Source organism: Diabrotica virgifera, chromosome 1, assembly GCF_917563875.1.
Source record: "Diabrotica virgifera virgifera chromosome 1, PGI_DIABVI_V3a".
Taxonomy (NCBI): Eukaryota; Metazoa; Arthropoda; class Insecta; order Coleoptera; family Chrysomelidae; genus Diabrotica; species Diabrotica virgifera.
In genome coordinates, this window is record NC_065443.1 from 123,114,360 (window position 1) to 123,172,439 (window position 58,080).

General features: G+C 33.7%; 1 protein-coding gene and 2 long non-coding RNA genes across 3 annotated transcripts in view; 2 read left to right on the top strand and 1 right to left on the bottom strand.

Moving 5' to 3' along the window:
- Window positions 1–4,909: 4,909 nt before the first annotated feature.
- Window positions 4,910–34,042, bottom strand: LOC114333767 (xaa-Pro aminopeptidase ApepP). The gene is made up of 4 exons (XM_028283760.2): window positions 33,480–34,042; window positions 13,296–13,824; window positions 7,756–8,291; window positions 4,910–5,448 (listed from the first exon to the last, which is right to left on the bottom strand). Exons 1-4 carry the CDS (start codon window positions 33,790–33,792, stop codon window positions 4,973–4,975), a joined length of 1,854 nt encoding a protein of 617 aa, XP_028139561.2. The 5' UTR covers window positions 33,793–34,042; the 3' UTR covers window positions 4,910–4,972.
- A 10,202-nt stretch (window positions 34,043–44,244) lies between these two features.
- On the top strand, window positions 44,245–46,565 carry LOC126880314 (uncharacterized). The gene is made up of 2 exons (XR_007696555.1): window positions 44,245–44,746; window positions 46,305–46,565. It is a non-coding gene; the product is annotated as an uncharacterized LOC126880314 (long non-coding RNA).
- Window positions 46,566–51,177: 4,612 nt separating this feature from the next.
- Window positions 51,178–58,080, top strand: part of LOC126880310 (uncharacterized) — a 7,290-nt gene continuing 387 nt past the window's right edge. The window contains exon 1 of the long non-coding RNA XR_007696554.1: window positions 51,178–51,543. This is a non-coding gene — a long non-coding RNA (uncharacterized LOC126880310). The remainder of the gene's footprint in view (window positions 51,544–58,080) is intronic.

Consider the following 58,080-nt stretch of genomic DNA (forward strand, 5'->3'; position numbering starts at 1 on the left):
CAGGATGCTGCAGTTAATACTCAATGGAAAGATCGACGGAAAAATAGGAATTGGTCGGAAGAAATATTAATGGCTCCGAAACCTTCGTCAATGGACTGGCGCTGGCGTATCAGCAGATCAACTATTACATACCGCGCAAGATCGAGAACGTTATCGGCAACTTATTGTCATGGAAGCCATATGGAAGCTACCCACGCCTAAAATTTGGGCACGGTACTTAAAGAAGAAAATTTTTATAAGATTGTTTGGATGCGTGGAATGCTGAGTAAAACAACAGATAATGTTACCAGTAGGGGAACCCGGGGTGGAACGGGGTACCGGAGCAGAATGGGAAACCGACGTGATAATTACCTACAAACGACATAGACGTGCGAATATTACACAAAATGCTTAGTTCGTCACGTCGAGTCGTATGAAGTAGTCGTTGTCAGTCTGGGCACGCATGGTTGGTGTTTTATCGGAGATCAAAGAAGAAACCTGTAAATTGTAATTTTTTCATTGTGTCTCTAAGGTAATTATACTGTTTATTATTCTTTTTTTCGAAATTAACTTTACATGTTTGTTTCAATATATAGTCCATTCTTTCACGGTTTTTGCTCTAAATTTTAAAGAACCTCTTGGATTGACATTAAATTTGGCATACGTATATACCTCGTCCAATTTACTTACCGTTGCACGTCATCCGCGCCATAGCCTGTGACACGATACCACCGCGAAATATCTAGGCGGTAGGTGTGTTCCCCTTTAGAATCACTTTGATTCTAAAAAAGAACACACCCACCGCCTAAATATTTCGTGTTGGTATCGTGTCACAGGCTATGGCACGGATGACGTGCAACGGTAAGTAAATTGGACGAGGTATAGACATGTCAAAGAAAAAAAGTGATATTGTGCCGATGTGTGCTTTTGCCCTGGGGGTGACTTTCACCCCCTCCCGGGGGTGAAAAAATATATGTCCAAAATAAGTCCGGAAATGGGTAAACTGACTAATTTTAAGTAACTTTTGTTCTTAGAGCTTTTTCGCCAAGTCAACACTTTTCGAGTTATTTGCGAGTGAATATGTTCATTTTTCAACAAAATAACCACATTTTTAGACGGTTTTTCGCAAATAACTAAAAAAGTAAGTATTTTGTCGAAAAAAACGTTCTTAGCAAAAATATAGCTTATAAAAAAGTAAAAAAAATGGTGTATACATTAGGTCTCTGGATCTCGTAGAACCAGAGTTATAGCCAATGAAAAATAGATTCATATTCACCAAATTTCAAATAGAATATTTCGACGTGATATATCCAAAAAATTAAGCACTTTTTGGGGAAAACCCATTATAACTTTTTTAAAGTGTTTAAAAAAAGCTTTATTTCTGTTTTTACAAAAAGTTTCTAGCATTAAATTTAAGCAAGTTACGCTCAAAACAAAGTTGGTCCCTTTTGGTTTTGCAAAAAACAAATCGGGAAGACCACCCCCTAATTAGCAACTTAAATGAAATTAATCGTTGCCGCTCCACAAATTATTTTACTTATGTTGTCTTTATATGATCTGTAAGTTTTATCGATTCAAAGTGCTTATTTTTGAAAAAATTTGGTTTCAAATAAAATTTTTTTAAATTTTAATTTTGAAAAATATGCTTTTTTCAAAATAACTTAAAAATTTGCATACATTAGTGATCAGTGACTCGTTCAACCCCTTTTAACTACAGCCCTTTCAATAATAAGGACTTTGAACCGATGAAACTTACAGATCATATAAACAATATATACACGAGTCAATAAACTTCTGAAGTCGTAACGATTAAGTTCATTTAAGATACTAATTAGGGGGTGATTTTCTCGATTTTTTTACCAAAACCAAAAGGGACTTACTTTATTTTGAGCGTAACTTGTTTAATTTTGATGCTAGAAATTTTTTTATAAAGCAAAAATGAAGCTTTTTTTAAACACTTTAAATAAGTTGTAATGATTTTTCCCCGAAATGTGCTTCATTTTTGGTTATTTCTGGTTAAAGTATTCCATTTGGAATTTGACGAATATGAACCTATTTTTCATTAGCTATAACTCCTGCTTCTACTAGGTGTAGAGACGTGATATATACACCATTTTTTTAAATTTTTTACAGGCTATATTTTTGTTCAGAATGTTTTTTCGACAAAATACTTAATATTTGAGTGATTTGCGAAAAACCGTCTAAAAGCGTGGTTATTTTGTTGAAAAAATGAACATATTCACTGCCAAATAACTCGAAAAGTATTGACTTAGTGAAAAAACTCTATAGAACAAAAGTTACTTAAAATTAGCCAGTTTAACCATTTCCTGACTTTCTTTGGACGAATATTTTTTCACTCCCAAAAGGGGGTGAAAACCACCCCCAGGGCAAAAGCACATATCGGCACAATATCACTTTTTTTCTTTGACTTGTTAGCTATGTGTATGCCAAATTTCATGTCAATCCAAGCGGTTCTTTAAAATTTAGAGATTTTGCAATATTTTACCGTTAAAGAACGGACTAATACTTTTAGCTCTCTAAACTGTAGTAATGACTCGCGTCCAATAAACATAACCAATTATCACGGTTCTTAGACATTACTAATCACGGTTATTAGTCTAATAACCGTGACCAATTATAACATTAATGTTTCTGGGAACGGTTGTCTGGGTCACAATGGGGTATACCCCATTCCGCCCCCGATTATATTTAGTATTGATAAATATTTTTCTTCTCGTTTTTCTCGTTTGAAATTCTCGTATTGATTATATTTTTTATTGATCGCAGATGGTACGGAACTACAAAAAGAAAACCACCCGGCAGTCGTGGTCTACCGATATTATGAAGCAAGCTGTAGATGCGGTTATCCGTGGACAAATGGGATATGTGGCTGCGTCTAATCGGTTTGGTGTCCCATCATCAACGCTGGAGCGATATGTTCAGAAAAGACGGGAGAATCCAGACGATGTCATTGATAAAACGTCAGGAAAGTATAAAACTGATTCACTATTCAGCAAGAGCTTGAGCTTGTCGTTTATCTGAGATATGCAAAAACAACTGTTCGGCATGACTATGAAAGAGTTTCGCCGACTAGCATACCAGCTAGCAGAAAAGAATAACTGCAAGTTTAATTTCAACAGAACATCGGAAATGGCAGGAGGCAAGACTGGTGTAAAGGTTTTTTCAAACGTCACCCTGATTTAAGCTTAAGAAAACCCGAAGCAACTTCTGGAGCACGGGCTATGGGATTCAAGAGTAGCAGTATTTAATTTTTTTAATCTGCTTAATGAAATTCTGGACAAGCACGAATTAGATGCCACTAGAATTTTCAACTGTGATGAAACCGGTATTAGCGTGGTTCCCAAGCAGTTTTCGGAAATAATAGCTGTTAGAGGACGTCAAGTAGGTGTCTTAAGTTCTGCTGAAAGAGGCACCACTGTCACAGCCGAAATATATTGCTCAGCTGCCGGATGTTACATGCCCCCAATGTTAACATTTCCGCGAAAAAATAAACAACGTGAATTTGAAACAAGTCTCCCACCAGGAGGCTGGGCTGAAGTTAGCGACTCTGGTTGGATAACTGCAGAGATTTTCGTAAAATGGCTACAACAGTTCATTCTGTTTTCTAAAGCGACGAAAGAACACCCAGTTCTGTTACTTCGTGACAGGCATACGTCACACACAAAGAACTTGGCCGCAATAGATCTAGCACGTGACGATGGTGTGTTAATATTGTGCTTCAGCTTTTCGACATATCAACACTTTTTGGCCAGGCTTTCTTAAATGCAGCAAATATGAGAACTGCCATTAATGGCTTTGAAAAATCTGGTATCTGGCCATCCAATATGAATAAATTCACCGATGATGACTTTCTACCATCAGCAACAACAGATGTTCCCTTGGAAAATCCTGTTGGCAGTACAATCCAGGAAACATCGCCGGCTATGCCAGAGACAACTGACTCAACGCCAACTACACCAGTACAGAAGCATTTCTCCTCACCCTATGTTCATCCCACACCCGTAGTTGATAATCCTGTCAAAAATAATCCATCCGTACCGACAATTGACGAAAATGTTCCCGCACCAGTGAATGTCCCTAAACCCGGATGTTCTTGGATGCCCGATTCCGCTCTTCGTACTAATGCCGACACACATTTTTCAGTCACGTCACCAAGAGACTAATTCCGTTGCCAAAAGTTAAAGCCGGAACAAAAAGAGCTGTAAAAAAGCGTGGAAAGACTACTCTGTCCTTACCGCCTCACCTTACAAGGTTGAACTGGAAGAATCTTCAAAAAAGATGCAAGCTATAAAGGTAGCTAAACAGAAAAAAATTAAACAGAGATTAATGTTTCAAAATGATGCAAACAAACCCAGAGAAATTGAAACTCAACGAAAAAGGAAAGAAAATAAGAACAAACAGGTTAAAACTAAGGCAAAGAAACAAAAAATATCTGAAACTGAATCCGAAGATAGCGCAGAAGAAGAAGATACGGCCTGCTTGTATTGCCATGATTACTACTCTAAGTCCAATGAAGGCTGGTGTTCTTGTACCATTTGTAAGAAATGGGCACATCTGGCATGTGCTGGTTTAGATAGTGACGATGATGAAAGCGGGGTGGGGTACAATGGGGTGCCTCATACTATAGCTAATATCATTGGCAAAGTTCACAGACGAGAACGCTTTCATCATCGTCACTATCTAAACCAGCACATGCTGCACTTTATTTTTGTAATGCACATTTTTCTCAGAAACGTTTGTTTTTTATAACTTTAGCTATATTTTCCTTGTAAAGAAATAAATAAATAAACATAAGATTTGTCAAATGATGGTGTAGTTTTATTAAATATCTAACAAAGTACTATCAAACTTAGGTACCCCGTTCCACCGCGGGTTCCCCTACCAGGAAATTGAAAGAAGAGAGACTTCAAAAATTAAATGCATTTATTAAATTCTCATAACAAAATTTAGTTTGAATAAAAATATACATATTCTATCTAGTTAAAGGTTTTGTTTCTCTAACCAACCATTCCTTAGCTTGAATCTGGCCTTGTTTGTCCAAAACTGCTCCCACAACTTCCAGACATTGCTTGTGATAATCGTTAAGTTGTTTAAGTTCCTCATCAGTTAACATTTCTACTAAAATAAGGTTATTGCTCTTCGGCATTAAAGTAATAGTTTCAAAAGTCAAATATCCTCTATTATTGAAGTTATGGGGAGGCCTCGCTTCAACTACCTGGACTATATCTTCGATTCTAAGGCCAAATTCACCGTCTTTATAGAATCCCGGTTCATTGGATATGAACATACCTGGTTCTAGACCGGGGTCTTCAGGAATGGGTCGCCATGAGATACCCATTGGTCCTTCGTGCACATTCAGATAAGAACCGATCCCGTGACCTGTTCCATGACCGTAGTCCAGACCTACTTGCCAAAGGTATTCACGTGCGAACGTATCCAAGCAGTTACCTTTAAAATAAAAGTACAATATCAAAAAAACTCTATTTAAGTTATTGGCGAATATGTAAAATATTGCATTGTAGTGGTGAATTGAAGAACATCCCAAGTAGCACGATAAAAACATTTTAGTTTTATTTAAAGTTTATAAAGGTTTTATTGTGGTAAATAAGAAGATAATGGTTTTAAAGTTACCTTGTAGATGTACTGCCAAAACTTTAAAACTGTTAAGCATTTGTCACTGGTTTTAAAGTATCTAATAAGAGTATCAAATAATTAATCTTAATAGATAATTTGTCTTATTGTAGTTTTAAAATGGTTTATTCTCAGTTCACTTTAAAACTAATCAGTTTTATGAAGAACTTCCGGACTGTTTGGTTTTATTAGATTCTAGTTAGTGACCTTTTAGTTTTATTTCAGTTTTAAATATTCTCCTAATATGACTAATAAAACCTATTATTAAAACTACTTGATCTCAAGACTATTATGTCAGTAAAACATATGCCTTAAAACTATCTTTTTAGTTTTCTTTGAAGTTGTTTTCTGTAAAGCATTTAGTAGACTATGTATATTAAAACCAAACGCTCTTAACTGATTCAATTTGGTTATCGTAAAGACTAAACTATGCTTCTTGTTAGAAACAATAAAACTAAACTAATCCCCTCTTCTTTCATGTCCAGAATGGTCGCCCATTTGTTTTAGAGCGAAACAATGGTGTAGTGTGTTGTAAAAAGTGGAAGTACAGTTAGTATGGAAGAAATAAGTCGCAAGTACTTAAAATATAAACAAACTGGTCGTTTTAGAACAAAAATACAACACACACAGCACTACGACGCCTCGATTTTAGGTTAGATTCACATTAAAACACAGTGGCATTATTGACAGCAGCATTAAAACTAAACGGTTTTAATTCCAAGGCAACCTTGCTTTTATGTATAATATATGCTCTTGGAAAGGTATAAAATAAAACCATTTGATCTTAACAATTCTCTGTCGATAGACTAAATAGTTTTATCTGGATTTCGGCCATATTGCTTTCTGGGGATGCTGAAAGCCATGATAGATTATAGTATAAGGCTAACACAAAAATTATAAATAAGCGACTTAAAGACATAAATTCGATTTATTTTAACATTAAAATTGTAGATAAAATTATTTTTCTTTCAAATTAATATCTTTCGGATTTAATTTTTTTTATTTATTTTTATTTTTTAATCGCCAAAAGTCAGAAATTTTTGGGCGTGTGAGTTATTTAGACTTATTTTTGTTAACATTATCAATAAAGTTGGGTGCGCAGGCGTTTTTCTATATTGACAGTAGTCCGAAATAACCAAGTACTTTTTATTATTTTATGGTTACAAATACGTATCTACCTATCATACCACATGTAAAAATTTGTTAGCCTATATGGAGTATATGGGTTTAAAGAAACATTTAATATGGTAAATTGTCTTTAAAAGTCTACATTTAAGAAACCTTTTTAAGTTTGCTATAAAACTACCTGCACTAAGGTGTCTTTTAACATGGTTTTAAAAGCACCTTCACAGCAGCTTTAAAACCAGTTGCTTAAGAAAACAAAGTTTTAAGAAGGTTTTTATTTTTGGTTTTATTGACCTCTTTCAAAGTGGGCCCTTTTATGCGGAAAGTATGCGGAAAGCGGTTTTATTGCAACCTTAAGGTTTACTTAAAAACCAATTTTTTTTTAATTTTAGTTTTATTCTACAGTTTTAAAGCATCCTTAAAAGACTTAATAAACCCGTTCGGTGCTACTTGGGGTTCTAATCTCGATATTATTTTTAGATCAGGATTTAGGCTACTATCGATCCAACATCCCAGGTACTTAAATCTATTGATCTCTTCTAAAATGTGCCCGTTTATAGTACAAGGTTGAGGTACATTTTGGTTTTTTCGGATTGACATCACTTTGGTTTTCTTTCATGGATTTCTGTCATCAGACTGAGTTGGTCCTGTCGGTGAGTGGTTGTAGACCTAAGTGGGAATCCGCAATCGACACCGTACCATTGGCGTATCTGATCCTGTTGATATTTACGTCATTCACCTTGACTCCATCCTTGGAATCCCCCAGTGCCTCTTTAAATAGAAACTTGGAGTAAAGATTAAATAGCACGGGTGACAGAACACATCCTTGTCTAACTCTAAGAAATATCTAATAAAGGTTAACGTTCCTAAACTATAATTCCCATTACTTTTAAACTGGAAAACAACCGAGAAGTCATGGAGATCTAAAAACTTCCCGAGTGTGTCAACAAACTAGATGAAAAATATACATATATCTGTAAAAAACTGTAAATAAATTACCTTTAATTTTGGACGGAAATATGCGAGAACCCAACTTAAGTTGCCCTTTAAGAACCCTCGTATAGCACTCTTTCTCAAAAGGGGTCGGCGTTCCAAAATGCAGTGTTCTCGTTACATCAGTGGTACCATCGAGATACTGGCCACCTGAGTCGCAGAGGTATACCTGATCTGCAGTAATCTGTGCGTCTGTATCATGACTAGGTTTGTAATGAATAATAGCTCCATGTGGACCTACAGAACTTATGGTCGCAAAACTCGGCCCGACGAAGTCCTTCTGCATCTTTCTGAACTCTAAAAGTTTGTCTGAGCCAGATATTTCGGTGATCTTTTCTGATTTTACGTTGGCTTCTAACCAGGCGAAGTAGCAGCACAGAGCAGCAGCATCTCTAATGTGGCAGTTGCGCATGCCTTGGATCTCATTTTCGTTTTTGACGCCTTTCATCAAGCAAACAGGTGTTATATCGGTCAGCAATCGGTGTTTCTTGGGGACAAGATCTGTCAGAGCAAAGCTGGAGTGCTCCGAAAACCATATATATCTAAAAATAGAGTAAATTTAACGATTAGGATTAAATTTGAAAATAAAATGTTATTTATTTTTGACTACTGATTACATGACACGTTATGCACAAAATATGACGTGCGTATCCGACTGAACTACCTGTACTCCAGGAAAAGAAGAATTTAAAAATCCAAAAATTACTGTGCACTATTTTTCAGCTCGAATATCTGGGGGACGTCAAAAAAAGGCCTACCATCTCGTGAGTATCGAATTTTTTATTGCGTCATGGTTTTTTATTAACATTTAAGTAAAAAAGCGTCTTTTTTATTCATTTCAATATTATGAACAAACTATGAATTGTATGCGTTTTATCATCATTTTCTTTTTTTTGGATTTTTTTACCTTAGTTCATTTTTTTACTATTTTTAATAATCAATTAAATTTTCTGTATATATTTTGAACACTGCCAAAAAAACAAATGCAAAAGAATGCCAATACTAGTGCGACAGATTCGTGCAAATATTATAAGAATTGTGCATTTAATGATAGAAGCATATAATTTGGACTACATATACTACACATATAAAAGTTCAAAATTAGATATGAGGCCATCTCAGATTTTACCTATTAGAAAAATGGCGGGCATGCAAAATGGCGACAATACATATGTGACGAATAGCACGATAACTTTTGAGCGAAAAGTCCGACTTTAACCAAATTTGGTATATGGGTTCTTTTTTCATGTATAAGATCGATGTCTTGAACCGGAAGAATCTGTTTACCCAAAAGCTGTGTTTTTTCTGGTTTTTATGTAAAAATATGTTGTCTTTCTTTCAATTCCTTCACCCTGTATATATTAATTTTTAAAAAAGTTAATACCGCCATTGAAAAGAACGTAAAAATATTTTTTAGGAAATATTTTGAACTCTTTAGTTATGTTAATTACCAATAATAAATGCATAACGTATCTTCACAGGTACCTATGAACTTATGGGCGGCAGATTCGTGCAATAATATAAGAATTATTGTGCATTTAATGGTAGAAACATATTAGGACCACACACACTACACATACAACGATTCAAATTTAGGTATGAGGCCATCTTAGATTTTGTCTTTTACAAAATGGCGGGCATTCAAAATAAATCTGCCGCACATAGGTACATGTGAAGATACGTTCTGCATTTATTAAAAGGTAATAAACATAAATTAAAAGTTCAAAATATTTCCTAAAAACTATTTTTACACTCTTTTCAATGGCGGTATTACCTTTTTGAAAAATTAATACATACAGGGTGAAAGAATTGAAAAAAAAACATATTTTTATATAAAAAAAAAAACAGGAAAAACACAACTTCTGGTAAACCGATTCTTCCAGTTCAAGAACTCATCTTATTCATCAAAAAAAGAACCTCGATGCCAAATTTAGCTGAAATCGGACTTTTCGTTCAAAAGTTATCGTGCTATTAGTCACACAAGTATAGTCGCCATTTTGAAAGACTGGCATTTTTGTAAAAGGCAAAATCTGAGATGGCCTTATATTTAATTTTGAACCTTGATATGTGTAGTATATGTGGTCCAAATTATATGCTTTTACCGTTAAATTCACAATAATTCTTATAATATTTGCACGAATCTGCCACAGATAGGTACATGTGAAGATACGTTATGCATTTAATAAATGGTAATTAACAAAACTAAAAAGTTTAAAATATTTCCTAAGAAATATTTTTACGCTCTTTTCAATGGCGGTATTAACTTTTTGAAAAATTAATATATACAAGGTGAAAGAATTGAAAAAAACAACAACATATTTTTACATAAAAACCAGAAAAAACACAGCTTTTGGGTAAACAGATTCTTCCGGTTCAAGACATCGATCTTATACATGAAAAAAGAACCTATATACCAAATTTGGTTGAAATCGGATGTCTCGTTCAAAAGTTATCGTGCTCTTAGTCACATATGACATATGTACATTGTATAGTCGTCATTTTGAATGCCCGCCATTTTTGTAAAAAGAAAAATCTGACATGACCTCATATCTAAATTTGAACCTTTTTATGTCTAGTATATGTGGTCCAAATTATATGATCCTATCATTAAATGCACAATTGTTTCACATTGGGACCGTGCAAGTTCGGCAAAGCGACCCCTATTTCTACGCTCTGTACTTTTGTTCGCACTTTTAATTATATTGGTCAATTATATTAGTCCTGGTTACTGGATAATTGTCAAGGCTATAATCCAAAAAAATAATAAGAAGAAAAAATAAAAGATTCAGGTTATGTACAGAAAACGTAAACAATTGTAAGTAAATAAAATTAGTTATTAAAATGCAGTACTGCAAGCAAAATACAATTAATTAAATTTACCTTTGATGACAGAAGGTATGAAATTTACGTCAATTTGACAATTTCAATTGACAATATGAATTATTTAAGATAGTTGTAATATTTCTCCGCGAGTCGCGCACGGTCGTTTCTCGTTTCCCTTACAAGTACTTGCACACCGCGAATACCACCGGATAATAAGTTTAAGGAATAATACGCTTAAAATATTTTTAAAAATTATACACTGGAGAATACACAACAAACTTGAGCAAGCTTGTGACACAATTTGGATTTAGAAATGCATTCAGAGGCGTCATTTGACAGGGTCGGGGGGGGGGGGGAGCATTTGCCCCCTCCCCCCACCCGACCATGAAAATGACTGAAATTTACAAAAACTACATTAATTTTATTACTATAGTATTGTATAATGTATTGTATATATAATGCTTGCCCCTCCCCCCAATCAAAATTATGACGCCCCTGAATGCACTGGGAACGAGGGAAACCCTGTTCGCTGTAAATGTACTTGTGCAAAGATGAATGTATGTTAATTAGTCAGTATATACTTCTGTGTTTCTTGTATAACCGCCTTATCGAATTACTTAAAAAGGAAAATTTAAGACATTTGCTAACGACACTATTTTCTTAGCGGAATGTCTTGAGGATTTACAACAAATGGTTGACAGGGTGGTAGAAGTCGGCGAAGAAATCGGACTGTCCCTTAACACAAAAAATACACAATTTATGATAATTACAAAACTCCAACAGAGTCAAGAAAGAATAACAATACATGGAGAACTAATTAAAAAAGATGAAAAATATAAATATCTAGTGCGGCAGATTCGTGCAAATATAAGAATTGTGCAGTTACTGATAGAAGCATATAATTGGGACCACGTATACTACACATATAAAGGTTTAAAATTAGCACGATAACTTTTGAAGGAATAGTCCGATTTCAACCAAATTTGTTATATAGGTTCTTTTTTTGATGTATAAGATCGAGCTCTTGAACCGGAAGAATCGGTTTACCACAAGTTGTGTTTTTCCTGATTTTTTTGTAAAAATATGTTGTTTATTTTTTCAATTCTTTCACCCTGTATATATTAATTTTTCAAAAAGGTAATACCGGCTTTGAAAAGAGCGTAAAAATATTTTTTATGAAATATTTTGAACTCTTCAGTTACCTATATTAATGTAATAAATGCATAACGTATCTTCACATGTAGGTACCTATGTGCGGCAGATTCGTGCAAATAATAATATAAGAATTATTGTGCATTTAATGGTAGAAGCATATAATTTGGACCACACATACTACACATACAAAGATTCAAATTTAGATATGAGGCCATCTCAGAATATTATTAGTTTTATAAAAATGGCGGGCATTCAAAATGAATCTGCCGCCCATAGGTACATGTGAACATACGTTATGCATTTATTAGATGGTAATTAACACAGCTGAAAAGTTCAAAATATTTCCTAAAAATATTTTTACACTCTTTTCAATGGCGGTATTACCTTTTTGAAAAATTTATATATACAGGGTGAAATAATTAAAAAAGAAACAACAAATTTTTACATAAAAAACAGTAAAAACACAAATTCTGGTAAACCGATTCTTCCGGTTCAAGACCTCGAAAAAAGAACCTATATAACAAATCTGGTTGAAATCTGACGTCTCGTTCAAAAGTTATCGTGCTATTAGTCACACTTGTATAGTCGTCATTCTGAATGCCCGCTATTTTTGTAAAAGGAACAAAAACTGAGATGGCCTCGTATCTAAATTTGAACCTTTATATGTGTAGTATATGTGGTCCAAATTATATGCTTCTACCATTAAATGCACAATAATTTTTATAATATTTGCACGAATCTGCCGCATATAGGTACATGTGAAGATACGTTTTGCATTTATTAAATGATAATTATCATAACTAAAAAGATAAAAATAATTCCTAAAAAATATTTTTACGCTCTTTTCAATGGCAGTATTAACTTTTTGAAAAATTAATACAGACAGGGTGAAAGAATTGAAAAAAAAAAAACAACATATTTTTACATAAAAACCAGGAAAAACACAACTTCTGGTAAACCGATTCTTCCGGTTCAAGACCTCGATCTTATACATCAAAAAAAGAACCTATATACCAAATTTGGTTGAAATCGTTACCTTTCTCTTTGTGAAGACAGAGAAATCAACTCAACCACCCACATGCTTGTGGTATAGTCATATGGTGCCTTGAGGTATACCTTTTAAATTTCACCCATCGCCAGGGTTTAATAAATAAAATGCCAATGTAAGACCTTTGGTCGGCATTTTAAGGGTTTTAACCCATGTATTTTTGATGGCTTAGCATATAGAGCTTGCTTAGAATACTGATGATGCTCTCTTTAGAGCGAAAACGTTCTGTATTTTAATGTAGCCCTTTATTGGGGTTTTCAAACTAATATACATTTTACACAGAAGATCTTTTTCTTCAATTTTTGTAATTAATGGTATACAGCCAGCTACAGGAAAATTTTTCCTTATGGATTTTTTCTATTGACTTTTCCCCAGATATTCCAGTTGAAAATAGAGTCCAGTAATTTTCGATTTGCCACGTGCTTTATCGGCCTCCTGGAGAACTATACAATCTGAACAACTAATTTGAAAATCTGAGTGACATAGAAAATGAAATTTTTAGTTATCTATATATACATACCCTTCGACTTTATTGGTCAATTCTTCTATTTTCTTCTCGATATTATCGTAGTTTTCAATCTTGTAGCTACTATTTTCAACCTCGGATTCCAAATGTTCCTTAACAGCACTACTATTTTGTTTATCGTTCAAAAATACTGTAAAATTATTGTTACCAATGATGACATAGGCAAAGAATACCGGGTTGAATTCGATATCAGAGCCTCTAAGGTTCAGAAAATAAGCTATTTCATCCAAGGCCGATAGTACTAGATACTCAGCATGCTTCTCTTTCATGGCAGTATTGACTTCTTTCAGTTTTTGTGCTACCGATTTTCCCGTATAATTCCTCGCAAGAGGCTTTACAGGATTTGTAGGTCTTGCCGGTCTATCGGTCCATATCAGTTCTATAAGATTCGTAGCAATGGGGACCAGTTGGTGGCCAGAGGACTCTAGTTTGGATTGGAGAGGGTTGAATTTGCTGTACGAATATACTTTAGGATCGACACCTACTTTGGATCCTTGTATTAGGTTCTTAGAAAGCCAATCGCCTAAAAAAAAGAATGAGTGACAATGAGAATAAGGAACTGATTATTCAAATGGAAAAATTAGCTATTTACTAATGGTTTGTTTGTAAGTTTATAGTAGAAAACAATAAATATTTTTAAAACTGAATAAACTGATTTTATTATTTATTTGTTATTATTTTTATTAATTTATTAATGGAAGTGGAAGTCGGAACGTCAAATAAACTTAATTTCAAACTTAAATTGTGGCTTATTCCCAAATAAAATAGTAAATTACATAAGATGCCACAAGTAAATAGCTTCCCAACAATATTATTTTTGATGAATTGAAAAGTCTCAGATACACCATTCTAATAAAAATTAAAATGGTAAATAATAATTTAAATCTGAAACTTTTCTTGTTGGAAATTCTTTCTGGTACATCCTTCATCTGCGACTTTTACAATTTTTACAATTTATAAGACCGCAGACGACGAATATATTTATTATTTTTATTTTTGCGATTTTTTTACAATCATCGATTTACATGTTTTTTAATTAAAAATTAACAATGTTTACAAAATTATTCTGATTTATTTAAGTTGTTGTTTGTTTGGGTTTATACGTCTGCGTAACTTGGAACCATATGGGAAACCTTTTTAATATCAATTTTACGAAAAAAAGTCATTCTTTATAAAGTGCTCTGCATAGTCTAAAACCTAAGATACAATCATCAGATATCAAATTTTGTCAACAGTATACGAGGTATGTCAAAAAATAAGAATTTAGAAATTCTTTCTAAATTCATATTATTTGACACACCTCGTATAAAATTAAAAAACTTGGATAACTGATGGTTGCATCTTGAGGTTTAGACTATGCACAGATTTTTATCAAGAATAACTTTTTTCCTAAAATTATTAATAAAAGAGTTATTACATGTCTAATAAATAAAAATGATGTTCGGAATCAGTAATTTAGGAAAATTTCAGAAATTTTTTTTTCAAGTAGAAGGCTGTTATTGCATATTTGAATATGGTTTTTAATTACAAATAACTTTTCATAATAAATTTTTTTGATTTTCCCATGTGGTTCCAAGTTACGCAGACACCCTGTATGACTGAGGTCACTACATCAACGTCAACAAAGGATAACGAAGAGAGACTACGTGTTTGGGAAAGAAAAATCCTAAGGAAGATCTTTTGGCCTGTGCTTGATGAAGCAGCAGGACAATATAAGAACTATATAAAGGGTGACTCATTTAGAGGTACTTTTTTAAAAAAGAAAAAACAATGAAAAATGAATTTTATTTAAAAATCTTTATTGTCGTAAAAGAGAACCTATCTATCTATCTAATTAGCCTTCTTCGGTCCATCTTTGGACATAGGCCTCCCCAATCCTTTTCCATTCTTCTCTGTTTGTCGCTACAGTTATCCACCTAGAGCCAACGTGCTTCTTGACATCATCTGCCCATCTCATTTGTGGTCTTCCTCTGCTTCGTTTATATTGCCACGGTCTACAATTTATGAGAATTTTGTTCCATCGGTCTTCCTTTTGTCTTATAGTGTGTCCGGCAAATCTCCATTTCAACTTTGCAACTTCTTGTCTAACATCCCTAACTTTGGTTTTCTCTCTTATCCACTCGTTTCTCTTTTTATCCAATAGTTTTATGTGCAACATTTGCCTTTCCATTGCTCTTTGCGTCTTTATGATCTTGTCCATGTTTGCTTTTGTAAACGTCCACGTTTGTGAACCATAAGTGAGAACAGGGAGTACGCATTGATTGTATACCTTGGTCTTAAGATGTTGTGGATATCTTTTGTTTTTAAGGATGTAGCTTAGTTTTCCAAATGCCGCCCATGCCAGTCTAACTCGTCTTTTGATCTTTGCTGTTTGGTTTTCCTTGTTAAGTTTTATAATTTGACCCAGATATATATAATCGTGAACTTGTTCTATTTCATCTTGTCCGATCCTCATTGTGATGTCCTCATCTGTATTTGTTATGATTTTGGTCTTGCTGTAATTCATATTAAGGCCTATCTTTCCGGCTTCTATGTCCAGTTCTTTCATCATTTCAAACAATTCTTCTTTTTTATCGGTTATCAATACGATGTCATCGGCGTACCTTAGATGGTTCAAGCGTTGTCCACAAATTTTTATACCTTTTTCTTCCCATTCTAATCTTTTAAAGATATCTTCCAGAACCTGATTGAAAAGTTTCGGTGATATTGTGTCACCCTGTCTTACGCCTCTTTTTAAAAAAGAGAACCATTCTTTACAATTACTTCTTAAAGATAATTTCTTTCAAATGTTGACCGTGACTGCGGTTAAGACGGTCCATTCTGAAGGTCTAATTCTCGATGACGCGTTCGAGCTTTTCGATTGGTATTTGACCAGTGACTCGAGTGCCTCAATCGTAGCCGGTTTATTCATGTAGACTTTGGACTTGAGGTAGCCCCAGAGGAAAACGACTAGACGTGTGATGTCACAGGATATAAGCGGTCAAGTCACTGGTCCGAAGCGTGACATAAATTGCTCACCGAACCGTTTTCTCAGTAAAGCCATGCTTTCACGTGATATATGGCAGTTGACGCCATATTTTTGGAACCAAATGTCACTTAAACTACGAACTTCAATTTCTGGTACCAAATAGTCCATTATCATGGCGCGATAATTGTCTCCATTCACAGTAACATTCTGGCCGGTCCAAGACATGGACCGACGATGACATCGGCTCATAAACTACACCAAGCAGTGGTTTTTTCTGAATGTATTGGCAATTCTTGAACCTCTTTGGGTTGCTCATCAACCCAGATACGGGCATTTTGTTTATTCACGTCCTCATCGCTGGATAGGACAGGACACGTGCCACGGCAAAACAACGAAAGATGGACGAGAAACATTTTACATTGGAGATCACGCGAGCATAGTCGTAGCAGAGGAAGACCACAAAGACGATGGCTAGATGACTTCAAAGCAAAAGTGGGGAGAAACTGGTACCAAATATCACAAAACCGAGAAGAGTGGAGAACTCATGGGAGGCCTTTGTATAGGAGTGGATGCAACCAGGCTAAAGAAGAAGTTATTGTTTTCTTTAGGGACATTCACTTAACAAGCTACATGTTTTTATGGATTCGGCTGCCTCTAGAGATGTATATTCTCGGGATGAATACAGTCACTTAACTTCCACAATATTATTGTCACTTACTGACCCGTCCGGACAAGCTCGTAAAAACCCATAACCTTTTTCAAACACAGAAACAATCCACACTGCTTTACTATATTTTTTATTTTGATAGCAATTTCTGGCTGTTCTTCGTTTCTTATCAGATAAAACAATTGTTCCAGATATTGTTATCGCGTTTCCTCTTTTTACTTCTTTATCGATGATTATTCTGCCGCGCCGTTTTCATTTTCTAATATTCCATAATCTTTATATTCCTGCTCTTAAAGAAACTGTTTATTAGATTTTTTTCTTTCTCATTTAATTTATACCAATCCAGATTAGCTCCATATAACAGTTTTAAGTTCTACTTCCATCAGACTAATCAATACGTTTATTTAACATACCTATTATTAAGTGACAACACATTTTTCTTTTGTCTTATTTATTTCTGTTGTTTTCGTACAGAAAAGAAATCAATATAGATGTAAGATTTTTAAAATTGATTGTTACCTATTATTCCTTGTATATTGATCCTTTTTTATTTTTAATATGAAGGTGAAAATATTTTTAACCTCTCCTCAATTAATTTTAGAAGTGGTTATTTACTGCTCTTACTCCATATCTATTTACATATCGTCCAATTGTTTTCCCTTAAATTTAGCTCACCACAAATGCAAAAAGTAATGGACAATGAAAATTTTAAAGATAAAGTAATAATTTCAATTAAAATCTTTAATAAACATAAAAGTGCGACAAAAGAGAAATACCATGGATGGTATTATTAGAAACACTATTTGACAAATGAAGACTATGCTCCAATTCCAATTCAAAAGCTTCAGAGATACATGAAAAAATGCAGATAAAAAAAGACAACTTTATGGCACTTAAAAACATTAAAATGCCAATTGCCAACTAGGGTTTAATCGAAACAGAAAGTACCGGCCCTAAATATATCAAAATCTAATACGGCCAAGGGGACTGAAAATATTTCAACAAAAGTAGTTAAATTAATTTCAGAAGGTCACGTTGATGCGTTATAAATAGACGTTATAGTAGTAGGCTTATATTATCTACTAACATTAAAACATTTTGTTGTACAAAGTAATTGATATGGCAACGCTGTTAGGATAAAGTTCTGTGTGACGCGATTGAAGCAGAAGGCACTGCTATCTATCGAACATAAATATTACCGATGGTGTAGATGGCGCAATGTCATGGCGCACAGTGATTCCAAATGCTGAAAACGTGGTCATAAGGCGAAAAAAGGAGTCCCTATTTAGGGATTTTCATGTTTACAGTTGTTTTCTCATACTATCGTAGAGTCCTAATACGCAGGTATGAGGAAGAGACTGAATGTATTCTGGTTCACAAATCAGGAACAAGTGGGCCATGTCCGGGGTTATTTTGGCCGGCAGAGAAAGTGAAAAAGAACGCGTATATTGAAAACGCTGTAAAAAGTTTTGTAGTTTATCAATTTTATCGCTCTAAAGCAGATTCTTCTTTTTAAAGTATGTAGTAATGTAAGATGTAACTTAAATCAACATTTATTAATAATAAATGCCTTAAATTTGTTAATGCAGAAATAGTGAAAATATACTTGAAATAATTAAAATTTTGTAAAGATGCATTCAAAAAGTACAAAATTCTGCATAATTCTGCGACTAATGTTTATTAGTCTAAAAATATACAGAGAGAGTCTGTAAAGTGGAATAAATTCAATATCTCAAATAATAATTGTTTTTTTGGAAAATGCTCAGATCCGTCGATTAGTATTTCAAATTGTCCTTTTTGACATTCAATAAAAATGTATACAGGGTGTCCCAATTTAGAGATATGACGTCATCGTCGATTTTCTTAAATGGCAACACTGTCATTTTGATAGCTAGTTTGATAGGGTTTGTAAAGTTATACATAACTGCAAAATATCAAATTTTTATTCTCTACCATTTACAAGATAATATAAAATAACAAAGTTATATCTGTAATTTGGAATATATTCAATAATTAAAATACTAACTGTTTTTTTGAAAAATGCTCAGACCCGTCGATTAGTATATCAAATTGTCATTTTTGACATATAATAATAATGTATACAGGGTGTCCCAATTTAGAGATATGACGTCATCGTTGATTTTCTTAAATGGCAACACTGTCATTTTGATAGCTATTTTGATAGGGTGTGTAAAGTTATACACAACTGCAAAATTTCAAATTTGTATTCTCTACCATTTACAAGATAATAAAAAATAACAAAGTTATGAAGAACAAGAAGTAATCAAATAATAATTGAATTTATTTATTTCAATTAAGCAAATGCTCATAACGTTGCCCATTGACAATTTGACAATAATTGAGGGCAACATTATGAGTTTTTGCTTAATTTATTGAAATAATTAAATTCAATTATTAGTTGATTATGTACTTCTTTTTCATAACTTTGTCATCTATTGTCAACTATTATCATCTAAATGGTAGAGAATACAAATTTGAAATTTTGCAGTTGTGTATAACTTTACACACCCTATCAAAATAGCTATCAAAATGACAGTGTTGCCATTTAAAAAAATCAACGATGACGTCATATCTCTAAATTGGGACACCCTGTATACATTATTATTATATGTCAAAAAGGACAATTTGATATACTAATCGACGGGTCTGAGCATTTTTCAAAAAAACAGTTAATATTTTAATTATTGAATATATTCCAAATTACAGATATAACTTTGTTATTTTCTATTATCTTGTAAATGGTAGAGAATAAAAATTTGATATTTTACAGTTATGTATAACTTTACAAACCCTATCAAATTAGCTATCAAAATGACAGTGTTGCCATTTAAGAAAATCGACGATGACGTCATATCTCTAAATTGGGACATCCTGTATACATTATTATTAAATGTCAAAAAGGACAATTTGAAATACTAATCGACGGGTCTGAGCATTTTCCAAAAAAACAATTAGTATTTGAGATATTGAATTTATTCCACTTTACAGACTCTCTCTGTATAGTAAGGATATACAGAATCACTTTGGTTCAGCTGCCTATAACTGCCTATGCATTGCTGACAGTTGTTTGAATACAAAAGTGGGAAATGACGCATATTACATGATTCTGGCGATTGTTGAGTATGTATGGGTAGTTGTACCTACAGAAGTAATAGGTTCTGAATATTATACTTCATAAAGAAAATGTATTGGTAATCAGCAGTTTCAAAAGTCCCTTATAATATAAAATTTTAAACAAAAATGCGGCTAAAATAAAATTTTCGAATTTCTTTCGTCCATATTGGATCCGCCATTTTGTATAAAAAAAAGTAATGTTAGATTTGTAATCAGCGACCTTAACCTACCAAATTTGACAAAAAATTTTCCTTTTTGATTGATATTTTCAATTTATTTCCGCCATGTTGGATCCGCCATTTTGTTTTTCAGAAAAAATTATGCCAATTTCTTAATCAGCGATGCCAAAAACCCTTGAGAACGAAAGTAATTTCAAAATGTATAAACAATATACGCTTTTAAAGGTTCATGACCACGTTTTCGGCATTTGGAACCACTGTGTGGCGGCACAAATTCTTAGCGGCAATTCAAGATATAATTCTTGTTTAACGAGATTTTTCATATGTTTAGGAAAAAATATTCAACATTTTATTGGAAATATTTTCCATTGTTACAGTTTTATATATGTTGTTATTGAAATTTTATCCAATTTCTTACCGGTAGCTTTATTATAAGCCGAAACATATTATTTTTTCCTACTGTGGCAAAACTGTACATTCAAAAATTTTAAAAAAATTCATAAGTATTTCCTAGGATTATATCTTTATGCTGTAAGAAAATTAACAAAATTGTATGTTTAGTTTTCCCGCTTTATACTTGAAAAAAATGAGTTTTTTTGAGTTTTTTCGAAAACGAAAACATGAAGTTTGCTCAAAATTTGTCAAAATACTTCTAGTGATCACATATACCTTCTCAATTTTTTTCAAATTTTTTGAATGTGTAATTTATTTTTGGGGGGGGGGGGGGGGTTCAGATCAACCTTAAGCTAAAAACGGGCCTCATCGGAAAATATTTTTTTCTGCTCTAAGCGCACGAAACACATTCCTCATTAACGCCTACTTTCGTAATACAGCTAAATAATTTCTAGACGTTGTGTCGAGATAAGGATGAAATGTCAAACATTACTGAATAAGAAAGCAGATTTAGGTGATACTATTCATGCACGATCTCCCAACAAATCCTCACCAAAAAAGTACCTCTAAATGAATCGCCCTTTATAAGAACACTATAAGAACTAAAAGAGCTTGAAGTACTTTACCCAGACGCCAACATAATAAAAGAAATACAGTCCAGAAGACTCCAATGGACAGGACACCTCTGAAGACATTCTGACCAAAGAACAGTAAGGCTGGTATCGGAGGAAGTCTCCACTCCGGCGGCGAGATAATATATAGCAGGAGACCTGAAAGCTATGGGCGTGGAGAATTGGAGAGAGATTGCTCAAGACAGAGAAGAGTGGAAACATGTTGTCGAGTCGGCTAAAACCCACAAGGGTTGTAACGCCATGGAGTAAGTAAGTAAGTAAGGTCACTAAATCCACTAGTCAATTTTAGAATTTTTAACTTTTTTTTTATTTATGTAATTATGTTTATTTACAATCTACATCATTAAAAGAGTATTAAGTAAATTTTTTTCCATGTTTTTGGTCATGAAGAAGAGACTTCCAATGATGTCTCATCTTATTCTATTTATGTTTAAAGTTTTAAAATAGGTCCTGAGGCCAGGTTCTATCTAGTCTCCTTGTGACAGGGCCATTATGAAATAATTCCCTTACTAATTCGTTGTCATGGTGAATGGTACGCTCGTTTTGTGATTCCGAGGCTCGATGGATTTCTTCTCTAATGAAAGGTATATTTAAGTCTTCGTGAAGTGTTTGATTAGTTACATACCAGGGTGCATCCACTATTGATCTTAGAACTTTCGACTGAAATCTTTGAATGATATTCAGTGATGTTGACTTTGCACAGCCCCAGAGGTGTAGTCCGTAGTACTAAATAGGTTTGATTATTGCTTTATACAGAAGAATTTTGTTTTGGATGTTGAGTTTTGATCTGCGACCAAGGAGCCAATACATTTGCCAAAATTTCAAGTCTAGTTGTCTTCTTTTAGTCTGTATATGTTTTTTCCAAGTAAGACGTTGGTCAAGATAGAGGCCAAGGTATTTAGCTTCTGTTACTGTTGGTATTCGTACATTTTCCATTCTTACAGGTGGGCATGTGTTGTGGCGGTTTGTAAACGTTATTTGAGATGATTTTGTTTTATTTACTTTAGTTCGCCATTTTGTGTACCATTCACTGAGTATGTCCAGATGGTGTTGCAGGTTTTTAACTTATACATTTTTTTCGTAAACGTGGTTAGTTAGTTTATTACTAATAGTGTAGGAAACAAAGGTTGAACCTTACAAAATGGACATAAGTCCGGTTTTATTTTTTTTCTGGTATATCAAGGGGTGCTTATTATAAGACTAACTTTTTCTGAAAAAATTTCGCCCCGGAACCCCCCTTTTCACCCCTTTAAATGGGGTAATTTGTGGTTTTTGCGGAACGTAGCCCTTCCTGTACCTTTTACAAAAAATTTCTTTTATAGAAATATGAAGAGGACTATATTTTCTACGATTTATTTCCCGACAGCATCTGTCTATCATCCACCGTTTAGCGGGGGGTGGCGCCCCAAAGTTAATAAGTTTTTAAAAAAGATGTTTTTAAAAAATATATATTTTTCCCTAACTGTAATGGAAATTAAGAAGAAATTCTGCGGCAATCATTCACAAATAGCTAATTGATTTTTTGGTATAGGTTTCACTTAGGGGTAATTGCCCTATTTTTAATTACAGGGTGCTACATTTTAAAAAACCCCTTTTTATACCATCTGAACCGTTTATGCTAGAGTAAAAAGACTTTCAGCGATTACCCATGTACTGGTGCTATTTACAAATTTGTATAATGCACCCCCATTTTTTCCCGGAACCACCCCAAAAAAGAAGAATTAATAAATAAAGTGATTTTCTTGGAATCCTTCACACACAATGCCCTTTATTAATTTGTTTCATATATCATTTTGTGCACGTTATTATTACCCATGCATGGACACCAAAAGCGATTTCCTAGTGCAACCCCTGTAGCCAAAAAAAAAATAAATGAAATGGGGGGTTGAAATTTTTTTTTGTTTTTTGCTTTTTGATCCATATGGGCATATGCTTCATCAATAGTGCTTTTCAAAAATATGTATGGTTATTGCAACATCCCTGCGGAAACCACCCCTATCCTTGAAAATATACTGCAGAAACTACCCCTATCCCTTGGCGAGCATGTTTTTACGATTTTCTCATTACCTATGCATTCTTTTTAAACAAAACTTATGCAAGGTTAAAGACCACTATTTACTCTAAAAATTAGGTCCTATTCATTTTTTTCGTATAAGCAACCGTTACGGCACAGTGGCGCCGTAAACCTCATATATGCTTTGGCGGACTCCAGTTTTTGTTTATTTTTTCGTCATCTGTTCGTTTTATTGATAAAGTACTTATGTAAAGTAAAACAACAAAGTGTAACCTATAAATTATGACTTATGCACATTTTACAACCTTTGCGCCCCAAAGCCACAGTGGTGGCCCAAAATCAATTTTTGCATATTTTCGCCACCTACATGCATTTTATTGCATTAATGCTACCTTAATAGCACAATATTTACCCTTAGGTGGTCGCTAAGCAGTGGCGGATCCAGGGAGTGGTGATGGGGGGTGATCACCTCCCCCCCTCTCAAACCCAGTGATATTATATTCAAAGAATATAAAAATATTAATTTATTTTTATAGAAATTTAGCCAATTGGCACCCCCTCTTAACGATGCTGGATCCGCCACTGTCGCTAAAGCGTAAAAAGTCATTCTTATAAAAATAGTATTAATATAAGTATTTCTATAAAAATAAATGAATATTTTTATAATCTTTAAATATAATATCACTTAGTTTGAGAGGGGTGGAGGTGATCGCCCCCATCACCCCTCCCTGGATCCGCCACTGCTTAGCTACCACTTAGGGGTCAATATTGTGCTATCAAGGTAGCATTAATGCAATAAAATGCGTGTAGGTGGCGAAAAGATGCAAAAATTGATTTTGGGCCACCACTGTGGCTTTGGGGAGCAAAGAATGTAAAATGTGCATAGGTCATAATTTGTAGGTTACACTGTGTTGTTTTATTTTACATAATTACTTTATCAATAAAACGAACAGATGACGAAAAAATAAACAAAAACTGGAGTCCGCCAAAGCATATATGAGGTTTACGGCGCCACTGTGCCGTAACGGTTGCTTATACGAAAAAAATGAATACGACCTAATTTTTAGAGTAAATGGTGGTCTTTAGCCTTGTATAAGTTTTGTTTAAAAAGAATGCATAGGTAATGAGAAAATCGTAAAAACATGCTCGCCAAGGGATAGGGGTAGTTTCTGAAGTATATTTTCAAGGATAGGGGTGGTTTCCGCAGGGATGTTGCAATAACCATATATATTTTTGAAAAGCACTATTGATGAAGCATATGCCCATATGAATCAAAAAGCAAAAAACAAAAAAAAAGTTTCAAGCCCCATTTTATTTATTTATTTTTGGCTACAGGGGTTGCACTAGGAAATTGCTTTTAGTGTCCATGCATGGGTAATAATTACGTGCACAAAATGATATATGAAACAAATTAATAAAGGGCATTGTGTGTGAAGGATTCCAAGAAAATCACTTTATTTATTAATTCTTCTTTTTTGGGGTGGTTCCGGGAAAAAATGGGGGTGCATTATACAAATTTGTAAATAGCACCAGTACATGGGTAATCGCTGAAAGTCTTTTTACTCTAGCATAAACGGTTCAGATGGTATAAAAAGGGGTTTTTTAAAATGTAGCACCCTGTAATTAAAAATAGGGCAATTACCCCTAAGTGAAACCTATACCAAAAAATCAGTCACTTATTTGTAAATAATTTCCGCAGGATTTCTTCTTAATTTCTGTTACAGTTAGGGAAAAATATATTTTTTGAAGTTATACTTCTTTACGTGCGATATGAGGGTGAATTTTTATATGTTAAAACCTACGATCCCGGCGCGTGCGCATTATAACTTTGTTCTGATTGAATGTTCAAATGACATGTCAAAAATTATCCAATATGGCAGCTGTAGCGCAGCTGTGGTTTGGACGGTTGACGGTTTGGTTATGTATGGTTGTTGCGTTTTAAAATTTGTGGGAAGAGAAACAACAAAGGTTAGTTAATAGTTATACTGCCTTTTTAAATAGTTTTCATATTATATTTTTGAAGTTATACTTCAAAATGTTTTAATTTATGTATGTATCAGTCCAGAAAAGGTGTGGAAAGAATATATTAGTGTTTTTAAATATATTTTTCTACAAACGTGTTAAAAATGCATTTTTAGGACTCCATAGGAGCGTTAAAAATGCTACTTTAAGGCACTAGTGCTTTAAACATTTTAAGGCACTGCAGTTAAAAGTGAATTGTCAAATTGTGAAACGTCAAAATATTTATATTTCATTTATTAACATTAATATTAATAATACAACTTGTGCAATTTGAAAAAGGTGGTTTAAAAGGTTTTTTATTATAATTTTGTGTCTTTGGATTTGTCTTCCTTGGGCGTAAAATAATAAAACATCTATTTTTATATTTCACTTGTCACCGTGATGTATAATTATGTATATCTGAAAGGTAAGTTGCATGCGGCTTGATGGCCTTGTTGGTAGAGCATTGGACCAGAGATAAAAAAATCGCGAGATTGCGGGTTCAAATCCCGGACGATTCACACTTTTTCTTTTTTTTTTAATATTTGGTATATTTGGTTCATTTTTGGTAATTATTGTTAATTTTTTGTATTGTAACTGTTAAGTAGGTATATTTATTTCGTTGCAATTATATTATAATAGAAGTATAACTTCTTACGTGCGTACAAAGTACACACACATTCTTTTTTTAAAAACATCTTTTTTAAAAACTTGTCAACTTTGGGGCGCCACCCCCGCTAAACGGTGGATGATAGACATATACTATCGGGAAATAAATCGTAGAAAATATAGTCCTCTTCATATTTCTATAAAAAATTTTTGTAAAAGGTACAGGAAGGGCTACGTTCCGCAAAAACCACAAATTACCCCCTTTAAAGGGGTGAAAAGGGGGGTTCCGGGGCGAAGTTTTTTCAGAAAAAGTTAGTCTTATAATAAGCACCCGTTGATATAACAGAAAAAAAATAAAACCGGACTTGTGTCCATTTTGCAAGGTTCAACCTGTTTCCTACACTATAACTTAGGGGAGTAATGTGTAGTGTGTGTTGAGTAATGTCAACTACAAAAAAACGCTTATTGAATCCGAACGTCTGCGGTTCCTCAGGTGAGTACCGATCCCACAAGGATAGAAATTATTTTCCATTTATTAAATTTTTAATAAAGAAAAATTTCCCACCCAGCCGAGATTCGAACTCACAACCTTTAAGTCCAAAGGTAGGTTCTCTTACCACTGAGCCAAGGAGGGGTTTTGAATATGTTCGACGAATAAAGTATCTAGAGTCGTCCCATATCTTATAGTTCCTTCGTTTTTTGAATTGATCATACAAAATAAAAAATTTGCATTAAAAAAATCGGCAGTGGTCAGCATCTTTGGATGCAAAATTAAGAGCGTAGGCGCAAAATTTCGGGTCAACGCTTTTTAAATGCATTCATTTTTTTTTTAATGAAAAATCTAAATGCAGAATGAAAGATTACATTATTACCGAGGGCCGAAAGTCCCTGAAAACTTCCATAATGTTTATGTTAATAAGTTACAGGGGTAAAAAAGAGAAAATTGGGTGTGATTTTTAATTTCAAATATCTCATTCCAAAGAAAGTTTTTGTTTATTCTAAGTGACTTTCGACCCTCGGTAATAATGTAATCTTTCATTCTGCGTTTAAATTTTTCAAAAATATTTATTAGTTTTCTCAGGATTCGAAAAAAATGAATGCATTTAAAAAGCATTGTCGAAATTTTGCGCCTACGCTTTTAGCTTTAAAATCATCAGTTATTGCCCACCTAATTATTGGTATTATTATATAATATGGCTGTTCATTGTTCTTTAAAGTATCTCTCAAAGCAATCCATATATTCGAGCATGTAGTATTTGCGTTGATAACATTGAAAAATATTATCTAATCTGTTCATCACGTACAGTCCTGATTAATAAGATATTTTTTTCATAAAATAATATAAGATGCCAGATTTAAAAACAAGCGAAATATAATACCTATTTGTCTAAATTATTTCTACTTAGATATTGTAGTATGAATTGTAGAAATGACCACATACTAACTTTTGGGTTTAAGCCACAATTAATTGTAATGTAATATTGATTGTAATAAAAAAATAAATAAATTTTATAATTATTTCTAGGCGAGGAAATAAAGCACTAAAATCATCCAAACATTTAATTTTTTTAAATAAAACGGATCGTTATGAAACCTTTTGCATTCAATTCGGGAGAACTTTAGGAAAATTCTTAGAAAGTATTCGTAAGAAAGAATTCGTAGAAATGGTCTCCACGCAGCTGGGATTTTGGGCACCACACCTTTATTACCTATCATTACCTTTATTCTCTGTGATGTTGAAAAGATAAATCCAGTCGCAAAATTTTCTGGTCCTTTGACAAACAGGAGAAATCCATTGCGAACAAATTTTGCTGAAACCCAATTTGTTGTATAGTGAAACCTACACACACCAATATCATTAGATCTTTCTAACAATAGTGGAAAGCTGCTCACTGTATGGCTTAAAAACGTAGGTGACAAATAAAAGAATGGAAACAGAATAAAGCCAATGGAAATGATGTTTTGGAGAAGAAGCCACAGATTAACACCAATGAACAAAGTGAGAAATGAACAAATTAGGAAAGTAATGAAGAAAAAGAAAATTATTCTGGTGGAAGAAAGAACGAGACAAGAATAACACTGAGAACTTAAAAATGGAAACCAAATAGAAGGAGGAAAAGAGGATGTCCTAGATTACAGTGGAACGAAAAGAGGATGTCCTAGATTACAGTGGAACAGGCAAATAAATATAGCAATCGAAAAAAGACACAGATAAGTAAAGTAAGAAAATAATCAGTATCATATATACTAATCATCAGATCATTTAGGTACATCAGTGATTTAAAATGGATCTGAAGTTACCAATACGATTATATCACAATAGTAAAACATAAATATTTTAATTATAAACAATGTTAACAAACAAAATAAATTGGCGAATGGATTTAGTGGCCGCAGTCATATAAACCGAAATAAACAACAACAAAAAACAAATAACCAATTGTTTTTGTTAGCCAATGTTATTTTATCATACACATCCTGTTTTCAACTGATAATATAATAATATAGAATACTTGATACAACTGATATCTATAGGAGCTGAAATAATTATTTACTAGAGTGTTCCCAAAAGGCAGAATAAAAGGCCACATTGGAAAATTTATTTATTTTCCAATATTGATGTAATAATTACCACAGTGATTTGTTTTCTTCAAAATGTAACTTGATAAAATTATTTCTTTTCTTAGAAATATTTCATACAATATTTGGTCAAACAATATAGTAGACTATAAATAAGTAACAGCAAAAACCGCAAAAATGGAAAATTGAAACTACCTTGGGGGGTCAAAATGTCAATTAACGTAGTTCACATTTTATTGGAGTCAACTTTCATTCGATAGTATGTAATTACAAAACTGAAATGAGACAAGAAAATAGGTTTAGAACAAAAATATATATTTTATTTTAAGGACCAATTCAAAAGCATTATATGACCTAGAAAAAACGCAACTAAACTTAAACAAAAAAAGATCTTTACTGGTTTATTCTGAAAGGAACATATGGAACTTTACAGGAAGTACTAATGTACTTGCATGTACATCCATTTTTCTTTCTACCAATTGATATTAAAATTTATATTTTCTTTTGTCATTTACCATCTTACTTTTCTCTAAGAAGAGGTTAGTAAATAATGTGATATTTTTTTGCATATGAGCCCAGACACAAATAAATTGTATCAAAACAAATATACGGAAAAAGTAATGTCTGGCGCAATTTAATCTCTTGTATAATATTTTCTGGAAATCATATTATTAACTGTGCACTGAAGAAATTCTCCACGACATAAGTTGAATGATTTAAATAGTTTGCAGAAAGTGTTTACTTAACAATTTCTGAAATTCCATTGTTAACGCCCACAACAAACGACTTTCTGAACATAAAATTTTCCAAAATTTAAGTATTCTCAAGAAACTATGAGAAATATAATTTCACAATTAAAACAAAAATTGAAAATAGTTATTTTTCAAAGATTACCAAAAAAAATGAACATGCTCTTGGGCCCAAGATTGCTAAGTTTGCTAAGCCACAAGATTGCTAAGTTTTTTCTCAAGAATTGGCTGTAGAATGGACCCATGCTGTTGGTAGACTCATTTCAAAAGACACTGAGGAAAATAAAAAAAATGGGATATGGATTCTACAAGTTAAGTTTTTACAATCAACACATATCCCATCTAAATATTCAAACTTATCATCTAACCCTATAAAAAAAACACTTCTTACAAAAAAAAAGACGGAAAAACATTTTAAACATTTTTGTAGGTTATAACAAACTTTTAAATTTATCGGGTTTTGCAGTGAGATTTTTGGTTTTAGGCCCAAATCGTCAAAAAAAAGTTGATAGTTTACACTGTTGGATATGAAGCCTTCTATGACACTATCATCCAATGGACAACATCTGACCAAAGAGTTGGCAGAAGCTGAATAAGGCCAGATCTTTGTATATAGACAAACTGTAGCGTGTAGTCTACATACTTTTATTTTTCGATTTAGGTATATTAAACAGCCTTTTTTATACTTAAGTGTGTCTGTTACAAAACAGCTAAAAATTAAGCATTTAACTTAATTTTAATAATAATTTAAAAAATAGACTTTGGATACAAGATACACTTATTTATTGCAGAAACCGTTTAAGTGAAACTTTTTCAAAAATTTATAACTTAAAAACTTACCTATAGAAAAAAAAATTAAAAAATAGATTATGTACCTAACGCAATAGCATGTTTTTGATTTGTAAAAAATATTTGAAGGAGACTAGACCTATACCTATACTGTTCCCATACCAAGCAACTCATATATGAGCCACATCGATTTATCCAAAAGATTAGCATCTCACCCGTGAGCCAGGGATCATACTGCACATAATGGCAATTTAAATAGCTATGGCCTATGAGGACGAAACTTATTGGAAGGGATACGCGAAACGATCGTGCGCGAATAGTGGAGAACAATTGCAACTTTCTTAAATGATTCATATTGTCAATTGAAATTGTCAAATTGACGTACATTTCATATCTATTGTCATTTAGAAAGAAAAAATATATATTTTGCCACAATATTGATATGATATGCAATTATTATATAAAGGTAAATTTAATTAATTGTATTTTGCTTGCAGTACTGCATTTTAATAACTAATTTTACTTACTACATACAATTATTTACGTTTTAATACATATACATATAGTGGCTAAACACCCCTTTAGGGGTTACGCCGCTTACGCTCTCTAGATCTATGGTTTGAGGTAGATCAGTCCTCATGTTCGTTATTTAATTTTCTCGGTTATTTTTCTCCACTCTTTCCTGTCTCTAGTTTTTTCTTTCCAATGTCGTATGCCCGCCTTGTTGAGATCACTTACTACTTCTTGTAACCATGTAGATCTTGGTCTTCCACGTCTTCTCTTGCCAGCTGGTGTCCATTCCAATATTGAGAATATCGTCGTGGTTGATCAGGATCTCCATATGTGTCCTAGCCATTTTGCTCTTTGCTGTTTTATTTTACACACTATATCTTCCTTAATTTCATCCAGTAGCTCAAGGTTCGTTCTTTGTCTAAATTCATTGTCACTTATTTTTATTGGTCCTAGTATTGCTCTTAGTATTTTTCTTTCTTGTATTCTAAGGTTTTCCTCTTGTTTTTTTGTCATGCTAAGAGTTTCTGCTGCATACATCATCGTCGGTCGAATTATTGTTTTGTATACTTTCATTTTTGATTTCTTACTCAATAACTTATTTTTAAGTAATTTTTTATTTGCATGGAAGCTCTTATTTGCTGTAATAATCCTTTCTTTGATTTCGGTTTCTCTTTCTCCATTGTTTGTTATTAATATTCCTAAGTATTTAAATTTTTCGACTTCTTCAAAAGTGTATTCTCCTACTCTAACCTTTCTCTTTTCAAAGTTTTTGTCAAATCTCATTATTTTGGTTTTTTCTTGGTTTATTTTTAATCCCATTACATTACGTTTTAATAACATAACCTAAATCTTATTTTTTCTTCTTATTATTTTTTTTGGACTATGGCCTTGACAATAATTATCCAGTAACCAGGACCATATGATTGGCCAATATAATTAAAAGTGCAAATAAAAGTGCAGAGCGTAGAAACTAGGTATCGCTTTTCTGAACTTGCACGGTCCCAATATGGCAGCTCTTTATACGGCATTTCACTATAACGGCGCTCTTCAATTAAGGCATGATTTCGATATACGGCCTAAAATGTTTCGCATAACGGTTAGCTGGAGAGAAAAATTTTGAAATTTGCAATTAAAAAGAGGACATTAAAACATATTTGCAATCTGCTGCACCTTTAAATGTTTCGAGATTAACAATCCAAAGAAACTGGATTATGGAAAATGGAAAAACTATTGATTATACAGAATAAGGACAATAACAAACGGAGAATGCCAATGAATCAACTGACTATTCAGGAAATAGATTTAATAGGGAACTTGCATAAAATTTTAAATTCGAAAAAAATGTTATAAACACAACAGAACATAATTTAAAACATGTATCAAAGATAAAAAAGTTTTGTTTGTTTTTCGTTTGGCCCCTAAAGACGATTAAAAATTCAAATTATACCAGCCAGCCCAAAACGCGTCATGACGTCATCAGGCTATATGTTTACGTTCTGAACCAACAAAGTAAACAAAATTGTATATAATTTCAAATTAGACATTATAAACGTCAGTAGAAAATGCAGTTATGTGACGTTACAAGTGTTTTTGATCGTTTGAACTATTCATAGAAAATTTGTACTTTTACAAAATGGTTTTATTTTCCATAGTAAAACTTCTTTCCTTTCCTTAAATAACTATATCAAACTCCAATCTCAAAAAACTGGTATATATTATTACAATGACATACGATAAATGTCATTAGAATTTAAATATTTTTCCTTTATTCCGTGACGACGAGCTGGCCAAATACCCAAGTAGGTGGAGGCCAATAAACTAAAGAAGAAGCAGAAGAATATAACTACCTAAATATAACCATAAACTGAACCATATAGTTACACTATGTGACGTCACGGGTCGTTTGAACTAATTTAAAATACAGAAGACTTTAAATTTGTACAGTACAACCTCGTTAATCTGGACCTTGTTCATCCGGATGTCCAGATTATCCGGGTCAATCTGGAATGAAAAAATAAAAATAATTTTGATAATTATACGTATGTATGTATGTAATGCGATTTCCTGGTCACTAAATTGTTGCCTTGAGTGATCAGACAGTCTTTGGGACACTTTTTTGTAAATAAAAACTAATGCTAGCGTAAATCATATAGGGTGTAAATATAGTAAGTTATCATTTCACATGTAGGTTTATTAACCTTATTATATTTCTGGATTATCCGGATTTTCGATTTACCAGATCGCTTCCGGTCCCAGTTGGTCCGGTTAAACGAGGTTGTACTGTACTTCTAAGTTATTATGAGTTTTTGAAGCATGAAATTTTGGAAATCACATTCTTGTACAAAGCTGAACATTATTATGTAATAAAAAAAATGTGCAAGTTCCCTATTATTTTTAAAAATTTAAAGAATGGAGCATAATCTGAAAATGAAAGGTGAAGCAGTTATGCCCGATGAGGCCACATCTAAGGAATATCCCAATATTTTAAAGGGATTTTTTTAAAGAGTTAATTATAAAGAGTTATATAACCTGAACAAGTGTTTAACGTAGACGAAACAGGGCTTTATTGGAAGCGAATGACCGATCGCACATACATTTCAAAAACTGAAAAAACTGCATCTGGTTATAATTTTGATTGTTGGTGCAAATGCAGCGGGTAATTTTAAGCTAAAACTCATACACATATTTTATGAAACATCAAGTTGTTTCACTTTTGTTTATAGATTTTTGTTGGTTTTGGAGTACGTTCCATGTTACGTATTTAACAAATTTGGAACCGATTCCATTGAATTTATATGAATTTGTATTGGAATAATTGATTCGGTATACAGCTTTTCACTTTGCGGCCAAGTTTTGTGGAACGTATCTAGGCCGTAAATGGAGGAAAGTTGAAAAAAGTGCACTTAGGTGGTTTCCGAAATAAACGATTCAATTATGAATTAACCTTACCTTGGGTGAGAGTGGTTGGCAGTCCCTCTTTCATCAGCTCCCAATTTGAATCCAACTGCTCACTGGCTTGTAAGTAATACCTTCCATCTGTCCATAAAAGGGCTTCTTTATCTGTGATAATAGCAGTACCGGCGGATCCTGTGAAGCCGGTTATAAAGGCCCTGTATTCATCACATTCGGCTAGGTATTCACTATTATGGGCATCACTGGAAGGGACAATGTAAGCACTTATAGGTTCTTTGACATATTTTTTGTTTTGCATAAGAGCCCTTAGCTGCTGTAGAAGCTTTGTCGTTGATTTTGGTGGACTCATTTTTAGTTAAAAAGAAACTATGCTTTTCAATAATTGGTATATTATACTTCTGCTAAACCGAATACTTTTAACGAGTGACACCACATCGGAATAACTAAAACTGCTAGTATTAGTATTTCATCTTTACTGGTGTCAATTAATTTATACATAAATCAAATCTTATCTTACTTGTAAAGTATTAAAATTAAAAATACTTTCAAACCGTATTATATATCTATGTTCAAACCACTAAACCACATAACCTTAAACGTAAACGTCATCCACTGTCACTGACCGGAACACGGAACACAAACAAACAATTGGAAATAGTGTTGCCTAACTTGCAAATTATTGAATTTTTATCACAGGGAAAAAAGTTATTTACAATAATTTGCCATATATTTTGGTATTATCAAAGAATACATAACGACCACGGTCGGTGTGTATTCTTTGGTATTATTGTGAAATAAATATTAAGAGCGTAGGCGCAAAATTTCGGATCAATACTTTTTAAATGCATATATTTTTTTAATCCTAAGAAGACTAATATTTTTGAAAAATTTAAATGCAGAATGAAAGATTATTAATATTATTACCGAAGGCCGAAAGTCCCTTATAGAATTAACAAAAAGTTTCTTTTGAATGAGATATTTGAAAGATATCGTGACTTCTTCTTCTTCTTGTGGTGCTTTCTCCTTATAGTGGAGGTTAGCGACTACACTTGCAAATCTGTCTCTGTCCAATGCGGCTCTAAACAAATATTATGTTGAATCAAGGCCGGTCCAGTCTCTAGTCTCTGAAGGCCGCGCGTCTCACCATCAAATAATTTGATCAAACAGTTTGAGCAAACTTGACGTACTTGAGGAAGTACGTCAAAGTGACGTCACAATTGCAGTTTTTTTGAAATTCTAATAATCTGTGCTCTCACTATCAGTCTAGTTTGATCAAATTTTTTGTATTGAGTTGTCTAACTTGTTTGTACTTTATTTAAAATTAAAATTTTTCATTATTATCCACAATGAACACTCAGGATGTGACGTCACTAACTGTCACTTTTAATTTGCTCAAACCAGTTTGATTAAATTATTTGATGGTGGTACGCGGTATTTAGACAACTCAATACAAAAAATTTGATCAAACTAGACTGATAGTGAGAGCACAGATTTTTAGAATTTCAAAAAAACTGCAATTGTGACGTCACTTTGACGTACTTCCGGAGTTTGCTCAAACTGTTTGATCAAATAATTTCTAACTTTTCTGACTTTAATGATTTTTAGCAGTTCCCTATCTGTACCTATTATCCTCAGAACATCTTCGTTGGTGGTGTGGGTTGTCCAAGGTTCTTCAAGATTCTTCTATAAAGCCAGAGTTCAAAGGCTTCTAACTTGTTCATCAGTGTTGTGTTGAGTGTCCAGGCCTCAGTTCCGTACAAAAGTTTTGACCACACATAGCAATGCAGAAAACGGCACCTAAGGCGGATATTAATGCTACTGTTACAAAATAAGCTTTTCATTTTGATAAACCCCTGTCGGGCTACCTTTATTCTCGCTCTTACTTCTTGTTTATAATCAAGTTGATTGTTGAACTAGCAACCAAGATATTTGTATTGGCTTACGTATTCAAGCTGTTGGTGTTTCACATATATTGGAAGAGGTAAATTTTTGTTCCTTGATATTTTCATAACTTTGGTTTTCGCAGTATTGATCTTCATCCCCAATTTTTCACAACTCTCAAGTAACCCTATCCAACAGTATCTGCAGACTATGGTCCGAATCAGTCATTAATACCGTGTCATCTGCATAGCGGATGTTATTATAACTCTCTGACCGTTTATCCTGATTCCTTCTAAAGAGTGTGGTAAAGCGTTCGCAAATATTACCTCAGAGTAGACGTTAAACAGTATGGGTGATAGCACACAACCCTGTCTAACACCTCGTTGTATTTCAATTAGCCTTGACGTGTTACTATTGGTCTTTATGATTGCTGTCTAATTCCAATAAATACCTAGACTCTATAATTTTAGAATCATTTTTGTCGACTCCGATGTTGTTCAATCTTTCTATCAAGGTCTTGTGCTTCACCCTATCGAACGCTTTCTCAAAATCTATAAAACAGACAAAAAGGTCTGCTTGCTGATCTTTGCATCTTTGTGCCGGAGCTTGAAGACAGAATATATTGCTTCTCGTGTCCCCATACCTTTCCTGAAGCCAAATTGTTCTTGACCGGTGACCTCGTCACATCTTTTACATATATTCTGTTCTGTATGATTCGCAAGAAAAGCTTCAGAATGTTATTTAATAGACTTTTAAGGCGGAAGTCCTTTAATAGACTTTTTAGGCAGCGTTATGAAGACAGATTCAAGCAATGTTTTAGGGATCGCCCCTATATTGTAATACAATCGCCCCTGTATTAAATAGTCCAAGAAGAAAGGTCTAAGTTTTCCTCGTTGATTAACTTCAATAGCTCAGCTGGTATTTCATCTTTTCCTACATATTTTTTGTTTTTTAGTTGAAGTAGAGCATACTCCAGTTCGGACTTCAGTATTGGAGGACCTTCGTCGTTTTCTTTATTTAATGTAGGAGGTTCTCTGATGTCATAGAAGAGTTCCTTTATATAGTCTTCCCACATGTTTATTTGTTCTTCAGGGCTTGAAATCAGTTTGCCTTCTGCGTTGATTAGATTATTTGGTCCTTATGAGTATGTCGTGCCTGTGAATTCTTTGAGTTTCTTATGAAGATGGAAGTCATCATGTTTTTTATATAAGTTTTTGATCTCTTCACATTGTTCTATTATCAATTTTTCTTTTGCAATTTTTATTTTTTGTTTAATGGTTCTATTTATTGCTTTGTACATTGCTTTGTGCTGGTTGCATTTTCTCCTTTCATCCATTAAATCCAATATTTCCTCTGTCATCCATCTTTGCTTCCGTGGTCGTGGTCGTTGTTCTGTGATCATTTCGATTTCCTCCCAGTTTTGTTCTATATCTTGTGCTCTGTCTTCTTATTTGTTGGTAATTTCTATGTAATTTCTTTAAGTTTGATGTTCAGCTGCTCTTCTGTTTTCTTTTTGGTTTTTTCATCTTTGAGTTGTTCGGATATGCGTCTAATAGTTTTCTTTTGTGGTGGTTTACATATTTTTAATCGCACTTCCATCTGCACTTCCATATCTTGACTAAAGTTTCTAAACCAAGGCCAGAATAAAAAAAAAGATATTTGAAATTAAAAATCACACTCAATTTTATATCTTCTTTTTCACTACTGTAACTTATTACAATAAACATTATAGAAGTTTTCAGGGACTTTCGGCCCTCGGTTACATAATCATCCATTAAATTTTTCAAAAATACTTATTAGTTTTCCCGGGATTCGAAAAAATTGAATGCATTTAAAAAGCATTAGCCCGAAATTTTGCGTCTACGCTCTTAATAACAATATTAAAAAATATCTAGTCTTGTAAGTAGAGTACATCAAAAGTAGATTTGGTTAAATTTACGCATAATGAAAATGAAAGGAGAACAGTAAAACAAATTCCTAAAATGTAACAGAGAACACACGCGCCTCATGATAAAACAGAGATATTGCACGATTAAACACTCGTTTCACTGCATACTGCATGATACGAAAAATAGGTGAAGATTATCAATTAAGTGGAGCGAGATAATGGACACACCTAAGGGAAGCTTACATCCGTGATGTCATGGAATAGCTGTTGATGATGGTGACATCTATACTGTAAAATTCTCAGCAAGTTCCTAAAATGTTATGAGCGTATTCTGTGTTACTGGATGTTATATGTATGTGAAACCTGGATCATAAAGGTTAATATCTATGATGAACAAATTAAAAGCCTTCAAGATGTGGTCATATCGTAAAATGCGTAAAATCTCATAATTTCAGCGCATTTCATACATAGAAGTCTTAAACAGAATAGGCCAAGGCGAAGGTGACATGACAAATAATATGATATGATAATAAAGAGAAAACTTGAATATCTGAGGCATATAATGAGAGAGCAGATACTGGATAATTGGTAGAAAAATATTCATGGCTCCGAAACCTTCGTCAATGGACTTGCTTATCAGCAGATATAATAATAATAATATCGTATGGCATTTTTGCCGGGGAGATCCTTTCGGATAGTTCCAGCGCCAATTACATCTTTAACCCTGTTTCAAGTAACTAGTGTCGATGTACACTAGCCCAGGGGGACCGACGGCTTAACGTACTCTCCGAGGCACGGTGAGACGGCTCGTGTCATTATTGGAAATGAAACTGGTTTGTCTTTGGCAGGGATCGAACCCACGTCTACTGGCGTATGAGGCCAGCGTTTATGCCGTTACTCACGGCCGCTCACTATCAGCAGATGAATTATTGTTATATGACGCGAAAGATCGAGCAGTCTCGGCAAATTGTCCAGGAAGCTACCCACGTCTAAAATTTGGGGACGGCACTCAAAGAAGAAGAAGTATTTACACAAGTGAAATATTTATTTATAAGTTTTATATTTTATGGCGAATTAAATTTAGTGTGTGATGAATAGTATGTATGTGTAAGTAAAATTACGCTGTCTTTGATGTAGTATGCAGTCCTGCTTCATTTCTCTCTCCCCAGCGCGCTGGACTGTGAAATCTCTAATAAAAAGACTCATCCAAAATAACAGCAATGGAAATGAATTGTAGATATTAATTACCAAATCACTAGAAACAAAAGAGTAAGGAATACTGATATCAGAGAGCGCAGAAAAGAGGTATTCATCATTGAACTCACTGCATTCAAACTGCATTCTGTGTCGCTTATTCCACAGTGCACACAGCTACCATCCTTGCCTGTCTTCTTAAGGTATGCTCTACTCTAAATTACCTCTGTTCCGTAAGGAATTGGATGAAGAAATAATTCGTGCTTTTATATTTGCACTCCACCCACTCCTCCACGACTGGGATCAGAGTCCTTGTCCATGCAGCCCTCCACTAGTTTACCCACTCTTCCGGCAATTTTATTACGGTTTCTGTTCTTTCGTCTGTCTTCTCTTGATTTCGTTTGCCGTATGTTTTGGCTCTTCCTTTTACCTGGTAGAATGTATTAAGATGGCTGGAAAAACTATATGAAATTACGACAGATAAAGTTGATCAGATATGGCAAGTGGTGAAAGCATTTTATGGAAGTGTTTAAAAAACCTGAAATAAATTAAGCTGAAATAAATTTTAAAGAGACTGGCTAGTCGTATATTTTTAATTCCATTAAAAATTATATATTACAGCGTTTAAAAAATTATTTATTTATTAATAAGTCAATTACGATTTCATAAATATTTTATATTTCAATCAAATCATGATACTATAAACAACGAGATAGTATCTTCCCGTAGCGCAAGTACGTCCGAGTTCGCGCATGATGACGTAACTGGAGACCGGAAGTTGAATTTGAATTCGTGTTAAAGTTAAATGGGATTTGTATGCATTATATGATGAAATTATTCAATTAGCAAAATTACATTAAACTTCAATGTATTCGAAAAATATTTAGTGTCGAGATTCCTACCAAAATAACTGTCAAAGATAAAATATAAAATACACTTAAGGCCGCGTCCCACCATCAAATAATTTGATCAAACTGAAGACCGCGTCTCACCATCAAATAATTTGATCAAACAGTTTGAGCAAACTCCGGAAGTACGTCAAAGTGACGTCACAATTGCAGTTTTTTGAAATTCTAAGAATCTGTGCTCTCACTATCAGTCTAGTTTGATCAAATTCTTTGTATTGAGTTGTCTAACTTGTTTGTACTTTATTTAAAATTAAAATTTTTCGTTTGTTCCAACACGACCGAGAACCGTCACGAAACGGTAACGCTTCTGCGCAGTAAACAAAATCCGTTCCAACAAAAATATGATCGTCATCGGATCGTCCTTCCCACTGTTCCAACAAGAATTGTGATCTTTCGGTGACGGTTTCGTGATGATCATTTCAGTAATCGGGCAAATGCATAATGTGCTGGTTGGACTGACTTGCGCACTAGGATTTAATTCTTTAAAGTTTTTGAGCCTTTGATCAACTAAAAGCACACAAGCTGTCACCAACAAAAATGACAAATATATGATTACCGTCATGGGACGATAACTGGGCGATACAATTACGAACATGCGCACAACAAACGGTACAAGTAGTTTCGTGACGGTTTCTGGACCGTCCAAAAGTTCATGTTGGAACAAACCTATTATTATCCCCAATGAACACTCATGATGTGACGTCACTAACTGTCACTTTGTGTCACTAACTGTCAAGTTTGATCAAATTATTTGATGGTGGGACGCGGCCTTGAAAGTGACGTCACATCCTGAGTGTTCATTTTGGATAATAATGAAAAATTTTAATTTTAAATAAAGTACAAACACGTTAAGGCAGCGTCCCACCATCAAATAATTTGATCAAACTGGTTTGAGCAAACTGAAAGTGACAGTTAGTGACGTCACATCCTGAGTGTTCATTGTGGATATTAATGGCTGCATTCAGCAGAAAACTGCGATGACTAATCGATTACTTAGCGATGTGTAATCGCTAACGATTCTTCTGAATGGTATACTTTCATGTACATACGAAAAAGGTTATGACAACTGTCACATTTTTCAAAATGATTTGCAAATACGTGAAAGACACCCCAAGAACAGAAATGAGAATTATTATGAAATGGTAATTTATAAATAACCCCATTTAATTCATACATAGTTTCAAATTCCTGAATTTCTTGCGACATAGGTAAACCTAATAGGTACATACGAATAATCCAACAAAGCAGTTCAGATATTTATCAGTGTGATTTATATGCCTTTCAGCCTTCCTTGCCTTCAATTCATGTTTTTTTAAGATACATAACTTAAAATATACGTGTTAGACACACGTCATACGTCAATCTTATTTTGATTTGCTAAGTAATCATATTTCAAAACCGATGTTTAAAATGGCGTCCGATAAGTCATCGAATGATAACTAATCGACAATTTATGTGGCATTCAGCAGAAAATCACTAAGCGATTAGTCATCGATTGAGTCTGCTGAATGCACCCAATGAAAAATTTTAATTTTAAATAAAGTACAAACAAGTTAGACAACTCAATACAAAAAATTTGATCAAACTAGACTGACAGTTAGTATGTATAGTTTGTGTCACTAGTCAAGTTTGACTGTCAAGTTTGATCAAATTAACTGTCAATTATTTGATGGTGAGACGGGGCCTTTTTAGACAACTCAATACAAAAAATTTGATCAAACTAGACTGATGGTGAGAGCACAGATTGTTAGAATTTCAAAAAAACTGCAATTGTGACGTCACTTTGACGTACTTCCGGAGTTTCCTCAAACTGTTTGATCAAATTATTTGATGGTGGGACGCGGTCTTTAGCTTACAACCGCAAACAATTCAAACTAATCGGACATTACGAATGATTACGAACCATTACGAACTGGCCGGTCTCCGCTTACGTCACGACTTCCGGATGTGCAATATATATGTTATATCCGCTTTTACCAACTAACCTTAATAATGAAGTACCTACTTATTTGCCACCAGGCAGATATCAGGTGTCAGCCATCTGAACCGACGCATCCAGTATCAATGTCAATGTCAGCGGAATCAACGACGTCCAAGCTTTCTCACAATCTCAGCATTTTGCTAATTGTATAAAACCATCTGTCGGCTTTAATTTGTTGTTCGTAGTAATTTAGATTTAGTACATGTAACTTTAATTCTTGTATTTTTTCAAAATAAAATATTTTTTAAAAAGTCTAAAATGTTTAAAGTGATATAAAAATTGGCGCAGTCAGTAGGATCTGGAAACGTTGTTAGAACACGGAAAAGCCTAACTAACAACGGTGGATTCCAATCCTTTGATTCAGAAACGAACCATCCAAAAGGCAGAGCCGTCATCACTTTGCAGATATCTACGGATTAGGAACACCTGGTGAAGCCCCTGGTAGAGACGCTGTCGAGAACAAGACGACTAGATGTTTTTGGATTTAGTGTAAGTCTAATATTGAATCATCTCGTATATTATTATTATATTTTTTTATTATTATTATTATTGAGTACTGTTCGATATTCCAATATTGATTATACTGAAAATCAATAAAGACAACTACATATTTATTCTCATTACTTGACGTGTATACTGTAAATCGTCAATTTTTATTTATTTATTGTTGTTATAAAACGCCGGAAACACGCACTTTTCGCTCATCGGGCGGTTATTATAAGAACATTTTTTTAAATATTAAATACAACCACTAAATATTTTCTGATTATCTTTTAACTATTTGACGTTTATTCTGTTAATCGTCATTCCTTTATTTTCACTATTGTTCTTATATACACGTCTGAAACACGCACATTTCGCTAATCGGACAGTTGTTATAAAAACATTTTCTGATATTTTTTATTATTTCTGATTATTATTTGATATTTAAATTGATTTATTTGACCATTTTTATTTTTACTATTTGATATATTGACTATTCCATATTTAGATTGTTTTATTTGACCATTTTTATTTTTATTATTTGATATTTTGATTATTTCATATTTAAATTGTTTTATTAGACCATTTTTTATTTTTGATATATTGATTACCTGTTTTATTTAAATTTATTTGATCATCATGACTGACAACAGTAATACTTCTCGTCCCGCAGTCCCCGTATCTCATATCTGTGGTGTAGTGTACACGTATTATATATTGTTAGAGGCGTTATTGTTTGGAGAGGTAGGACTGTTATTCCTTTTAAATTGAGAGAAAAACTTTTGTCTGAATTACATGTAGGACATCTTGGTTCTTTTAAAATGAAGGCTTTAGCTAAGAGTTACTTCTGGTGGCCAAATATTTACTTAGATATTGAGTCTATTACTCAAAACTGTAGGGGGTGTTTACAAATAAGAAATAAACCTGAAATAAAACCATTACATAGTTGGGAATGGCCAGGAAAGCCTTGGCAAAGGCTTCATCTTGATTTTGCTGGCCCATTTTTAGGCTTCATGTGGTTAATTGTAGTTGATGCACATTCAAAATGGCCAGAAGTAGCTCGAATGTCTAAAACTACAGCAGGGTTAACAATTAAATGTTTACGTAGTATGTTTGCTAGATTTGGACTGCCCGAGCAGATGGTCACTGACAATGGTCCTCACTGGATTTCAGAGGAATTCAGTAGTTTTTGTAAAAATAATAATATAAGGCATATTTGTACTGCTCCATACCACCCAGCCAGTAATGGTCAAGCTGAGCGGGCAGTTCAATCTTTTAAGAAAGCTTTGTTATCGAGTAAGTTTGATTCTGATGAAACTGAGCAGAGATTGTTATCGTGGTTGTTAAGTTATAGAACAGCCCCACACATATCAACAGGCAAGGCTCCTTGTGAACTTATGTTTGGAAGAGTATTGAGAACTCGTTTATCTGTAATTAAAGATTCTGTTTTAATTCCAAAACAGAATATTAATTCAAAGACTGTTAAGCAGTTTTTGCCTGATGATCATGTGCAAGTTTCAATGTTTGACGGTAAGCAAAATTGGTTGGAAGGGAAGGTGGTAGAGCCGATTGGTAATGTAATGTATAAAGTAAAAACACAGAAAGGCGACCTTGTAAGAAATGTTACTCAGATGTTACCGATTCGAAAAACGGATGCATTAGATAACAAGGAAATGGCAACAGAAAATGCTGATACTCAGTTTATTAACAATAATCCTAATTCAGAAAATGACAATTTCGAACCGGCAACGGAGAGTGATAGTTCGATAAAACACTTGCGTCTAGAGAAAACCAAATACTTTGCTTCGGAGCTTCTAGACAATTGACAGTTCTCTGGATTTGGCGGGCAATTTGAAAAGTATATATATTGTACCTATACATCATATTATACAACTTATACATCATTGAGTTTAAGACAGTAAATGAAAAACCTCACTTCGCTTGGTAGATTTATCTATATAAATGTAAATGAAATTCAAAATATATTTATTAACCTAATTATATAGTACATATTAGCAATATTTTAAATAAAAAACTTTGTCATGTAGGTATGCACTTATATGTATAGGATATGTTACTTATAGTTCGGTACCTCTTGGAGACTTAGCAATTTTACCAGTATTTTGAATTTCTCTATAAAATAATTAACCATAGGAAAGTTATAAATTACAGTCAAATAATTAACCATATTATAAAAGTTATATTATTACCACATCAAAAACAGTAGGTACCTACTACCAAAGAAAAACATAAATATTTCACATAATAAAAATATTCTTAAACAAAAATGATTGTTTTCAATTAATAAGAAAAACCTTAAAGGAAAATTTAGGGTTTAAACAAACCATCTATTACAGAAATTCAAAATACGGGTGTAAAATTTCTAAGTCACCAATAATTATAACTGTCAATTGTCTAGAAGCTCCGAAGCCAAAGTATTTGGTTTTCGCTAACCGCAAGTCGATAAAACCACTTGTCATAAGACGTAGTTCTAGGGTACCAAAACCTAGACAAATGTTAGATTTGTAAAGATAGGTAAGCTGTAAGATTAGTGGGGAGGAGTGTGGTGTAGTGTACACGTCTAGGGCGGACAGTAGACACTCCTCTCCCGGTTGACCGTACGAAGCCAAGGTTAATAGATTAGGGCGATTAACCCCTATCTATGAACCTTGGTACGAAGCGTTAATAACCCAAGGTTCATAGATAGGGGTTAGGTTATCTCATAACTATGTGGGCGGAAGCGAGAGGGAGGGGAATGCCTACGTCACTCGTACGACAAAGTCAAGTTTGACAGTTGTATGTGGTTATATTTCCGCATATTTTTGTGGAATTTTCTTATAATATCGTTTATTTGTTTAATATTTGTTGAGTTTTTAAACATATAAGGACTATATTACTATAATTACTTATTTGGGTCCTATACAAAGGCAGTAATGACTTGTGAAGTGTGTTTTCGTAACCGTGTAAGGTTAGTTTAACAATTATAATCATAGATATATAATACTCTAGATTGCGTCCTCCGATCTTAAAATGGGTGACGGTTGCGACAGAGATAAATGAGCCTATTTGGTCGGTAGTCTCTTTTTAATTTAAGGGGAATGTCGACGACGTGACTATCCCACTTTATCGAGTAATATGTGTTGACAGTTGGAGCGGGTGGTGACGAGAAATGGTCTTTGGTCTTCGGACGTGGTAATCGTGGTTCGAATCCCATACCAACTTTACCTTTTTTATTTTTATTTACTCAATATTGCGTTTATTAGATATTTTTACATCTGAAAAATGGACCCAAGTAAATCTAGCAGATAATAAATGTACCTATGTATAGTAAGTTAATATTGGAATACATATTTGTGAACTGCATAGTAAAATAAAAGTCATTCGTTATTTATATAAATTCGTCCTCATTCGAATGATATGAATATTATTTGTTTTGCAAGCAAGCAAGCATAGTGATTTAACCCAGCCTGAGAGACTTGCTCACCCCTAGAGAATGACATTCGGGTGATACAATTCATTGGGGCGAGGAGGATTAACTCCCGTAAGCAGGAATCACTCCACCCCGCTTCAATGCTCCAGACCATCCACTTACCCCCCGATAGCACTCTGATGCGCTATAGGGGCTCTCAATCTTCTACTTTTTTAAAAAATTGTAACGATAGTTTCATAAATAAAAATAATGTCTAATTACTTATAATTGAATCGGTCATTTCAAAAACAGCAAAGTCCACAATTTTGAGAAACTAATAATATAACTTTTTGAGAGGAATAGACTCCTTTAAGATAAACGTTGTGTGCAAAAAAGACACCAGTCCAGTAAAAACATTAGGAACAAAACTACAATATAACTCTGAATTTTGATGTCATCCATTTCATCCATCTTTCGACTATATAGTTAAGTTTTCTTTGCTCTTCTGTAAAATTAGGAATATGTGACTCGTGTTGTTTTTGAAATGACCGATTCAATTAATAAATCGATGGTATTACATTATGTTGATATTAATTATTGGTAATCTTTTACGAATATTTTTAATTACTTTATAGGTACTATTCTACCATTAACTTATTAAAAAAATAACATTGGCTTTTATAGTTTTAAAAATCTATAGGTACCTACACAGTTTTTCTTATTTGTTATATATTTCTTTGCATAGATTTATTGTAGAGATGTAATAATATCTAATAAACGCAATATTGATTAAATTAAAAATAAAAAAAGTAAAGATTGGTATGGGATTCGAACCAGGATTATCCACGTCCGAAGACAAACGACCAGTTCTCGTCGCCATCCGCTCGAACTGTCAAACCATCTAAAATACTCGACGACCGAGTAGGATAGTGACGTCGTCGATACTCCCCTTGAATTAGAAAGAGACTACCGACCAAATAGGCTCATTTATCTCTGTCGCAACCGTCACCCATTTTAAGATCGTAAGGCGCAATCTAGAGTATTATAAATCTATGATTATAATATTACACATAATAATATGTAGTTTTGAATGTTATAATAATAAAACATTTTTTAGATGAGTGGTGGTAACATTTGTAGCATAGCTATATGTAAAAGCAACTCCAAAATTCCTGAACCAGATGGAAACAAAATAATGTTTTTGGACATTTCCCAAATACCTTAAATTATCAAACAATAATGGATAATAAAATGTTACAAGATAAATGGGCCTCTAAACATAAGAAAATAGGTAGCAAACATTTCCTCGTGTCTGAATATGTTAATATTATGTTACGTCTTTTTTATATTTTAACCTAATAATAAATTATTTATATTATTCGTTCTTTTGTTGTTGCATACCACCAAAAATGATAAAAGTGCTGCACATTCCACGAAAAACATAATAAGTAAGTACCTACATATTAGTATTTTTGATTTTAAACTTTTTCTTCTATTTTTTTGGATTTTTGTGCTAATTAAATTGTTTTCTCCATTTAAAACACACATAATAAGTGTTAAATGAATTCTAGTTTTTTGTTAGCAGACTATTGATTTTTAAGGGAAAAATTGATATAATTACCAATATAAGAACCACTTAAATATACCTATACCCAAGAAAATCTCAAAATATATTGCAAAACCTAAGTTTTTGAACCTTTTATTAGCATTGACTCTTATGACAATTTTAAAATTGTCGTACGGATGACGTATTCCCGCCTTTAAAAAGCCAGCCTTTGATTGGTCTACAGTTATGAGACAACCTACGCCCTAATCTATTAACCTTGTTAATAACCGCTATGAATTCCAAGATTTTATTGGTTAGAACTACCCACGTGATATCTGTGTTCGTATTGGTCAAATGATTAAGAATGACAGAGCGGGATATTTAAATACCAATATTGTATGCTAAAGTGTCGTTTCAAGAAAACAAGTCTGCTGACCGAAGATAATGGATAAATATTTCTTGTTTATCTTACAATTGACAATTTTTGTGATAGAAATAAAAGTGGTAGAAAATCAATATTGAATAACAGTATTGATTAAAAAAACACTATTTATTCGTTTCTACTAGTCTGCTTTCTAGACTGTACCTAGTCTCATAAAATATTTCTTTTATCTCTTAAAAAATATAAACAATTATTGTATAGTAATAATATTATTTTAATTTATTTCAGTTGTTCAATACAAACACAGCAGCACTAGAATAGATCTTATAAATTAAATTATAAATGCATGAAAATTAAAAACAGATAATTTACATAAAAGTAAATATACTGGATATGGGGAATAGTAATTTAGGGGAAATTATATGTTATATTATATAATTATGATTTTCTTCGGCATTTTCGTGTGTCTTGTGTCCTTTTAAAATGTCTGAAATTTCATATTTCATTTACATTTGGATTTTTAAACGTATGTATCACTTATTAATATGTTGCTACGATTTTTGTTTCTTTGTGGAGAAAAACCGTTTCTGTGGTTCGTTTTTACATATTGAAACTTTTAAAACAGTTCAATTTTTTTTATGAAAATTTTGATTAAATTTTTGTTGCATGTAGGTATATTTGACAAGACAATTTAAAAATTTCTGTCACTTAAATTATCTAAATCGGGTGTATGTATTTACAAGCATCGTCAAATCTTCATGATCTTTTTTATTGCAAATTAAATTGATGTTACTTAAATCCTTAAAGTCATGGTTTCACTATCAAATAATTTGATCAAACAGTTTGAGCAAACTCAGGAAGTGACGCCACAACTGCAGTTTGTTCAAATTATAAAAATCTAGTGGTCACACTATCAGTTTAGTTTGATCAAATTTTGTATTGAGAGTTGTGGTAGTATGTACATGTATCAAAACCCACAAGCATTCCAACACTTTAACGAATAAGCCCCAAACTCTCTATTGTAGAAGGGAGACAGTAACTAACCAAAAAGAAATCAAGTCCTGATTAGGAAAAATCTAGAAAACAAACAAGAGTAACTATTGGCTACAAAAGCTGCTGTACAAAAATCAGTGTGCACGCTGAAGAAAGCAAAGCAGGGAATGATCAACGAAACAATTTTAATGTGTAGCTAGGCCACGATTGATAAACATATACATGGGCTCACTGCTTAAATGATGCAGTCGCTACTCAATAAAGCTAGCTTGTGTCAGTGGCTCAATATTTATTAGAAAAAACTTACATACTTAAAGTAGGTAAGTTAGTATGAGTCTTCTAAAATAGCATAAGCTATGTTTTGGGTTTCAAATATGCAATAATTAACACTCCCAGCGCCAGTGTATTCTTTTAGATACACACTGCATGTCCTCAACACTGTGTACCGAAAAAAATACACATGGCTTGTTGTGTTCGATCTGTTGTGTCACCTAAAAGGACACACTTTCACACAGACACAGACAGACACAGAAGTTTTTATATGTAGAGAATAATCAATTTCCTGGTATAACTGGGTTTGACCTTACGACATGAAAAGATAGGTTGTATGTAACTAGAAATTCGTATGAAAAATGTTGCCATGTATGGGCCAAAACAATTTGCTCCAACTCAGTATGCAGGGAAAGATTCAAGGAAAATGAAGCATAGGGAGATGCTATACGCTGTACGGATGTACATCAAACGAACTTTTCAGAGCAGCCGTCTCCAAAGTCCTAATAGCTATAGTTGATCCGCTACAACTTTTCCCATGTGTCACGATTCATTTTCAAACAAATTAAGTCAAAACATAAAGTGAAACGTACGCCGATGTGTGTAGTATATAATATACAGTATACAAAATGTATATACACATTCGTTTCACCTAATGTTTTGACTTAATTTGCTTGAAAATGAATCGTGACGCATGGGAAAAGTTATAGCGGACGAACAATAAGATGTATTGTCAGAGATATAGCAAATAATCCCAAAAAAGTGCACCAAAATTGAGAGATGAGGTGGAAAGACAGTTTGGAAAAAGATGTAACCCTGAAACAATTAGACGGATATTACAAAATAATAATCAACATAGCTGAACTGCAAGAAATAAATATATCAGCCAAAGAAATAAGCAACAAGGAGTTTTGTTTTCTTTATTAATTTTAGCTGATATATATTTCTTATCGACGTAGCTGAACTGCATATATTTCTTATCGACATAGCTGAACTGCAAGAAATAAATATATCAGCCAAAGAAATAAGCAACAAGGAGTTTTGTCTTCTTTATTAATTTTAGCTGATATCAAAATCATACACAAAATAATTAAAGGATTATTGTTATTAATTTAAGTATGGTATATCTGAAACTGAAACCCAAAACATAGCTTATGCTATTTTAGTAGTAACTTACTTTCAGTATGTAATTTTTTTCTAATATTGAGTCACTGACAAAAGCTACAGTTTTATTGAGTAGCGACTGTATCATTTCAGAATTGAGGCTGTGAGTCACTGTAGGTGCAGTGCAGTACAATAATTTTGCTTATACAAATTATCAGTAATAAAAAGGTCTGTTCCTTTGTTTTTTAGTGTTACACTTTTGAGTGTAAGTGTAAGAAATTCTATGGACATTTGAGTGTAAAATGACAGCGGATGTGACAGCGGCGCATGACAGCGGACAGTATTAAACGAAAATTATCGGTGTGCCAATCAAGCAAAGGAACAAGGAACTTCCGAATATGGCCTAACTGGGGGCACCATAGATATATAATACTCTAGATTGCGCCCTGCGATCTTAAAATGGGTGACGGTTGCGACAGAGATAAATGAGCCTATTTGGTCGGTAGTCTCTTTTTAATTTAAGGGGAATATCGACGACGTGAATATCCCACTTTATCGAGTAATATGTGTTGACAGTTGGAGCGGGTGGTGACGGGAAATGGTCTTTGGTCTTCGGACGTGGATAATCGTGGTTCGAATCCCATACCCAACTTTACTTTTTTTATTTTTATTTAATCAATATTGCGTTTATTAGATATTTTTACATCTGAAAAATGGACCTAAGTAAATCTAGCAGATAATAAATGTATGTATAGTAAGTTAATATTGGAATACATAATTTGTGAACTGCATAGTAAAATAAAAGTCATTCGTTATTAATAGATATAAATTCGTCATTATTCGAATGATGTGAATGTTTGTTTTGCTTCTACTTTTTTAAAAAATTGTAACAATAGTTTCATAAATAAAAATAATGTCTAATTACTTATAATTGAATCGGTCATTTCAAAAAAGTCCACAATTTTCAGAAACTAACTTTTTGAGAGGAATAGACTCCTTTAAGATAAATGTTGTGTGCAAAAACGACACCAGTCCAGTAAAAACATTAGGAACAAAACTACAATATAACTCTGAATTTTGATGTCATTCATTTCATCCATCTTTCGACTATATAGTTAGTTTTCTTTGCTCTTCTGTAAAATTAGGAATATGTGACTCATGTTGTTTTTGAAATGACCGATTCAATTAATAAATCGATGGTACATTATGTTGATATTAATTATTGGTAATTTTTTACGAATATTTTTAACAATTACTTTATACTATTCTACAATTAACTTATTAAAAAAATAACATTGGCTTTTATATTTTTAAAAATCTATAGGTATCTACACAGTTTTTCTTATTTGTTATATATTTCTTTGCATAGATTTACTTTAGAGATGTAATAATATCTAATAAACGCAATATTGATTAAATAAAAAATAAAAAAAGTAAAGATTGGTATGGGATTCGAACCAGGATTATCCACGTCCGAAGACAAACGACCAGTTCTCGTCGCCATCCGGTCGAACTGTCAAATCATCTAAAATACTCGACGACAGAGTAGGATAGTGACGTCGTCGATACTCCCCTTGAATTAGAAAGAGACTACCGACCAAATAGGCTCATTTATCTCTGTCGCAACCGTCACCCATTTTAAGATCGTAAGGCGCAATCTAGAGTATTATATATCTATGGGGGGCACATAACATAACATAACCTAATCCTAATATTTACATTTGTAAAGAATATCCTGTTTGTTTTTATTGTCGATTGTGCAGCGAAATTGTGATAGCAAATCAAATATAAAGTAGTTTATCGCCTACAGAACTGAATTAGTCCATAGCAGTTATCAGTTTTTCTTTCTTGGGAAGCTTATACATGTAACTTTTATTGTTGTAAATTGTGGGAGTAGGGCAGACAGGGAAAAGTCTTATTTTGTACTGTTCCCAAGGCTCCCCATGCAATACATTTAAATGAATTATCCAAACAAAGCCGGGGACAATGGATAAAAGCCACAAGAAGAACAGATATAAGGGAACTAAAATTAAAATATGAAAAGTAAACATTTTATAAGTGGTAAGTTTAATGTAATTCAATTAATAAGGATTTTAAATGTCTACAATAATAATAAAAATGTGATAATTCAAGCTTAATTATTAGGAAAGCCAGCCATGTTTCACTTCCATGAAGCAGAGAAGGGAGGTATATAATATACTGTCCCTTTTGTCTTCTCATTAATTTCTCTTTTGCTAATGAAACCTGTAGTGAGGGAGTGATATAATCGTGATGTTTTAGCAATTCTGTTGTTCATTTTTTTTGCATTTTTTGTCTATTATAGTTTATAAATATTCAAAATCATTCATATGTTCTACTAAATTTCCGTCTAGGTTTATATGGATTTCTCTCGGTGTCTTGGAAATAAGTAAGGTTTTAGTCTTTGCTAATTTTATTTTCATTCCTTTTTCTGCAAGTTCTCTCGTCTATAAATTTAGGTTGCTTTGTAAATATTTCTCTGAACTTGGTATCAATGCAATGTCATCTGCAGATACACATTTACTCAGAGTTATACTTTTTAATCAATGGTAACCTAAATCTAATTTTCGGGACTCTACTGCATTTTTTTTATTGGTTCATTCATATATATAATATAATGAATAGCAGTGAGCTTAAAACTCCACCTTGCCTTACTCCTTGTGTATTAGCAAATTTGTTTGATTCACAGTTTAATGCTCGCACAATGTTCCAGTACATAAATTTTACTTGCATCAATTAGTTCTCCTCCAACATCGAACAGTTCAAGCCCTTTCCAAATGTGATGTCCGGGTACCTTGTCAAAGGCTTTTTCCATTGTCTTATAGTAAAGATATGATCTTGGACACTGTGCCCGGTCAGAAACCTTTTTGTGCATCGTCTAGTTGATGTTCCACTTTCTTTCTCAGTCTCATCTCCAGTGTTCATTCATAAATCTTAGCCAGTACACTTAGCATGAAAATACCTCGATAATTTGAACATTACTTTTTTACCTCCCTTCTTTACCAGAAGAGCCATTACTGCTGTTGCCCAATCTTCTGGGATGCGTTTCTGTTTCCAAATTGTTATCAGTAATTTGTGTAAGTAGTGTAATGCAGATTCCCCCATATATTTCAACAATCGTGTTTTGATATTATCTATTCCTGCCACTTTACCATTTTTCATTTTTGCAATGGCTTCCGTTAATTCTTCCATTGTTATTTCATTACTCAACTCTTTGGAATATTTACTCCATCTATTAACTATATCTTGTGGTTGGGTAAGTGTTTCTCCATTTTATTTTTTTTTTATTTGCACGACAGTACTACCTGATTTACTTCTCATTTTTTCAGACCTTAATAAAACAATTTTTGGTTTGTCCTACTACTGTCTTGCTCCATCTTTTCTCCAAATCTCTCCCACTGTTCCAATTTAGCTTTTTTAACTTTTTCTTTCACAAGCTTCCTTGCTTATTAACTGTTATTTTCTAGATAAGCTCTCCATGGTACTTTCTTTTCTTTCACAGCTATTTTTATCTCTTCGCTCCACCAACTAGTCCTTTTTTTTTGACTACTTTTATTCAATAAAAATATTAAAATACTCTTGTGATAGTGAAGAGACAGTTTATGTTTCCTTTCAATCCAGAGGCGATACAGCTCCGTGAAGTTAGCCCGAAAAAGTCGGGAAAAAAAATGCGATTGATGCCATTCGTTTGTCCATTGATTGTCCACGTTTGTCCACCATTTTATTTCGTTAGTCCACCCATCAATTCTTTTTTATAAACAAAAATTTTTTTTCGGGCTAACTTCACAAATCCACAAATTTTCGAAAATTTAAAAAAACTCTTGCTATATTGTTTGTCCATCGTTTGTCCATGTTTGTCCACCACATAATTTTTTTGTCCACCCTCTGAAACAACCCCCTATTAATTGTAATTATTTTTTTATTTCTTAATTCGGGCTAACTTCACGTTCTCTTAAATGGGCATTTAAACGTTAATTCAGGTGCAGAATCACAACTAAGCGTTTGTCCACCCCTTTGCAGCATTTGTCCAACCCCTTAAAGTGCGAAACAACCCCCCTGTTAATTGTACTTATTTTTTTATTTCTTAATTCGGGCTAACTTCACGTCCGTTTAAATGTGTATTTTAAAGTTAAATCGGGTGAAGAATCACAACTACCCGTTTGTCCACCCCTTCGCAGCGTTTGTCCAACCCCTTAAAGTGCGAAACAACCCCCTCGTCAATTGTAATTATTTTTTTATTTCTTTATTCGGGCTAACTTCACGTTCTCTTAAATGGGCATTTAAACGTTAATTCGGGTGCAGAATCACAACTAAGCGTTTGTCGACCCCTTTGCAGCGTTTGTCCAACCCCTTAAAGTGCGAAACAACCCCCCTGTTAATTGTAATTATTTTTTTATTTCTTAATTCAGGCTAACTTCACGTCCGTTTAAACGTGTATTTTAAAGTTAAATCGGGTGAAGAATCACAACTACCCGTTTGTCCAGCCCCTTAAAGTGCGAAACAACCCACTCGTTAATTGTAATTATTTTTTTAATTCTTAATTCGGGCTAACTTCAAGTTCTCTTAAATAGGTATTTAAACGTTAATTCGGGTGCAGAATACAACTACCCGTTTGTCCACTCCTTCGCAGCGTTTGTCCAACCCCTTAAAGTGCGAAACAACCCCCTCGTCAATTGTAATTATTTTTTTATTTCTTTATTCGGGCTAACTTCACGTTCTCTTAAATGGGCATTTAAACGTTAATTCGGGTGCAGAATCACAACTAAGCGTTTGTCGACCCCTTTACAGCGTTTGTCCAACCCCTTAAAGTGCGAAACAACCCCCCTGTTAATTGTAATTATTTTTTTATTTCTTAATTCAGGCTAACTTCACGTCCGTTTAAACGTGTATTTTAAAGTTAATTCGGGTGAAGAATCACAACTACCCGTTTGTCCGCCCCTTCGCAGCGTTTGTCCAGCCCCTTAAAGTGCGAAACAACCCCCCTGTTAATTGTAATTATTTTTTTATTTCTTAATTCGGGCTAGCTCCACGTTCCCTTAAATGGGCATTTAAACGTTAATTCGGGTGCAGAACCACAACTACCCGTTTGTCCACCCCTTCGCAGCGTTTGTCCAACCCCTTAAAGTGCGAAACAACCCCCCTGTTAGTTGTAATTATTTTTTTATTTCTTAATTCGGGCCAGCTTTTAAATGCCCATTTAAGGGAACGTGAAGTTAGCCCGAATTAAGAAATAAAAAAATAATTACAATTAACAGGGGGGTTGTTTCGCACTTTAAGGAGTTGGACAAACGCTGCGAAGGGGTGGACAAACGGGTAGTTGTGATTCTGCACCAGAATTAACGTTTAAATGCCCATTTAAGAGAACGCGAAGCTAGCCCGGAATAAGAAATAAAAAAATAATTACAATTAACAGGGGGGTTGTTTCGCACTTTAAGTGGTTGGACAAACGCTGCGAAAGGGTGGACAAACGGGCAGTTGTGATTCCGCACCCGAATTAACGTTTGAATGCCCATTTAAGAGAACGTGAAGTTAGCCCGAATAAAGAAATGAAAAAATAATTACAATTAACGAGGGGGTTGTTACGCACTTTAAGTGGTTGGACAAACGCTGCGAAAGGGTGGACAAACGGGCAGTTGTGATTCTGCACCCGAATTAACGTTTAAATGCCCATTTAAGAGAACGTGAAGTTAGCCCGAATAAAGAAATGAAAAAATAATTACAATTAACGAGGGGGTTGTTACGCACTTTAAGTGGTTGGACAAACGCTGCGAAAGGGTGGACAAACGGGCAGTTGTGATTCTGCACCCGAATTAACGTTTAAATGCCCATTTAAGAGAACGTGAAGTTAGCCCGAATAAAGAAATAAAAAAATAATTACAATTAACTAGGGGGTTGTTTCGCACTTTGAGGGGCTGAACAAACGCTGCGAAGGGGTGGACAAACGGGCAGTTGTGATTCTGCACCCGAATTAACGTTTAAATGCCCATTTAAGAGAACGTGAAGTTAGCCCGAATAAAGAAATAAAAAAATAATTACAATTAACTAGGGGGTTGTTTCGCACTTTGAGGGGCTGGACAAACGCTGCGAAGGGGTGGAAAAACGGGTAGTTGTGATTCTGCACCCGAATTAACGTTTAAATGCCCATTTAGGGGAACGTGAACCTAGCCCGAATTAAGAAATAAAAAAATAATTACAATTAACAGGGGGGTTGTTTCGCACTTTAAGTGGTTGGACAAACGCTGCAAAAGGGTGGACAAACGGGCAGTTGTGATTCTGCACCCGAATTAACGTTTAAATGCCCATTTAGGGGAACGTGAACCTAGCCCGAATTAAGAAATAAAAAAATAATTACAATTAACAGGGGGGTTGTTTCGCACTTTAAGTGGTTGGACAAACGCTGCGAAAGGGTGGACAAACGGGCAGTTGTGATTCTGCATCCGAATTAACGTTTAAATGCACATTTAAGAGAACGTAAAGCTAGCCCGAATAAAGAAATAAAAAAATAATTACAATTAACGAGGGGGTTGTTTCGCACTTTAAGTGGTTGGACAAACGCTGCGAAAGGGTGGACAAACGGGCAGTTGTGATTCTGCACCCGAATTAGCGTTTAAATGCCCATTTAAGAGAACGTGAAGTTAGCCCGAATAAAGAAATAAAAAAATAATTACAATTAACTAGGGGGTTGTTTCGCACTTTAAGGGGCTGGACAAACGCTGCGATGAAGTAGACAAACGGGTAGTTGTGATTCTTCACCCGAATTAACGTTTAAATGCCCATTTAAGGGAACGTGAACCTAGCCCGAATTAAGAAATAAAAAAATAATTACAATTAACAGGGGGGTTGTTTCGCACTTTAAGTGGTTGGACAAACGCTGCGAAAGGGTGGACAAACGGGCAGTTGTGATTCTGCATCCGAATTAACGTTTAAATGCCCATTTAAGAGAACGTGAAGCTAGCCCGAATAAAGAAATAAAAAAATAATTACAATTAACGAGGGGGTTGTTTCGCACTTTAAGTGGTTGGACAAACGCTGCGAAAGGGTGGACAAACGGGCAGTTGTGATTCTGCACCCGAATTAGCGTTTAAATGTCCATTTAAGAGAACGTGAAGTTAGCCCGAATAAAGAAATAAAAAAATAATTACAATTAACTAGGGGGTTGTTTCGCACTTTAAGCGGCTGGACAAACGCTGCGATGAAGTGGACAAACGGGTAGTTGTGATTCTTGACCCGAATTAACTTTAAAATACACGTTTAAATGGACGTGAAGTTAGCCGGAATTAAGAAATAAAAAAAATAATTACAATTAACAGGGGGGTTGTTTCGCACTTTAAGGGGTTGGACAAACGCTGCAAAGGGGTGAACAAACGCTTAGTTGTGATTCTGCACCCGAATTAACGTTTAAATGCCCATTTAAGAGAACGTGAAGTTAGCCCGAATAAAGAAATAAAAAAATAATTACAATTGACGAGGGGGTTTTTTCGCACTTTAAGGGGTTGGACAAACGCTGCGAAGGAGTGGACAAACGGGTAGTTGTGATTCTGCACCCGAATTAACGTTTAAATACATATTTAAGAGAACTTGAAGTTAGCCCGAATTAAGAATTAAAAAAAATAATTACAATTAACGAGGGGGTTGTTTCGCACTTTAACGGGCAGGACAAACGCTGCAAAGGGGTGGACAAACGGGTAGTTGTGATTCTGCACCCGAATTAACGTTTAAATGGCCATTTAAGAGAACGTGAAGTTAGCCCGAATTAAGAAATAAAAAAATAATTACAATTAACAGGGGGTTGTTTCAGAGGGTGGACAAAAAAAATTATGTGGTGGACAAACATGGACAAACGATGGACAAACAATATAGCAAGAGTTTTTTTAAATTTTCGAAAATTTGTGGATTTGTGAAGTTAGCCCGAAAAAAAATTTTTGTTTATAAAAAAGAATTGATGGGTGGACTAACGAAATAAAATGGTGGACAATCAATGGACAAACGAATGGCATCAATCGCATTTTTTTTCCCGACTTTTTCGGGCTAAGTTCACGGACCTAGGCGATACACAATCTCCAGACAGTTGTTTCTGCCTTACGGCGTCCCCAGTGGAGCTGCCTGCACACCTCTGAATCAAAACGAAATCAAAATGTCTATTTAAGTGGAATTTCAAAAATAGTTATCTACTATTAGGATGCTTCAGCGATATCTCTTAAAGAAAAGAGAAAAGTCCCAGATACAAAATTCACTATTAAAGTAGTAAATAATTATTTAAATCTGAAACTTTTCTTATTGGAACCCCTTTCTGGTACATCCTTAATCTCTTTTTGACTTTTACAATTTCGGACTTTGAATTATCTTTCTGATCTTTTTTCTAGATTAATGAAAGCAGAATGTAACTGTATACTGCAGAGTCCTTTTCCCTTTCTTTATTCATCATCTCTTGTCTTATAAATTGTAAAAGTCAGAGATTAAGGATGTTACCAGAAAGAAGTTCCAATAAGAAAAGTATCAGATATAAATAATTATTTACTATTTTTATTTTAATAGTGAATTTTATATCTGGGACTTTTCTTTATTCTTGTGATACTTTCC

Excerpts from the sequence above, each read along its gene's own strand:
- LOC114333767 (XM_028283760.2), bottom strand. The coding sequence starts at position 33,792 with ATGAGTCCACCAAAATCAACGACAAAGCTTCTACAGCAGCTAAGGGCT. Across the intron at positions 13,825-33,479 it reads GCCAACCACTCTCACCCAAG|GCGATTGGCTTTCTAAGAAC; the intron begins GTAAGGTTAATT and ends TCTTTTTTTTAG. Across the intron at positions 5,449-7,755 it reads ATTTCCGTCCAAAATTAAAG|GTAACTGCTTGGATACGTTC; the intron begins GTAATTTATTTA and ends TTTATTTTAAAG.